Here is a 72089-nt window from a genome sequence, read left to right on the forward strand (position 1 = left end):
ATGATATCGACACCACAATTTCTCCCAAATTATTTAGGCACACGTTTGTGAGTCATCTCACTTATATCTTATTCAATATCTACTATTCCTTTCATTGTAGAACTTTAACTCTTATTTTACACGATAACATATCTCCCTCAAGTGTGACATTATCTGTGTCCGTAATTACGTGACATGGCCAAATAAGGTCAAACCGATGTACAACATGATCAAAAAGGTAGATTAATGGTAATTTACTAAAATTGTGTTTTTGTTCCTTTATTTCATGAGAAGAGATCAAAGAAATTAGAAGATGAAAAATAAATTTGAGATTGAGAGAACTGATACCGGTTAAAAAAAATAAGAAGTTGAAGGAGTTGAAGATTTTTGTGTAATTAATTTACCAAAAAGTTAGATTGCGTTAAAAAAACTAATTTACCAAAAAGTTAGATTCGGGTAAAAAAATGCAACAACATATAAAGAATTTACTAAGCACATATTTTGTTAACTCAGCATAACACTTAAGTGTTTATCTATGGTTAAATTCCACCAAAGATCAAAGGATAAGGAATTTAATATCTTAGAGATTGACTAAAAAATATTGCATGAAAGTGAACAACACCCAAAAACATAAATTTGATATAAAAATTAAATAATTGGCATCCCAAAACTAACGAAACCGTTTATCGTAATGTTGAGAGTTCTAAGGGTGTCTACAGTAGGTTGGACTATCACATTAGGCTAAGTGAAACCACACAATTGTGATTGACATCACTTCATTATACAAAACCTTAAGGCATTAGGTGTATTGGTCATCTTACTTATATGTTTCTCAACGTCTACTTTGACATCCAATAATGTGGAACTTTAAGTCACAATTTACACATGAACATATATCTCTAAAGTGTGAGACTCAATGCGTCTGTAATTTGTTGATAGTCAAATAAGGTTAGACGAAGGCACAACATGGTTAAAAAAAATGGATTAATGGTGTTTTTGCGGAGGGGAGTTTGTGTTCCCATCTTCCATGAATCGAGAGAAATAAATTTAGCAACAATTAAATTAGAATATGAAAAGAAATTTGAACATGAAAGAAATGATAAGGGAAAAAAATAGTGTGTGTTTTGTCCATGGAAGTATCGGAAATATAGCGAGTTACTAACAATTTTATGGGTCAGTTAAAAAGTGTTGGAAATTTAAGAGTAAATATTTCACCAAAAAATAGACTCGGTTAAAAAAACGCCACGTCTTTATAAAATGTTTAATAATCATGTACTTTTTCAATTCAGCATAACACATTTGTATTTTTCCATTCGCATGTTCGTTCACCCAAAGACCAAATATGGAGGTATTTGATATAATATTGATTGGATAAAAAAATTGTATGAAAGCAAATGACATCCAAAAACTTATACTTGATATAAAAAGTTAAACAAATGAAATTCAAAAACTAAAAAAAAAAAAAAAAATTAATGTTTAGAGTTCTGAGGGAGTCTACAATGGGTTGGACCATCACATTTGACTATGAGAAACTCCACAAGTGATATTGACAGCACATCTTCGTGGAAAATCTTAAGACATTAAGTATATTGTTCTTCTCGCTTATACGTTACTCAATGTATATTATTGCACACAAGTTTAACTCACTATAATGTTTAGAGTTCTGAGGGAGTCTACAATGGGTTGGACCATCACATTTGACTATGAGAAACTCCACAAGTGAGATTGACATCACATCTTTGCGTAAAATCTTAAGACATTAGGTATATTGTTCTTCTTGCTTATATGTTACTCAATGTATATTATTGCACACAAGTTTAACTCACATATGAAACATAAACATCTCTCCCTTAAGTGTGAGACTATTATGTATGTGATCTGGTGAGATATCACATAAGGTCAGAGACACGACATGGTAAAAAAAAGCGGGTTGGCGGCAGTTTCATAGAGGGGTGTTTGTTCCTTTCTTTCATGAGAAGAGATAAAGTAAATTATAAAAGAAAAGAAGATTAAAAATGAATTTGAACTTTATAGAAATGAAAAGAGAGAAAAAATAAGGAGTGTGTGTTTTATTCGTGAGAGCATAGGAAACATAATGAATTGCTGGTGATTTTATGGATTTGTTGAAGAAGTTGAATATTACTGGGTAATTATGTTACCAAAATATTAGATTTATTGAAAATATGTACATCTATTTAAAATGTCTAACGAATATGTATTTTGCCAACTCATCATACATATACATTTTTCCATTGCAAGATCCCATGAAATACCATAAGTGAAGGAATTTGAAATGACAAAGGTTATTTATTTATTTTTTTTTGCATGAAAGCTAATCACATTCAAAAACTAAAATTTAAGATGAAAAATTAAACAAATGACACTAAAAAAATAACGAAACAAATCATCACATTAGGCTAGGATCCTACAATGGATTGTATTATCACATTAAGCTAAGATCAATCACAGAAGTGAGATTCACATCCTATCTTCTTTCAAAGTCTTAAGGCATTATGTATATGAGTCATTTCACTTATATGTTTCTCACATCTACTCTTGCATACAATACGGAATTTTAACTCACACTTGAGACATTAACATCTCTCCATTAAGTGTTAGGATCTTTGTGTCTGTAGTCCACCACCAAGAACAACTCTCGATCCCCCACAACGTCGAACTCGGATGTGATACCACCGTTGGGCTTTCTGTGGGAGCCTACGTTGATGTAGATCGACAATTTGGATAAAGAGAAACCACACAAGTGATAATGATACGACCAAAACTCCATCTAAAATTTTAAGTAACACCTGATACATCACAATATTCCCTCCATCAAATATAACGACATTCTAGCTCGTGCTTGGCACGGGTGTCCATGCTAGTATTGATTATGAGAGAATGGTTACATCAAATAATACATTTAAGGTTTTTTATTGCCAATTAAACCAATTAACTTCTAACTAACAAGTAACTGACTTTTATATTTCTAATAGAAGTCACATATACCGTTCCCCAACTAGAAATATGGGTTAACTATGGAAAATAGGTGGACAACTCCTATGGATGATGATGAATGTTAGACAAATTGATGATCTTGATGTTTCTCAATCTGATGTATAATTTGCACTTGTGTGTTTGTGGTGATGATGATGATGATAGGAGAAAAATTGTGTGATAATAAGTAAATATTCTTACTTCTATTTCTCCAAAAAAATATTCTTACTTCTATTTTTAATGAATCTCAATCATTGATTAAATCTGACAATTTATTTTCTTTGCTCCGCTGGTGAGAAATTTAATAGAGCTCCCATCCTAAAATCCGTTTGAAAAATAAGCATGAAAAATGTTTTTTTATCACTACATATATAGTAAGTATCCTTTAAGGCAACGACTTCAATATGAATGTAGCTACTGTTTTAAAATAGAGATATATTTTTATATTTATCTCTCCTTAATAATATATTTTAGTTATTTCAAACAAAAGTTTATTGGTTCAAAGAAATACAACAAAAGTGATTTTAGGGAAGTTGGATGAGCAATCACCGGCAACAAAGGTCAAGATGTGGAGGATTGATTAGGGATAATAATGGTGTTTGGATTTATGGATTTGCTAAAAATGCAGGGTAGACTACGGCTTATATGATAGAAATGTGTGGAGTGTATAAAGGTTTGAGTATGATTGAGAATAAATGTATCCCAAATTTGATTGTACAAGTAAACTCGAAGGTGGTTGTGCATAGTATCAACAATGGCAAAATTGGAAGTTGTATGGGAAGAGAATCATGTTCATAGTATCATTTGCTTTCTCTAAATTAGAATTTTAGATTTATGCAAGTTTATAGGAAAACAAATAATGTGTTGATGTGTAGCCAATATTGATTCTATGAAAGATGTGAACTATGTAGATTTACATAGGACACGAGGTTTCTTATGTTTTAAATTTTCGAATTGTCTCCTTACCTCTCTTAATGGTTTTGTAAGTTTTTTAAGGCTTTTGCCCCTTTGTACCCAAAAAAGAAGAGAGAGAAAAAAAGTTTGTTATTCCATTATGCCTAAACAAGGGATCATAACCTATTATTATATTAAATTAGAAATTAGGGTTAATCAATTAAATGGTTTCTATAAATATTTATAGAATTTTGTTTTTAATCCCTATAAAATAAAATCACATTTAAGGACTAAAAATGTTGATTAGAAAATTTTTACATGGACTAAAAATGATGATGAAATTTTTTTCAAAGACTAAAAATGCTGACGGAATTACAGGTACTAAGAAGTACGATTTTATTTTATAAGGACTAAAAATAAAATTATAAATATTTATATAGATCATTTACTTAATTAATCCTTATTAAAACTATATATAAAAAAATATTTACCTTTTGAAACTGGAAAAGGAATAACACGGCAACAAACACTCCCATCATCAAGTTTTAGCTAGAAACCAACCTCTCAATTCTCATACGCACAACTCAGTGAGTCACAAGTGCAAGCGTACAACCCTCCTCTCACAAGTACTTTTGACTTTGAGATTCCATGACCAAATAACGAAACTTCTACTTTTAAGTACGATTTTAGACCCTTCTTTCCAAACAAATTAGCATGACGTTTTTATTCTCATTAATTCATTGACAGAAAATAAAGTTTTTATGAATTTACGATACGCACTATGTAATATTGATGATATTTGTTGGTTAGCAGAGAGTTTCTATTCTCATGATTCACTAAATTTTGGTTTTTGTTAGACATGCGAGGGGTTTCGTTTTCTCAAACAAAATTTAGGTTAATTGAGTTTATTTATTTATTTTTGCTGAAAAAGGTTAATTGTACCAGGTGCTGTGGTACAGTACACTGCTTGTATTGCCCACTATTGAATATAAATAATGAATAGAGAGCCTCAACTATTTTCCTCCGTTAAATAATGTTTGATTGTTGCATTACAATGATTGCTTTTGGATATTGTTGTTTTTGGATTTCGAAACTCTTAAATTTGAATTTTCAAATTCTATCATCTACCGAAGTTGTTACTAGGTTGAGTCACGACCAGGTCGCTCTCTTTAAGACGTTTCGTGGCACTACCCAAAGTTGTGCAAGGTAGACTATCAACCACGCCGCCTCCAGGATAAAACAAGCTCAGCTACAACTGTTCGATTAACTACTGCACTGTAGAAAAATCGTTCGAGAATTACACCCTCAAAATATGGCTCAATCGTTTGATCGAAGCCACTCGATACGGTACGTAACCGCTCTATTCGAAACCGTTCAAATTAATATGGTATTATTACCATTCTATTATGGTGCTGAGACCACTCAAATATGGTGTTTCCACCATTCTAATTTCTCCAAAACATGGATATGGCACTACGACCACTCAAATATGGTGATACCACCATTTCTCCTTAAAATTATTAAAATAATATATATACTGTTAAGATCATTCTTTAATATGATCTTAATAGTACTCTATATTCCGAAGAATCATATATTATCGAAGGGACTATGAACTTAAGACCAAGGGACTATGATCTTAAGAACACTCTTAATACCGAAGGGACAGAAAGGAGTAGAAGCAGAAGAAACTTGTTAAAAACAAGTCGGAGGGAGGAGAGAGGAAAAAACACAGGAAGCATCGACTGCGAATTTTCGGTGTAAAGAATCAAATGGGGCGAGCTCTCCTTTTATAGGGAGAGTTTGTAACAAAAAACGAGTGACTTGGGGATTAAGTCTGCTTAATCCTTAAGCAAACGCGTTTTGTTTCTTAATTGGATATATCCGGAAGTTTCTGGATATGCTTTTGGATCGGGTCGGATCGTAACAAATTTATTTGTTACGCGTAGCGCTTACGGATAATGATTAAATTAATTAATTAATTAATTTAACATTTTCAAGTGACAAAAAAATATATATCAATTTTTTTTTAAGCGTTCACCCGTTCACAAAATTGGGTACCCCAAGGGCACACCCTTGGAGATCACTTTTCCCATATATAAACACTTACTAGTTGGGGTGACCCTTCAATGTGGGACATTTTTAAGTCACACCCACACACTAGTTTTTTCATAGTGTTTTTCTTTCCAATTTTCTTCACTAGAATTAACTAGTGTTCCAACAATCCCCCACTTGACTTCAAAATGGTTTCGAGAAATAACGTAAAACGTTTCCATAAGATTTGCTAATATACAAAGGTGTCGCCAACAACTTGAACCTTAGCATAGTGGAAGATATTCTGATTTAACAAGAGTTGCTTACAGCATTGAACTCTATCTCAGACATAGAATCCACACACAAACCTTTTCATAGGTGTATTCTAAAAGCCCGTGCGTTTTAAGGCCCTGCACGTGTATCCCGGTTTTAACGAATGCTCTAGGAATTCTGCCTCGAAATTCCATAGGATCGGCCTAAGTTCCACATTCGTATAGGTGAGTCTATCAAGAGTACTCCTGTAGTTGTGTACCCCACTCAACATAGAGTATAGATCTCATTAAGAGTTACTATTACCTCATCCTTCTTTCGCTGCAGGATCATGCTTTCTATATTCTTTATCTCATAGCATGTTCTACCACTTCATGACTTGTTTTTACCCATTGAACCTATTTCTTGGGATCTCCAGTCATTTAGGTCGGGTTACCATCACTTGTGGGCTATAGGCATTAGTCCCATCCTACTGGATGTTTCTTGGACTTTCTCTCTATTAAGTCCTTTCGTCAAAGGATCAGCTAAGTTTTCATTCGTACGTACAAAATCAACTCTAACCGCTCCATTTAGAGATACACTCTCTAATCGTGCTATGTTTTCGCCTTATCTGTCGTCTCTTACCATTGTAATAACGATTCTTAATCTTTGTAATAGCCGCGGTACTATCACAATGAATTAACACAGCCGGTAACGGTTTCTCCCATGAAGGGATTTCAGCTAGCAAGAATCTTAGCCAACTTGCTTCTTCACTAGTTTTCTCTAGTGTTCTCTTCTCAGATTCATTCCATAGTGGACTGAGTCAATATCATTTGTTTTAACAAACAACTCCTCTAGTGATGCTCAATGTGCAAACACTAGTTGCTAAATATTCATCTGAAAGATGTTCTATTTTATATCTTGTACCATTTAAGTACAATATGTTACTCCTAGTGAAGTAATCTTAGAGTCATAGTCTTCTCATGACTCTTTCTATAGCATGGCAATGCTTTCCATCCGTCTACTAGTAAACTTGCACAAGAGTTTCACGACATCGACAATGTCGGATCTAATACATTCAGTGGCATAGCTAAGTGCTGCCAATGATGCTCGTATATTCTTTTTTCTAGCTCCATCTCAAGTGTTCTTACACTTGGATCATAATATGTGATTGCAAGTTTACGGTGAAATAATTACATTTCCTTAAGATCTTCTCAACTTTGTGAGATTTATCAAAAAAGTTATCTTTTCTGATCTAGTAATCTTGAAACCAAGAATTACTTCAATTTTTTTTTTTGTCTAGGTCTTTCTTATCAATGTTGTTGATAAACAATGATTTCACATATTTCATAACATGAATCTTTAAATCCAATATGAGCAAGTTGTCTTCATAGAGACATATGATCGTGCAAATATTATTTGTCACTTCCATTCACTTTATACTCATTCGATAACATAAGAATGTCAAATTTTTCATGCCATTCCTCAGGAGTTTATTTTAGACCATTCAAATAATTATCTAACTTACAGACCTTGTTTTCTTGTCCATGAATTGCAAAAATTTTCAGGTTGTTTCATATAGACTTGTTCTTCTAGTTCACCATAAAAAGACAACTTTCACATCCATTTGAAGTACTATCGAGTTATAAACGGCGGCTAAAGGGACTAGTACTCTTATGGATATGATTTTCGTGACTGGTGAATAAATGTCGAAGAAGTCTATATTTTTCTCTTTGTTTAAAACCTTTGACTACAAGGAAAGCCTTGTATTCATCAACCGTACCATCAGGTTTTAGTTCTTTTTTTTTTTCAAAATCCAAATACAACCGATTGGTTTTGCAACTATGAGACAAGTCAACCAAGTGTCATGTTTTGTTAGACTCTAGAAAATTCATTTCATCGTTTATTGCTTTTGCCATGATTATGCATCCAATGAGGATATAACTTCTTTAAGGCTTAATGAATCTTCTTCCAATGTATAAACCAAGTTCATACTCTTTAGCAATTTTAGCTTTCTTACCTCCTTGAGGTTCTATAACATCTTGTATGATGTTTTCATAACTATTTCTAATTACATGAATGTGATTAGATATAGTGCCCCCACTAGTTCTTAATTTTTAAAGGGAAATTTATTTTGCCCCCACTAATGTCGTGCTCCCATTAGAGCCCCCACTAGTGCCCCCACTATTCTTTAGTTAAAGGGGTAAATATTTACATAGAATTCGGCATCTTTTAAATTCTATGATCACTTTAACATTTAGGTCATAAAACCTATATGTTTCGTTATTTATTGCATACCCGATGAATACATATTCATAGGCTCTACTAGTGAGTTCAACTCTCTTGGGGTCCAGGATCTAAATATAGTCCAGACAATCCCAAGTTCAAAAAATAAGACAAGTTGGATTGTCTTTTCTTCAAAAATTTCTTAATTAGAATTTTTGTTCTTAGACTTGGGTACTCTATAAATTTCAATTTTCGTTATAAAAATTGAACATTCAAGCACATCAATTTTATTTTCCAAAATTCACAGTCATCAATAAATATGATAAAAATATCATTTTATCATTTCTAATTTATGTGTCATCAAATTAACACATATCATAATTTATTATGTTTAGAGATTCAATTCTCTAAATTCTGATTTATATGAACTTTTGGTTCATATATCTTGACTGCAATAAATAAAATTGTTTAATTATATAACTTTGGAATTAAGTCCAAGTTACTCAAGTTTAAAATTAAACACTTGTTCGTGATCAATTTTGATATGTCAAATATTTAAAATCACACAACTAATAACATAGAAGGAGAATTTAATTTTTAACATACCATCAAAGTGCAATCTTTTTCCACAAGAGTGCATGGTACACAAGTCTCTCTTTAAGTCTGAGTCAACTCAGTCTTATTCAATAGAAATCTGAAATTCAGATTCTTTCTTAAACATAAATAGAATTTCACAATTCCATTTATTTTCCTTATTGCATATTTACAAGTTTGGATTATGTAAAACGATCGATGCATATGTTTATCAATTCTTGTTAAAGATTTGAAAACCAGTACGTGATATCAATGTTTAAAAGAAAACAAAACACTTTTAGAATTCACCATAAAAAAATAACAACCTTGCATTATTTTATTTTCCGCTCCAAACAATTTTTTATGTTTTGTAACAAACTAAACTTGTTTGGTTCTGTAACAAATAATTTGTTTTGTAACAAATTATTGTTTTTATCAAACAAATTTTTTTAGTAACTAATAATTTGTTTTGTAACAAATTATTGTTTTCATCGTTTCATTCGAAAGATGTAAATCTATAGCTTGATTTATCATTAATGTATCTAGGGACAACTTAACCTCAATATGTAACTTCTTCGGTAGACATAGCAGATCGAAACGTCTTAAAATTGTTGTTTTTGGATTTCCAAACTGTTAAATTTGAATTTCCAAATTCTATCATCTACCGAAGTTGTTACTAGGTTGAGTCACGACCAGGTCGCTCTCTTTAAGACGTTTCGTGGCACTACCCAAAGTTGTGCAAGGTAGACTATCAACCACGCCGCCTCCAGGATAAAACAAGCCCAGCTACAACTGTTCGATTAACTACTGCACTGTAGAAAAATCGTTCGAGAATTACACCCTCAAAATATGGCTCAATCGTTTGATCGAAGCCACTCGATACGGTACGTAACCGCTCTATTCGAAACCGTTCAAATTAATATGGTATTATTACCATTCTATTATGGTGCTGAGACCACTCAAATATGGTGTTTCCACCATTCTAATTTCTCCAAAACATGGATATGGCACTACGACCACTCAAATATGGTGATACCACCATTTCTCCTTAAAATTATTAAAATAATATATATACTGTTAAGATCATTCTTTAATATGATCTTAATAGTACTCTATATTCCGAAGAATCATATATTATCGAAGGGACTATGAACTTAAGACCAAGGGACTATGATCTTAAGAACACTCTTAATACCGAAGGGACAGAAAGGAGTAGAAGCAGAAGAAACTTGTTAAAAACAAGTCGGAGGGAGAAGAGAGGAAAAAACACAGGAAGCATCGACTGTGAATTTTCGGTGTAAAGAATCAAATGGGGCGAGCTCTCCTTTTATAGGGAGAGTTTGTAACAAAAAACGAGTGACTTGGGGATTAAGTCTGCTTAATCCTTAAGCAAACACGTTTTGTTTCTTAATTGGATATATCCGGAAGTTTCTGGATATGCTTTTGGATCGGGTCGGATCGTAACAAATTTATTTGTTACGCGTAGCGCTTACGGATAATGATTAAATTAATTAATTAATTAATTTAACATTTTCAAGTGACAAAAAAATATATATCAATTTTTTTTTAAGCGTTCACCCGTTCACAAAATTGGGTACCCCAAGGGCACACCCTTGGAGATCACTTTTCCCATATATAAACACTTACTAGTTGGGGTGACCCTTCAATGTGGGACATTTTTAAGTCACACTCACACACTAATTTTTTCATAGTGTTTTTCTTTTCAATTTTCTTCACTAGAATTAACTAGTGTTCCAACAGATATTCCTATGTGGGTGTCAAGAAGAACAAATATTATGCAATGGACACGTTAATAATTTGGATTTAAGACAGTCACGCCAGTAAAGATAAACTAACAAAAGTGTTGCACTGCTTTTTTTAAAGCCTATTTGCTCTGGTCACAAGTTTTGTATAAAATGCCCAAATTAAAAATTCTCCGAGCTTTAACATTGTTTAGAAAAATAAGCTTCATGGTTGATTAAATTAAAGCATAGCATCAAGAATAAGATAATTCAAAGGGAAGAGAGCAATTTAATTCTTGGCAAGTGGGTCTATAATTTTGTACATCTTCACCGAGGCCGGCAGCCAGCAGATGAAGTGACAACAATTACACCAACAACCTCAAATTAAACTTGAACTTTTTTTCTTCATTACTATAAATTACAAATTTTTCATTCAACGTATAAAAATAAATTAAATACATGCTAAAATAATTAATAAAAGAAGGGGACCCAACCCAAAAGTGAATAAAGTAAAATGGTCATTGGTCAGCCCTTAAAGGATATATGTGAATCTTTAAAGAGTTATGTCACGTGGGCAAGAGCAATTCTTCTATGGTCACAACCACATGTATAATTCGTTTAGGTATACATACATATGGAAATACTCCATCAATCCCTAGTTATAAGCATTTATTTGACTTTACTTTTGTTCCTAAATGTAAACTCTTTTCAAATTACTAAATGCATTTATTATTATTTTTTTTTCTAAACATACTCCTAATTAATATTATAACTTGTCTTGAAATATGAAAAGTCAAATTTAGTACACATACAAATAAAGGACAATTTGGTAATATTAACACATAAAACATACCCCTAATTAATATTATAACTTGTCTTGAAATATGAAAAATCAAATTTAGTACACATACAAATAAAGGACAATTTGATAATATTAACACATAAAATAGATAATTACACTAACAACTTTTCTTAAGAAAATGGAAAAAGTAAAGGGAACTTACATACAAGGGCGGAGGGAATAAGTAAAAAGAGAAGGAAAAAAAATCAATCGATTGTTATTATAATTGAAAATATTGGTTAATGTGCATTGTTGTGTGTGCGCCTAAATGATTTGAATTTGTGTTTGTGACTATATAAGAATTTTCCCATGTGGCAAAAGGATAGGTCTTGAACTTGAAGTTGGAGTTTTGTTGGTGTTTTTTTTTAGAAAGATAAATGTAAAAATGTTTTTTAAGTGTTCTTTGAATCTTAAAATCATCTTTGTCTTGAAATGTGCATTATCCCTTCACCTTAAACTTATTATAAAAATGTTAACTTGCGTCTTAAGCTACAAGTTAAAAAGCTTAGATAAAAATTATTTTTTGAAAATTGTAAGTTTTGAAAGTTCGAACATTTATCTTTTCAATACAATTTTTTTTTATTATTTCTTTGGTTCCTTGACATATTTCTTAAGAGCACAAGTTAGTTTTACCCAAAAAAATTTACAGGATTTTACTAACGAAAGCCTTCGGAGTAATTTTTAAATATTCTAACAATCAAGTCATTATTCATTAAATATGTATCTTTTAAGTAAATAACTATTGTTTTTCAATAAAAAAATCAATTTTATTTGTTTTAACATGTTCAATATTGCACATGTTAAACAAACTCTTAGGCTTTGTTTGCGAGTTTGGAAGGGAAGGGAGGAAGAGTTTGGAAAAAAAGAGGAAGGAATAAGTAGAAGAAATAGATGACATTAAGATGAGGGGCTTTGAGGGACTTATTTTTCTTTAAAATATAAAATCATAGTCATTTGAAGACTAAAAAAAATGTTTTGGAGGAAGATTTTAGGCGTTTAGGATGGTTTATATGAATTCTTTAAATTTAATGTATGTGAATATAATTTTTTGTTTGAGGAATATATGTGGATATAATATTCTTGAAATGAAAAATATATTAATTATAAGCATTAATTTATCACCCTTTAAAAAAAACGTAAATGATTTCTCAATTTTTCCATATATTTATGTCTCCCAAACCCCTTCATTCTCTTTTTCTCTGAGCTCTCAAATAAAGCCTTAAAATAATTCATGATTTGATATGTTCACATAAAAACATTTTTTTTTATCAAACGTAAAAACAGGTTGAACACAAATTTTAATGTAATTACGTTTGGAAAAAAAGAAATAAAAAACTTCAAATTTAGACTTTTTCAAGAGGAAAATCCTGACTACCGTTTCCTCATCTTTCTTTGTTGTCTCTCTTTCTCTCTCACACGAGTCAAATCTCAATCTCTTCTTCTAAATTGTCCCTCTTCCCTTTCTTACCTCTCACACACTTCCTTCCAACTAACTTTCCAATTTGAACAAAAGAGTGTCCAAATGAATCTATTTTAATTTTATTTATTTATTTATTTATTTATACGTTCCATTCCTTTGGACACTTCTGTCTTCTCTTTTTTTCTGTTCCCCCCCATGAATTTTACTACCGTACAACGCACCTCTCCGGATCTCGTTTCTCTCTGAACCGTTTCATCTTTTTCTTTCTTCTAGAAACCCGGTCAATATGAGTCAACTCGGTCTCATATTGCAGGAATCTCTGCGTTCTCAGAGAGAATCAAGAACCATTCTCGGTTTATTAACCGAACAAATGGACAGTTTAGATTCAGGAACCACCAGAAGACGTAGTCTCAAAGAACGCTTCAGATTCACCGGTATGGGTTGTTGTGGTGCCACCTGGGTTTTCCGTCCAATTATCCGCAACGAACATCATCATCATCAACAACAACAACAAAACGAAGAAGGTGGAGCCACAGTGGAGCAACAACAACAACAGCTACAAGTTCAAGATCAAGATCCGAACCCAGTTGAACCGGAATGTGAAACTCCGGTGGTGGGTTCGTCTGGTTCTGGAATGAACCTTGCGGCGGCGTTGGCGGCGGAGCGGCAAATGAGGGTAACGGAGGAGGCTAGTGGTGGTGGCGGAGAAGGAGCGACGCCGTGGAGAGTTTCGTTGATGAAACTGTTGGAGGAAACGGAAGTGGAAAATGAGAGTAATGCTGGTGCGGTGGTTGTGGAAGGGAGTGATTCAGTGTGCTGCGTGTGCATGAGAAGAAAGAAAGGTGCAGCGTTCATACCGTGTGGACACACTTTTTGCAGAGTGTGTTCGAGGGAACTGTGGTTGAATCGAGGAAATTGTCCCCTTTGTAATCGTTCTATTCTCGAGATTCTCGACATTTTCTGAATTTCATTACATTACCCACTTTCTTGGATCCTTGAATCCTCTTCCCATTTTCTTCATGTTAGTTAGGTGTAATAGTAGTAACATGAGACTTTTAATTTCTTGAATTTTCTTTAGTTTGAATTTTGTGATCAGTATTAGAATCAATAATTTTGGTAGATTTTTGTCTTTATCTTAGGTTCGGTTTTAGTATTGGGGGCAGTGGTGGGGACCTAAGCAATGCAGAAAAGCTTTTTCTAAATAAAGAATAAGATGAAGGAATACCAAGTCTTGTTACTTTTAATTTTATGTATGTATGTATATATGCTTGAAATTTATAGTTATAAATTTGGCCATTCGAAACTCTGGAAGGGGACCATTTTGACTGTTTTAATTTAGACTAGTGTATTTGATCACATTTTTTTATCAAGTAGGAGTAGTTTAATAACTTAATATTCATCCTTTAGACGAATTCAGAATTCGAATTATTGTATATTGCAATGTCTTTGTTAGCCGAGTTAGACGTTCACCGAGACGTATTTGATCACACTATTAGTTTCAATTGAGTTGGTAGGTTTTCAAATATATGAGGCGCGGTTGCCTTTAATGAGGTCATGTGAGAACTTTTGAAAGAGGGTTGGGTACATGTGTTTGATTTTATGACGATGACAAGTGTGTTTATAAATCTTAAATTCAACTGTGAAAACTCGCTTTGGACTACAATCTACACCGGCTAGAGCAGTGAATAGGAATATGTACGGTACATGATTCCAAACGTGCCCTTATAGAAGAATATGGATAAGGAAAATAACATGAGTACATTTTTTGATTTGATAGAGGAAGTAACATGTTTTTTCTGAAGAAGGTAAAATGGAAGGAAGTAACATGTTACGTGATAATGTGACAAAAAAATAAGATGAAAAAAAAAATAGTGTTGAATAGACGTAAAAAAAATTGATATTCTAAATAACATTATTGAATAAATAGATAAAATTTGGTTTACTAAGAAAAAAGTCCATGTGAAACTCTGGCAACATTTCTTTTATGGTTTTACGAGCTGTGTTAAATGATACAAAAATGAATGAGAGACATCAAATTTGACTCAGTGAAATGAAACTAATCAAGGAAAATGCTAACAAGTGCCTTAAGGGCATTGCTTAAGCATCTAAAAGTAGCAATTTTTGCATTGGAAATTGTACAGTTATGACTTTAAAAAGTGTTTGACTTGTATTTTCAAGACATAGTTTCTTTTTTTGGGTTCCTTAAACAATGCCCTTAAGGCACTTGTTAGCAAGATCCACTAATCAAACATGTTAAATGTTAACTTGTACCATCAATCACACATGTTAAGAATCCATTATAGAAATATAAGCATCAAAAGTCGTGCATTCAACTTCTTAAAAGTTGACATATTATATTTTTCAATGTAAAATTGCTCTTTTTAGGTTACTTAACATGTGCCCTAAGGGCACAAGTTAACATGACTCATCAAACATTGACAAAATGGTAAAGTAGAACTTTGTTGTCGAAGAAGCAACTGTAAAATTATACTCCAACATTTCATTTCTTAGTTGTGTGATATATAAAAAAAGGTGGTGTTTAACATGGGAAATGTTAATCCTTTCCCACCATGGAAAAGTAAGTTTGGATCATTAGATAAAAGAGAAACATTGATCTTATCATAGACTCTCCACACTAGATTTTTTTCACTTCATCTTCAACCTTTCAACAATGAAAACTGGAAAAACTTCTTAAACAAAAATCAAATAAAAAATCTTGTTGTGCATACGTTCTTTTAGTATCTTAAAGAATAACTCATGGCCGAAATTTAATATTTTCGCTTCCTCCATAAATCATGATAAAAATCAAAGGAAAAATCAACATTCAATTCGAGCAACCCATGAAATGGGTTTGAGGTTGAAGATTGAATTAACAATGGGTTTGTAGCTGTAGCTAAAGGTGATGGGGATGCAGCGGCAGTAGATGATGAGAAAAGTTTGGAAAGAGAAGCTGTTAAGATTAGGTGTGGGAGAACATGATAAGGTTTAATAGAACTGCACAATCTAACCATTTATCTTATGTGACCCATGGTGGGAAAGGATTAGCCTTTCCCATGTTAAACTCCACCATAAAAAAATTGTCCAACATTCCTCTCAATCAGTATCATTTCTCTTATTAATCTCTTAATAGTATAAGTAAGTTGTTTGCTAATGTATGTATTTTGGTCTTGACATAAACTACTTAGGGCAAATTATATAGCTTTTCTTAACTCGTGATTACCTCAACTTTTATTTTGAATTCATTGCCACAATATCTAACAAGATATGAAGCTTTTTTCAGATTTTTTTTCTCAACAAAATCAAATTGGTTTACCTTTCAAGATGGTCCCAAAAGTATATATGTTGCGAAAATTGGAGGGTCAAGTATACAAAATTTGGATGATTGCTCAATAGGTACATCAAAATTGCTCATTTGGCTATAAAAAGTTGATCCGATAAAAAAAACTAATCGGAATTTACAACCTAATTGAGCGCGGAATTGAGGTGTCTATTACGTTACTTTCTAACATTTGATAAATATGGAAAAATTGTTTTTCCCACTTCACAAAAAGTTAAGAAACACCATGAAATGACAAGTTTAACCCCAAATTACATTGATAGTTAACTACCGCTGGTTAAAATCCATCGGCAGTTAACTTTCGTTGGGGTTAAACTTGTTATTTCATGGTGTTTCTTAGCTTTTTTGAAGTGTGAAAAGCAATTTTCTAAATGTGGGGTTATATACCAAGAGGTCTAAGTCCAAGAGGTCCATATCTTTTAAAGGAAATTTTACCCTATACCCCAACACATGTAATTTCACCCCGACAAATTTTTGAAAATTCCAATTTTAACCCTTTTATTATTTAACCTTTTAAACATAAATTTTTCACCCTCATTTTCAACATCTCCTAATTCAGTGTGAGTTCACCCCACTTCTAAGTACGTATTTCCGTTTTTCGTTCTTCCCTAAAACGTTTCCGAAAAAAATTCAGAACACTCATATAAACATTTCTGAAAATAATTCGGAATACTAGAATGCTTGGCGTTCCGAATATATATACCGGAGAACACAGAAATACCTTTCCGATTCATGCTAGTTATACAATTCCATCACTTGGTCACAAATTAGCATATAATTTCATCACTTGGCTACTTCCTTGTTATAATTTCCTAATTATGGTCACAAATTACGATTATATCACTTGGTCAAAACTAGCATAATATAATTGTTCATGTGCTGCGAAAAATATGTTGATTTCTAAATGAAGAAAAATCAGCATTTTGTATCCAAGACATTAGCATAATATAATTGAATTCTAAAACAAGTATATTAGTGGTATAAAAACAGATAAGTGAATGCTGCTGACATAAAAGATGCATACGAGTTCAGGAATTATAATGAATATATATAAACAGATAAATGAAAGCTGCAGACATAAGGATGCATGAACCGGAATACTTCCCCAAACTATTCCGGGAAGCATTTATCGGAAGGCTTCTGACGTTTTTTCTGGAAAACAATCGGAAAGCTTTGGTGAACATGATTCCGGTTAACGATTCACGACGCCATTTCATACATCGTCATTTCCAGAATCGTCCTCACATCGTCGTTGTCAATTGACAATTCCGGTAACCACTAACCCAAAAAACCTAGCAAACCTTAATCAAGGATTCCGGTAACAAGGAAAGAAGGCTCATATAGTAAGAACGAACACGGAAACGATTAAGAGAACAAGGAAAGAAGGCTTACTCTTTGTTGAAAGTAGACACAGAACAATGGTTTTTTTTCTTTTTCAGAAAAAGGGTGAACACGCGATTATACAAGAATTAAATCACAACCATTTTCTTCTTCTTCTACTTTCAACAAGTAGAAGAAGAAGAAAATGGTTGTGATTTAATTCTTGTATAATTGGTGGATGTTGAATTCTAACATGGAGGTGAGTTTTCTGAAAAAAAAATCATTTATGGGAAATGGCATTTCATTTTGTTTGTTTTGTTAGAGATGGTGAGATTTGAATTGAAAAGTTGGCAAGTCTCTGTCTAGAATAGTTAATAGGGAGTCAAGATCCTCTCCATTTACAATCTTCTTCATTTCCTTCATTTGGAGAGATAAAAGACACAAAAAATATTGAAAAAAATATAAAGTAATTAATAATGGCGGGACTCATTTAATTCAAATATCCATTATTTTTTTTTTGTGTCTATCTCTCTCCAAATTGTATACTTCATTTATTGACAAATGGAGAGGATCTTAACTCATAGTTCATGCATACCCAAACACAAATTACCAAAACAAAGAAAAACGCTAAAAAAAAAAAACAATGATCCTCCATATTAGCCACGTACATATTCAGATAACTAAAAGAAATTCAAAATAAACTAACAAATTCACAAAAGGACTACACATATGAATACATATCACAACCACTAATATTAAATCCTGCAACATACCAACTATAGTACGTAGTTTCTTCGATCTTTAACAGAAAGAACTTTTGGCTCTTTCATGGCAGATGTATCAGTATTCATCAAGATCAATCACACCTGATTGAAATGAGTACAAACTACAAACTATCATAGTATGTTTCTTCCTCAATGACCTCATTCTTATTGTTTGAACCACCTTATCCTTTAAAAAAAAGATAAAATTGTAAAAACCGTAAAAAAATAAAATTGTAAATAGGGTTTCCCTATGAAAGAAATGTTAAGAACACTCATTTTTCTATTGGTATAAATTTGTTATATATTTGATAATCTTTTTTTTATTGTTTTAAAACATTTATAATATAGACTTACATATCAAGATGACGAGTTTTTATTGGATGGATGATGTGAAGTACGTCATTAAAATTTAAATATACTTTTAAAAATTATTTTACGTATATATTGATTTTTTTATTTTTTAAAGATATGTATAGTGCACGTAATTGGTCTACAAGTTGGTCAATATATACGAGGGTGTTGGGTATTTTTTTTATACATCATGAAAATTTTAGAAAGTAAGATGGTAGAAGGAGAAATCAACAACTTCATAATGGTATGGAGTGTAGCAACAATATTATTTTGCTACAGCTACACAACAGGCAAGTTGATACCCAAAGGTATAGTAAGACTTGTAGCACTTTTTCCACCCACAATCATCCTCCTCCTTCTCCCTTCCAAGCTCACTAACATCTCTTTTGTTGGCACTTCTGCATTTTTACTTTCTTGGCTTTCCACCTTCAAACTCTTCCTCTTTGCATTCTCCAAAGGCCCCCTCTCATCCAACCTTTCACTCTCTCTACCTCACTTTATCCTAATTGCCTTCTTTCCCATCAAATTAACAAACCAAATACATCATAATAAAATAAAAGTTGCAACTCTAAAGTGGCCTACTAAGTTAGTAGTCATGTCCATTATCTCTTCTTTTTTTATTCTTCTACATGATCAAAAAGGAAGTTTTCATCCAATAATTTTGATGACCTTATATACTTTCCACGTGTACAACATAATAGAGATCTTATTTGCATTGACTACTACAATAGCTCGAAAATTTGTTCAAATAGAGTTGGAGCAACCTTTCAACAAACCATATCTAAGCACATCTTGCAAGACTTTTGGGGAAGAAGATGGAACTTGATGGTCACACGTATCCTACATCCCACTGTATACGAACCAATGGTGAAGGTCTCTAGCTACGTCATAGGTAGAAAATGGGCACCACTTCCTGCTGTGATGGTAACTTTCGGGGTGTCGGCGTTGATGCTGTTTTATCACATAAAGCGGGAGAAGGTCGACACATGGGAGGCTTGGGAACCATATTGGGATTCAATGTGCTTTTTCTTCATCCATGGGGTGTGTTTGGCTATAAGGTGTAGAGCCATGAACAATAATGGGGTAGCTTTTGCTACTCCAAAAATATCATTTTGTTTGAATAAATTAGTATATTTAATATTTAGCTTGCTATTCCAAATAATATATGTTTAACTACTCAAAAACTACTACAAAGAGAGTTTTGTTAACAATGAAAATGTCAAGACATGATTCAAAATTTAGAAAGAACATTTTAGCAATATACACCTCTTGTAGTTGGACTCGATAATCTAAGGAAAATGATGAATGGTAGCATTGAAGTCTCTATGAAATTTTACAAACTAACAAATTCTAAAAAATTTCATTCCTTAAACAACTTTATACAAACAAATTCAATCATGATTTGATTTATGAGCACCTCTATAGCAATATTGTCGGCTTCTTCCAAGCTAGCACATGTTTTTAATTGATATGCGTAATCAATGATGAAAAGAAAGACATAGTATCCTTTTAAATTATTTTCAAACAAAAACTGTGGGTACTTTAATTTATTCCAACTACTACATTAGCATCTAGATTTTCAAGTGCTGTATATAGATTTCCTCGTATATAAGTAGAAGTAGTTAGTCTAAGGTACAACAAAATTTAAATGAATTTTTACCTTGAAAGAGAGTTAGTTAATTTCAATGAATTTGTACCTTGAAAGATAAGTTAAGTAGCTGGCTTCTTATTAGCAGGACCGTGTCATGGGTAAGAGTAAGACTAGTAGCACGCCGAAGTTTACTGTCCTTATCTCAAAGTTCCTTAATTCTCGGTGGTAATTTACAGTTACGCATATCATCATTTCCTAAATCATGGTTTTCACCTTAATTTGTTACCGCATATCCCTATCGTGATGGGAAAATTGTTATTGACCCATTAGCTTTGGCTAAGAAACACATGTAAAAGACGTTTTTGTCCCTTTCGGCAATAAACTACCGAGGAAAACTGAAAACTTCGGCAGTTAACTGCCGAGGAAACCTCAAACCTATTTTTTTTTTTTTTGATAAACACTATTAATTCTTTAAACCTAAATTTTTCTTAATTAAATTTAATTCTTTTATTATTTTAAGGAATTAAACATAATTCTTTTTATGATTTCATTCATATGATTTTGTTGCCATAATGAAGAAATATGGATTTTGTTGTCATTAAATACACTATTTTTTTATAAAGTTGTTGATTTCATTCATATAATTTTGTTGCCATAAATAAAAAAATATGAGATCCTATAATTACTACATATTCAATCACGTTTCTTAATTAAAAAGAGGAGTTTTTTTTAAGAATAGAAAAGTGGTTTTATTTGTACAAAAAAAAAGAGGTATTATTGATAGAATAATTACAAATATAATTATTTGAAAGAGAGATGAATAATATTTGAAATATTATAATTTGTCAACAACAAAAAAAATATCTGAAATATTATAATTAATTACTAATAATTACAAATATAATTATTCTATCATTTGTAACGTTTTTGTTGTTGCATTTTTTTTATTGAATCATCATTTTAGGTCCATTAACTACTGATTGCAGATATTATTCATCTCTCATATTTCTTCATTTATGGCAACAAAATCACATGAATGAAATCATAAAAATTCCTTGAAAGGATTAAAGAATTAAATTTAATTAAGGAAAATTTAGGTTTAAAGAATAAAAAGAATTAATGGTTTTTGTCAAAAAAAAAAAAAAAAACAGGTTTGAGGTTTCCTCGGCAGTTAACTGTCGAAGTTTTCAGTTTTTCTCGGTAGTTTACTGCCGAAGTTTTCCTCGGTAGTTAACTGCAGCCGTTTCATAATTCGGCAGTTAACGGCAAAAACGTCTTTTACATGTGTTTCTTAGCCGAAGCTAATGTGTCAACAACAATTTTCTCGTGTGATGGCCTTTAACCTCAACAGTCTCTTCATTCTTCCTTCATTGTCGACAAAAAGACAAAAAAGGTAACCATCGATCACCATCACTTTAGGTATAGAGAGCTTCCTGCAATAGTTGCTATGGTCTGGTCGGATGATAACAGCCAACAGTTGGAAACAACTACCCACTTTCGGAAGCTTATCTCCACTCGTAATTATTGATTTTCTTTCATGTTTTTAATTTAATGCATTACTTACTATGTATGTTGATTTCATTCTAACTGGTGTTTCTTTTGTTCTGTAGCACATAACCCTCCGATTGATCATGTTATTCAATCTGGAGTTGTTCCACGTTTTGTTGAATTTCTATTTAGGGACGATTTTCCTGAACTTCAGGTTTGTTTCTAACTAGTCTATCTTTTGTATATTTATGTAGTTAAAATTTTCTTGTTTTGATTGGATGTTTTTGCAACTTCGTTTGTTTAGTATGAAGCTGCTTGGACACTCACGAACGTAGCAGCTGGAACTTCTGAGAACACTAAGGTGGTCATTGATCACGGGGCTGTACCAATACTTGTCAAGCTACTTAGTTCACCTAGTGATGATGTTCGGGAGCAGGTATATTTTTTATACTAAAATGCAATACCAGTAGAACTAGGATTGTCCCTGTTTGTTTTTTTTGCTGAACAATAATACTCTGAAATTGTAGGCTGCGTGGACATTGGGAAATGTTGCCGGTGATTCCCCTAGTTGTCGTGATCTTGTTCTCAGTCACGGTGCGTTGATCCCGCTGTTATCCCAGTTGAATGAGCAAGCAAAGCCTTCTATGCTGAGAGTTGCAACGTGGGCCCTGTCAAACTTTTGCAGAGGAAAACCACCACCCCCATTTGAGCTGGTAGTTGTTGTTTTTGTTAAATTAAAACTGAATATGTAAGAAGAATTGATTTGGTTTATTAGTACTTGAGTTTTGATGGATAGGTGAGGCAAGCACTTCCTATTCTCAGGCGTTTGATTTTTTCCAATGATGAAGAAGTCGTGACAGAAGCATGCTGGGCACTCTCATATCTTTCTAAATATGGTTCAAATGACGAAATCCAAGCGGTAATCGAGGCAGGCGTATGTGATAGACTAGTAGAGCTCCTTCTGTAAGTACCAAATCTTATATCCCTGGTCAACCAATTTTTTGTTGCAATTGTTGATTATTTTGGCTCTAAATCTACGTGCATGTTTTGAAGGCGCCCATCTCCTTCAGTGCTGACTCCTGCACTTCAAACAGTGGGAAATTTTATAAAAGTGGATGATATGCAGACTCAGGTAATGTCATAATGGATTATCAATTGTTAGAATTAGTTACTACCTAACTATTTCTAATTAAATTTAACTTTTATTGAGTAAAGTACTGAATTAGTGTTGTGTTAGTTATTTTGGAAATCAAATTAAATTTAACTTTTATTGAGTCGAGTGGGAAGTGGAATCTCAACTGTTGTTTGAGCAGAAGACGCTAGCTGTTTTTTTCTTGTCAGTTGTTTTTTGTTTTCCGTATAGCAGAGGTGCTGCGGGGTTCTGATGGGCCTTCTTAGTGTTGACTGCGGCCGTCTGTGGTGCTGTTCTGGATCCCTGTAGGTGTTGCGGCAGTTTTGGCAGTGTTGCTTCCTGAGGTGGTGCTGTCTGCAGCCCGTGTTTGTGTTGGCTGGTTGGCTTGTTGTTTTTCGGCAGCAGGAGCAGTTTCTGTATGGGTCTGGAAGTTTACTTCAGGTGTGCCGGTCTTGTGGCTGTGTAATGGTGCTAGTTATGTTCCTCTGCTGCTCTTGTAGTAGGAACCTAGGGGGTTTTTTATTGAGTTTGCATTGTTGGTGCTGGCCGTTTTCTCTTATTGGCCTTGTTGTACTCTTTTTCCTCCTATTGCGGGTTTTGTGCATCTTGTGCGAGCCTAGCTTAATAATATTTGCTGATTCAAAAAAAAAAAAAAAATTAAAATTTGAAATATTATAACCTGAACTTATTGATAGGTAAGTTTTGCAAGTCTGGTTTGATTAGGAGGAAACACCTAAAGGGTATAATATGTGATTGTTGAAGCTTAATTGACAATTTTAGAAATATTAACCTAGGACTCAATTTGGTTTTTTGTGGGGGTAGGGGGATTTTTATCTTGGGCAGAACGAATAGTTATACTTGCCAGTCACTGCAGGTGATTCACCACAATTTATTATTATGAATGTAGTCTCTTCTCACCCCTTGTCTTTTTGTTTTCTCATGTGTCGCCTGTGAGAATTACCTGATTTGGTAGGACTCTTTTTATCAGGCTATTATCAATCATGGTTTCCTCCCATTCCTTTTGAGCCTGTTGATCCAAAACCACAAGGAAAGTATTAAGAAGGACGCTTGCTGGATTATATCAAACATTGTAGTTGGAAACAGGGAGCGGATACAAGTAAGCTAATAAATCCCATCTTTTTGATACTCAAATAATGTTACATATCATGTATAATAAAGTGCAATGTTAGTTTCTGTATTGCTTATGCTTTTCTTCAAGTTCGATGCATATAAGTTGAAGCTACATGTTCTTTAACATGGAGACGTGGTGCAATATTAACTTATAGTCTTGTTGATGATATATTTAGTTCTCAGGTTACACCAATCAGAGTAATAGTTGGATGGTGATGTATACCTTTATTTTCTGGTAAATACATCATTGAAGGGGATGTATTGTGGTGCTTGACTATTGATATTATATTTTCTGTTTTAGGTTGGGTGTTAGTTTTGCTTGCATTTTACTGGCAAGTGCTAAGGATGTGATTTTTAGTTGCCTTATTTACCGAAAAAGCGTTGTGAACTTAACCTTTTATGTATAATGCAGGCTGTTATCGAAGCTGGTCTGATTGCTCCCCTAGTCAATCTTCTTCAAAATGCCGAGCTTGCGATTAAAAAAGAAGTTGCATGGGCACTCCGCAATGCTACATATGACGGTACTCATGAGCAAATCAAGTATGTGAAGTTATTTTTAACGGTTATTTTTTGGCTCTGCTTTATACTATTGTTGAGAGTTTACGTATTAATTTTCCCAATATTGCTGTTATTGCAAGGTACTTGGTGAGCCATGGTTGCATTAAGCCTCTGTGTGATTTGCTTGTTTGCCCTGATCCAGAAATTGTTTCCGTCTGTTTAGATGGTCTTGAGAATTTTCTAAAGGTTGGAGAAGCGGAGAAAAGCTTTTGTAACACGGGAGATGTCAACTTGTATGCTCAGATGATAGATGATGCTGAGGGATTGGAAAAGATCGAAAACTTGCAGAGTCATGACAACAATGAAATTTATGAGAAGGCTGTTAAAATTCTCGAGACATATTGGTTGGAAGATGTAGATGAGACACTACCTCTAGGTCATGGTAGACTAGATCCCAATTTGAAACGTAAGATCGTACGCTACTACAGTCTTGCCACCCCTTGGCATGCTCGTGTACGACTGGAATCAGAATTTGGTGGGAGTGGCCTAGATCGCCTTGAAAAATCGTGGGAGTGGTGGAATCATGTGTATCTTCCGATTCCGATCTTGGGTTTCTCATATATGTTTTATCCAATTGGGTGCGCGTCCCGGTTCACTAAACGCGCCTTTTTGGTTTAAAACCCTAAAATATCATCATCTTATCTTATATATAAAAGTTGTTAAATTTTTTGAGCAACTTTTTGAAGCCAAAAAAATAGTTACAGATTTTCTTATTTTGTGTATTTTTAAGGGTTTTATCATGCATAATGTTGCAAATTATTATTCTTTAAAAGGATGATAGTATCTTATTTTACATATAAAAGATGCTAAGTCTCTTGAGCAGCTTTTGCAAAAACATTGCAGACATTTACAAAAAATCATTTATTATTTGATTGTATAAAAAAAGGAGATATCCTATTCAAAATAAAGTTCAATATATCTTTATTTACTTAGCCTAACTTATTGTTAATTTATGATAGATAAACACAAGAAATAGATCAGTGATTTAGTGGATCTCATTGAGCTATCGCATGTCAATCTCTCACATGAATGGACAATTATATATTTTTTTGATAAAAACAAAACGATATTCATTCATTCAAATTGATAGAATACATTAGATGCAATAACATGATCAACATAGCTAAAAACGTAAACGGTGGATCGGCGAACAAACTTATGACACCTAAGTTAATAAGAATTGTTTTTAATATCAAACAATAACTCAAATAATATTCTTTAAAGCACACAATGAAAACCAATAAAAATGTACATAAATGTAGATCACGTACGTCACCATATTAAAGATGTATATAAATGTAGATCACGTCACCAATAAAAATGTATATAAATGTAGATCAATAAAAGTTTTGAGGGAAAAAAAACTTAAAATATTGCAGTTTAACGATGAAAGAGTAAGCAACAACTAATATTTGCCATTAATAACTTAAAACCATTATTTCATTTTTGTTTCAAGCAAGCAAAAGAACCATATTAAAAACTTAGATCACGTCACCAATATGATGATGGTAGAGTTGACAACATCACTTTATTCAGAAAAATAGTCTAGGTTCAATTCATGGAGTCGCACATTTGGAAGATATAGTCGAGCGATCAATTACAAAAATCAAATTTTCAATTGTTAACTCAAAAGTTAATGAGATTCAAATTGGTCTATAAGTTGGTCAAATACGAGAGTGTGTTTGATATTTTTCACACATCATAAAATTTTTAAGATGATAGAAGGAGAAATCAACAACTTCATAATGGTATGGAGTGTAGCAACGATATTATTTTGCTACAGCTACACAATAGGGAAGTTGATTCCCAAAGGCAAGGTAAGACTTGTAACCCTAATTCCACCCATAATCATCCTCCTCCTTCTCCCTATGAGACTCACCATCGTCCATCTTGTAGGCCCTTCTTCATTCCTCCTTTCTTGGCTTTCCACCTTCAAACTCTTCCTCTTTGCATTCTCCAAAGGCCCCCTCTCATCCAATCCTCCACTCTCTCTCCCTCACTTTCTCCTAATTGCCTCATTTCCCATCAAGTTAGCAAACCATGCAAACCAAACTAAAATAAAAGTTGCACCTATAAATTGTCCTAGTAAGTTGGTAATCATTTTCCTTTTCTCTTATTTCTTTATTCATCTATATGATAAGAAAGAAAAATTTCATCCAATAAATTTGATGATCTTATACACTCTCCATCTCTACGCGGGATTAGAAATCTTTCTTGCCTTGATTAACACAATATCTAGCAAACTTCTTCGAGTAGAGTTGGAACAACCTTTCAATAAACCATACTTAAGCACATCAGTGCAAGACTTTTGGGGAAGAAGGTGGAACATCATGGTCACGCGTATCCTACACCCTACCGTATACGAACCAATGGTGAATGCTTCTAGCCATTTCATTGGAAGAAAATGGGCCCCACTCCCTGCTGTGGTGGCAACTTTTACAGTGTCAGGGTTGATGCATGAGCTAATATTTTATTACATAAAACGTGGAAAGAAGGATACATGGGAAGCTTGGGAACCATGTTGGGATTCAATGTGCTTTTTCTTCATCCATGGGGTGTGTTTGACTCTTCAAATTGCATATAAGAAAGTATTTGAACCAAAACGTGAATTATTGCCAAGGGTTGTGTCTTGTATACTTACAATGGCTTTTGTGGTGTCTACTGGAATTTGCCTCTTTGTGCCGGCTCTTGTTAGGTGTGGTGTGTTTGAGAAGGCAAGAACAGAATCTATTGTCTTTGTTCACTTCATAAAAAACATGTATGTTCAACTCTCTACATGAAGGATGATCCCTCTTGTTACATGTAGTTTGTTTTTGTTTAGGGCATTAAATGCTAAATTACATGCTTACAATTTTCTATCCTTCATTTAATGCTTCTCTTCAAATTGCATATAAGAAGCATTAAATGAAGGATAGAAAAGTTTTTTAAGCAATAAGTACACCTTAAAAGTTGTGATATTTTCTTATAAATAGACCAAATTATTTTGCTTACATCCTTGCCATTATATGTCTATTCTTATAAATAGGACCAAAGACATTATAAATTGTCATTATAAATAGGATCAAATAGGACCATTAATTGATGTACTCTATTAATTTGAATGAATGAATACCGTTTTGTTTTTATCAAAAATATAATGGCAAGGATTTTGAAAATTAAAATATAATCAATTCATCATCTCATTTTATTGCTTTTTTAAAATCAAATATTTGTTTGGATACATAAATGTTTTAGTTAGGCTAGAACATTCGATATATATTTTCAAACCACAAATTACAAAAAATATAGCATCAAACCACAGGTCTAAAACTCGTTTGAATATAAATTGTGGTTCGTGGATATCATGTATATTTGAGCACATGAAAATTGAAATTCAACATCCATCCTTATGTATACAAGACAATTTTATGATCAGTTTGAAACTTTGGAAGAGACAAAGACATAAGGAAGAATATCCACTGCGAGTCTCAAACTAGGTTCCTCTGTGGTTTCAAATGAATAGAGTGAAGAAAACGAGTGATCTTCACTATTAATATTATAATAACCCTTCAATGACGCTTCTTCTTCATCTTCATCGTCGTCTTCTTGTTCTTCTTCGCAATAAGTCTCTTCTGGTTTGTAAAATATAACAGTGTGAGGAAGTTTAAAGTTAACTCTCTTCTTCTGTGATTTAACACATAAGTTATTTGTAATTAACGAACAGTTTGATGTTAATCGTTCATCAACAAGTTCTTCTTTTTCACGACCGTTCTTGGTTTTTTCCAATAAGCATAAACTATCTTGAGCTAATTCACTTATTAAAGATCCACCACCTCGGAAACGTGTTGAACAAGGATGCACTCTTTTCCTCGACTGTTTCAATTCTGGAAAAGCTAATATCCATTCTTCTTCTAGAGCCAAATTCTTATCAATGGTAGTTTTCTTCTCTGTCTTCCTTTTGAAAGTTTTTGTCAACCTTGTTAAGTTCTGTTTGGGTTTGATGCAGTCCTTGACGGATGACCCTGCCAGAGTACATAGCTTTGCACCCATAATTATAACTATGATAATTATAATTATGATAAATATATTTAAGAAATTATTAGAAGAATTAATCATGAAATTACGTAAGGGCTAGCATAATGAGTTTAATGAACTCATGATTTAGTATATAGCTTTTGGGTTTGTATATATAATGGCATTATTGTTATGAGACGGAGAAGTCTAAAGAAAGAAATGGATCTTCACGACCATAATAGAAGCATGGTTAATATCATCACAAGTGTTTGTATTTTTCTAAGTACTGCACAGTTGGGGTATGGTTATTGGCAAAATACTTGCATCTTGGAAATTTTTATTTTGTTTTCTAATGGTTTTAAAATTATATTTTTGGATATGTGGCGCTTGGAATTTCAATATGAGGACAACAGAAACGTTATTTCCGATTTTTAATCACACTAAGATAACAAGGAGGCATAGTTTCTAGTTAGGTTCATCATCCCATATCCTAAGTTTGACGGAATCTGATTTTGACAAAAATTTGGTGGTAATAATGATGGTGGCAAATCACAAAAGAACACAATTACTAACAAGAAAAAGAAAAAAAAGGTTTATTCAAGTCTGTTCCATTGTGTCTTTTGTTTGTAAAATTGATCCTAAGGTAGTTTGGTAATAAAATGCCCGTAAAAGCAACAGCAACCTGTGCATGAGGATGACATTTCAAAGCTCTCCTAAAGCTAGTTAGTAATAATAATATAGGTTAAATTAATATTTTCCTATAGTTAAGTCAAATTTTCAATTTCAGTTCCTATTTTTTAAAATCTTTTAAAAAAAGTCTTTATAGTATATATTCTTGTCAATAACAACCTTGCATATTAACCTTTTAAGAGTAGTAATAGCAACTTTAACCGTCTTCCAAACACTTTTTATTGGTTTAAATCAAGATGAGTCTCACACTTTGAAAATGGGTCTCACTAAAGTGGTGGAACATACATTAATTTTATCCAATAAGATAGTTAGTGTTAGAGAGCGTGTACCTAACATTTCTCCCCGTTTAATACCCCAATATCTTTTTCTTTAGTGTATTTTTTGTTCCATTTTAAAGGAGGTAAACTTAATTTCATAAATTAATAATTGATTTTGTGTTTTAAATTCGATATCTGGCTTAATGACTGACTAATCCAAGTGATTAAATCTCATTGTCCACTTATGAGAGTCATATTTTAAACCAGATCAAAGTTCTTAATGAACTAGCCTCATTTAATCTCAAATATTATTGATAGTCTCATAATTGATTTGAACTAGAAGTTGATATTATGTTTAGTCCTATAACAATAATGGCAACGAAAACCATAATGAAAAACTACTACTTTAATTTAGTTGCTATTTGTTGATATTTGTTGCTTCAGAAAATTCACGATAACATAGAAACCCAATTTTTTGTTCTATTCATGTTTACATTAATGTATTCAATCATAACTCACTTTACATTCGACTCACTTTTAGTCATAATCAATTCATTCAAAATCAAATTTTGGTCACCGCAAACACACTTGGTGCTAATGAAATTTTTGGAGTGAACACCAGTTCCCATCTAGAGCAGCACCACAATACCTGACATGCTTTTCTGGCCCTGGTCCTATGAGTGTGGACGATTGTGTATAGGGGATTACACCAAACATTACAGCTAAGAGTACGAGGCTTAATTCATTCAGGAGCCTAACAAAAACCAGTAAGCAAAATTTTGTTCATGCTTGCAATTTTGAGATAAGGTCCAGGTTCGAGAGGTGCCAATGGGATAAATATGGTACATGTCCTACTTCTACAACAAAATATGCAAATATTCATTTCTAAGCCAAACAAAACCATAAAGTGATAAAGAAGGAAAGACACCTATTAAATAATTTTGTCAACATCTTGTCTATAGCTATAATAATGTATCATGACAAAGAAGCTTCCTTCTTTTACCAAATTTGTTACTGGCTTTTTGGTTTCTCAATCTTCACATAAGGTAGAACACCCATTAAATAAACAACTTTTGGAGACCACCCACGCTGCTGAGCACGGCAAAACATCAAGAATGTGTTTGCAAAGTAGGAATTGAAACCCATGAAGACATGCCACAAAGCATGACCCTGAGGGTTAATAGGCGAATGTGATATCTCCTTGCAGAAAACACGATCACAAAACCCAAACAAACTGCCTAATATAAGAGTGCCTAAAAATAGCTTAGCTAGCCGCTTGGCTAAAACATCTTGGGTGTGAATGTAATACTTGTACATTCTTGGAGTACAGAGCAGACACAGAATGACATAATGCACTTTGAAGCCAAGTTCAAAACGGAACGCTGAATGGGCAATTGCAAAACCAGCACCATACAAAAATAGGAAGATGGGCATTGTACTGCGATAATGCCAATCTGGAGAGTAGAGGATGTACATGTACAGCAGCACCTCCCATACCATAGGAGTTTCGTCCCCTTGCTGTTGCCTACAAATTAAAAGCAACATCTAAACAATGAAAAGTCATCCAAAACAAAAAGATGTTAAATAATTAATGAACAAACTAAGTAATTCAAACTACCCAATTTTATTAGGGACATAAACCTAGCAATTTAGTAGTACTTATTCAACATAAGACAAATGTAGCCGAACATTAATTTTTAAGGAACACTCTCGTGCACTTAAAAGCAACGGTATAATTCTTCTTGGTGAATATATAGGCAAATCAGTGTGTCTCGTTTTCTGTTCAAAAAGTGTAGCCTCGAACCACCAAGAAAAACTAGTCTTTTAAAGCTTTTGCCCAAACTATGGTTTGCGGATTTCAAACACACTGGTAGTCCCTGTAATTATTATCCATCTAGTTACATAAATTATTCAAGTGTATAAGTTAGCACCTATTTATAAATTTGTATCATGTTAATCCTTCTTGCTTGTTTCACACTTTAGTCCCAAATAATGGCTTAATGATGCGGGTTTTGTAAATTTAAGAACCAACTTCAATACATAAATAAATTCTAAGACTAAGCTGCGCGTGAAGAATAACTTCGGGACTCCTGAATATAGACTTAAAAATACTATTGGTACTTATCACACCATGAAATAATTTGCTATACTACTTGAATACTCCACCTAGCATCCCATACTATACTACTTGATGTGGGACTTGGACACACCATAACACCCAAGTCGTTATCATAGCACCATCAATTATAACTGACATCTCGGCGGCTGCAGTTTCTGACACAATACTAGACCTTTACTGTCAATCTATCGGTAGATATCCCTTTTCGATCTGAGCCACCGATAACCAACTCCGGTACCAATTGATAAGTATCCAAGCAATTCAAGAAGACGCGAACCCTCCCTTGAGAGCTAGATATCAAGGGGGAAGAACCAAGCCGCTTAAATACACCACCAAGCATCCTATACTACTCATGTGGACCTTGGACACCCCATAATACCTAGTCACTATCATATAAACCTCAAACTCTTTGTATCTAAAATAAATTAATAAAATAATACCACACTTCCTCTTTTATCTCTCTACATGTTAAAATGGATGCCCACAAACAAGCAGCCATAGACACTTCAAAACAATAACTGTACATTAGTCAGACACTTCACAAACACTTGGAAACTATGAACTTCATTTTACATTTGTTTTATTCTTTACATTTTATAACGTCAAAAATGACTCATGCTAACCTTTCTTTCTTTCTTTTGATTTAAGATGGGGTTTATGTTTAATCATATACAATGTAATTTAGTTTGTGTTGTGCCCTGTAAAATTTAGAAATTGACCACATTCTTGTGTCTGTCTATATTGAATCATACCTATATCATGTGCCAGATTTGTGCTTTCTGGGTATGCTAACAGCCTACTATGTTGTATCATTTTTGTATCAATCGTTGAAAGGTGTGATTGGTATTCTAACAGTATTTATACATCTTGGTACATTTCTTCAAAATAAATAAACAAAAAGGAGAGACAGAGCGGTGTTAGGTGCTCCAGTGCCACAAAAATATTGGTGTCACGGTAGTCCATGGCTGATATAGCAATTTGTGGTTGTTTATTTGGAAAAATATAAATTGTTATATTCTCAAAGGGATATATGAACTCCCTAGAGTTTGCACCCACTATTACACTTGAACAATCTTCGCAAATTGAATGAACCCCATATCCACCATCTCCGGCGGTTGGGTGATATTTCCTATCCATCATCTCTAGACCTGAACTTCTAAACCAGAACAGACACCAACCTGCATCGGCATACCCTCTCCTCCCTACCTTCTAAGCCTGAACTTTGGTTCTCTTAAGTAACCTCTCTGGCCAATTGTCCCTTCTCTATCACTGTTGTCTGTTCAGTATAATTATTTGTTTTTGCTATATATCCCAATTTTTCATCTCCTTTATCACTCCTATTGTTTTTTGTTCCTCTCTTTTTTTATTGATGGGTTAGAATTAAAGTTTCTCCCCAAGTCTCTACCTGTGTTATTTCACTAACTTGTTCTTCTCTTTCCTGTATTGCTTCTATTATTGTAAGAGGTAAAACTTCAAGCCGTGGAATCAACCTCCTACAAGTGCGGAGGCGATGCTCCCTCCCTAGTCCTAACATCAAAACCACGACAGGTCGAACCATTTCGTGGACTCTGCCATGACAATATTATGACAATATCTCTTGGGTTTGTGATGCTTTTGATGAATGTTATACACTACAATATGTTTCTAATATCTTTTTCTTGATTCATATGCTTTTTTCTTTGATATTTACTATATTCAGAAGTGTTTTAGTATACATTAATGCTATTTATCACAATTGAAAACAACGTGAATGTCTCACGAGTCACGAGTACACGTGGCATTTTGTGATCGTATAAATTACTTAGACACTTCCTTGTATTCCATCCACCACCCATGTATTCCGCTAAACATTTAATTTTGATTGGCCAGTTTTCGATCGTGATCCTTTCGCGAAGACATTGTTCGTTCTAAATAGCATAGCTGTTTTTTTAGTTAGGTAAAATATTATGTCAACCTCATTCCGTATCATGCAAACTAACTATAAATAAATAAACTAGAGTCAATCAGAAAAGCAATTATAAATTTCCAAAAACAAATTCCACAAAAAAAGACGCAGACGAATACTTACACACGTTGCAGTGTAGCATGATACAACATACTCCCAATAGCAAGTGCCATGTTCGATAGATGAAGGACACTGAACCTTTTCTCAAATCGCTGTCTTAAAGCATTTATAAGACCGATGAGAGCCAAAACAATTGCGGGAATGTTGGAAATAGTGTTGTAAAGTTCTGCAATGTAAGTTGAATGTGCATAATTTTGTTCACAGCACTCTTTGGTAGATGTTACTGGACCCCAGAAGCTAGACATGGTTTCAACCATTCTCCTCAGAGCTGCTGCAGAATTCAAATCAACGACACTTAGGCCCTGTTTGGATAATCAACTTAATTTGCAACTTATAGAACAATAGATAAAATAAAGTAAAATTGGTTTGAATAAACAAAAGCAGGATCACAAGATAAGATCGTAGAGAATCGAATCAAATAATTAGGAGTAGGGTTAGGAAAATTGGGGGAGAAATAGAAAAGTAGTAGCCACTAACTAACTTATGGTGATGGTGATAATTAGGTTAAACTTTGGGGAGAAGAAAAAGAAGAAGTAAATCGTACGAACCTTAACGAGACGAAGCAACCAGCACAGCGGTGCAGAGGCAATGGCCGTGCCCTTGAGTGAGTGAACCACAATTTTCTTTTCTTTTCTTTTCTTTATTCTGTTTAATTTAATTTAACTGGCGGAACATGTATGTGTGATTTACCCTAAAATCAATCAAATCTTTATCTTTATCTTTATCTATATAAATGTTAGACAGTCTGCAAGTAGCCCTGATTAACCATAATCCCGCCTTTTTTTATTAGCTTAAAAAATCTTTATGAAAAAAACCTCTTCTGAGAATTGAACCCAAGACCAATTGCTTCTCCTCAACATTTTGACCACTAAGCCACTAACAATTTTTTTGATTTAATTTTGTTTCCATTAATTGATATCCAATATCCCACTATCACATTATCCGTAACTCACTAACCACTTATTAATATCTACCCACACGGTTATTATTATCAACATCATAACTTACCACTAAACCCCGTCCACTAACCTTAATGCATGACTGAACTTTTTGACAAATTGTCTACGTTATTAATCATTATTTTAATATAGCCACTTATAACATTTCTATAAGCAATATATATGTCTCATTTCAAATTAGGGAATATATATATATGTCTGATTTCATTTTTTTTTTTGAAGGAATGTTTGATTTCATTTTTATTCTTTATTTTTTTTATGGAGTATATACATCATACAGTCAATTAATGAATCGCTTTAGTTTTTTTAAAACACTATTGTATTCCATTAAATGTTTCTAATAATATAGTCAATTTGATAACTATACATGAAACTCTAAAAAACCATTCAAAAAAAATATATACCCGTGCATCGCACGGGTTATAGTCTAGTTTTATCCAATGAGTAATCACTTTTTGATTTTATCTTTTATACTAAAACTAGCGCCAGGATAAACACTAATGTATCAAATATTTTTTGTTAGAGAGTTTTAGCATTTAACTCGGTTTCAAGTCAAAACCATCTTCGGATTAGGGCATGGTAAAAGAGTTTACCGATAATAGGCGGATTTAGTGGTATATGTACTTAAAATAGATGACTCTTACACAATGCGCCAGGATAAACACTAATGTATCAAATATTTTTTGTTAGAGAGTTTTAGCATTTAACTCGGTTTCAAGTCAAAACCATCTTCGGATTAGGGCATGGTAAAAGAGTTTACCGATAATAGGCGGATTTAGTGGTATATGTACTTAAAATAGATGACTCTTACACAATGATATCATCAATGTCGGTATTGGTAAAAATACTTTCCATCTCCATTTTAACATCTTGAAGAAGAGGAGATCAAAATTTCATACCCCGTTATGACAGACATCATTAATGCAAAGATTAAAATCATTTTGTTCAGCATGAACTCTGTCACAAAAACGACCATGGGAATGACATTTATCATACCAAATGGAAATGTTACCTTTACCCACACGCGTAATGAATCCCGGAATTAGAATATTAGCTACTTCAACTCTCACACGCGTAATTTAACCATACTTTATTTAATTAACAAATAAAAAAATCAATATATTTGTGTGTGTATATATATGGGTCTTCTAGCAAACACATACACTTTAATATAATTTTTACTAAGTTTTGGTGTACTATTTTTTGACCAATCAAATAAGTTAATTTCTAAAATTATTAAATACACTTTTATAGCTTATGTTATACTCTCTCTGATCCACTTTATATGTCATTTTAGCAAAATTTGTTTGTTCCAAATTTGTTTGTTCCAAATTATATGTCATTCTATAATATCAAAGAGCCATTGATGCTTATTTTCCTATTATGTCCCTTATCATAATGAGGAATGATATTTTGCCAACCAATTTTAAACAATTTTTAATGACAACCTTTTTCCTCTCTTCTTATCGGACAATAAGAATAGAGAGAGAAAAAGGAAGAGAGAAAATATAAATACAATGAGAGTATGAGAGAGAAAGTTGTCACAAAAGTTATTTAAAAATTGTTGTTCAAATATCATTTCTCTATTATAATATCAAGGAATCATTGATGCTTATTTTCCTATTATGCCCTTATTATTTATTACTCTATCCTTTTTTTCAATTTTTTTAATTTATGTTTTACATTCTATTAATGAAGGATATTTTTGTAAAACAACCTACAATTACTATTTTCTATACAACATTAACTACATTTCTTAATCCACGTGTATTTGCTAGAATGAATAATAAAGTGGAACGAAGAGAGTATTTATTAATAAAAATAGACAGACGTGCGTGTTAGTGTCTATTTTTATTCTAATTATATATAAAGAGAATACACTTTATGGTGTGGTTTATTTTTGGACAAAAATACCCTAAACAAACTTATCCTTAATTTCTGGAAAATAAAATTATTTGATACTTGTATCGTTAAAATAAATGTTCATTAAAAAAAATATTACATTTACATAAAGGAAAATGTTAACTTGTGCCCTTAAGGCACAAGTTTAGAAGCCAATTGTAGAAACTAATTCTTGAAAATTGTGCATTCAATGCTTTGAAAATTTAAAAATTTATTTTTTCAATACAAAACTTATGTTTTATTTCTTTTTTTAGATCCTTAACTTGTGCCCTTAGGGCACAAGTTAACATGACCCTTACATAAAATATAACCCTTATAATCCACACACATTAACGCAATAAAAAATTGCCCTTGTAATATTTAATCTAGTAAAAAGATAATACGATACATTATAAAAGAAAATATAATATGTCTAATGTGCAAAAATTTACACTATGCACAATTTTTTTTTTACAGAAGTTAATTACATCTTATCTTATTCACTTTTTTTTTCCTAAAAAAAATCTTATTCACATTTTTTAGGAGACCTGACCTAGAAAATATATGTTGATTAATTTATTTGAAATAATTTTTTTCCAGCAATTAGTTATGGAATAATACTTTCATATATCTTTAAAAAAAAAGGGCTTCTAAATAAGGCACAAGAAGAAAAGGGCTTTCATGGAATTCAAATTGCTAGAGGAGCTCCAAAAATTAATCATTTATTTTTTGCTGTTAATAGTCTCATATTTTGCAAGGATTCTTTTCAAGATTCTCAGCCTATCCAAGGAGTTCTTAAGACTTACCAATCTGCTTCTGGTCAACTTATCAATTTGGATAAATCCGAAATCTCTTTTAGCCGAAATGTGCCTGATGATCGTAAAATCTTGTTCCAAGGTTGGATGCAAATTAAGGCTGTTGAGTGTCATTCAAAGTATCTGGGGCTACCTGCTTTTATTGGTAGGTCTAAGCAACAAGTTTTCAATTTTGTCCAAGATAGAGTGTGGAAGAAGCTGAAAGGTTGGAAAAAAAAAACTCCTATCAAATGCTGGGAGAGAAGTTTTGATCAAATCAGTGGTACAAGCAATTCCTACGTATGTGATGAGTTGTTTTCTACTTCCGATGGGTTTATGTGAGCATATTGAAGGTATGATTAGTAAGTTCTGGTGAGGTAGCAAACAAGGTAAGCCTAGAATTCATTGGATTAAATGGGATACATTATGTAAACGAAAAAAGAAAGGAAGAATGGGTTTTAGAACATTTCATGAGTTTAATCTCGCAATGTTGTCTAAACAAGGCTGGCGTATTATGCACAACGATGACTTGTTGATCTCAAAATGTTTGAAAGCACGGTATTTTCCTAGAAGCAATTTCTTGAAAGCTCAAATTGGCCATTGCCCAAGTTATACTTGGAGAAGTATTTTGAAAGCTCGTGCGGATGTTATTGAGAAAGCTGGTATTTGGAGAGTAAGGGATGGCCGTCTAATTAACATATGGGAGGATAGCTGGCTTCCTTATCAAAATGGGCATAAGAGTTGGTCTCCTAAACCTCCTGATTGTGATATTATGTTTGTGTCAGATCTCATTCATCATGATATTCGATGTTGGAATGCCCCTTTAATTAATAAAAAATTTCTCCCTTTTGAGGCTCAACAAATTCTTCAATTGCCAATTTCTTTCTCTCAATTACAAGATGAGTTTGTGTCGGCTGCTTCACAGTTAGCTATTTTTTCTGTGAAGAGTTCTTACCATTTTTTAAAGGCAAGGCGTGAAGTGGATGTTTCCCATAGCTCAATGCAGGATATTGAACACTAATTGTGGAAAATAAAAAGTATTCCAAGACACGTCCATTTTTCTTGGAGGATTCTACATGCAAAACTACCGGTAAAAAATGATCTCTTTAAAAAAGGAATAAGTAGTGATCCATTGTGTGTTTTTTGTGGGCAACATAATGAGACAATTTCACACCTCTTTATGGAGTGTCATTGGTCAAAGCAGATATGGTTTGCTTCCTCTTTAGATGTGGTATTTAATCCGCATGATTCCAGTTATGTACCATTTTCGGAGTGGTTGGAGATAAATATTATTAATGCTACTGAGGATGTTATAGTCCATGTTTTGGCTCTGTCTTATGAAATATGGTGTGCTAGAAATAAGAAATGTTTTGAGGGGACTGATGTTAATGTGGCTGCCATTGTTCAAAAGGCACAAAGATCTATTGTGAATTTTAAGAGTGCTAGTACGGTGTTGTTGGAGACATTAAGTGGAGGTCCAACTTTGCCAATATCTGATGTTCATTGGACACCTCCTTTTTATGGTTTCTACAAACTTTATGTTGATGCAGCAGGTCCGATAGAGGGGAGTAAGTGGGGCATTGGTGTTGTGGTGAGAGATAATGAAGGTGTTGTAGTTGGTGCTAGTTGCTGGCAAGTCTTTTCATTATCAGATTCAGAGGTTGCAGAGGCTTTAGCTATGCGGAAATGTTTGAAATTTGCGAAAGACATGTCTTTTCTCAATCTTATAGTAGAATCAAACGCGTCTAAGGCGGTCTCGGCGTTCAATGCTCATCAACAATCTCCCACTTATGTCGGCTCTATTATTAGAGATTGCATTAGTTTCAAAGATTGTTTTCGTAGATTAAATTTTTTGCATGTTAGGCGTGAAGCCAACCAGGCTGCCCATTATTTAGCTAAACATGCTCTTCATAATTTAGATTAAATATAGATCGAATATACTCCACCTTGTATTTCTGCAGTCTTAGCTTTTGATTTTTTGCCAGACTTTCATTAATGAATTTTCTTTACGTCAAAAAAAATGATAAACTTAGTCATGTTTTTGTCAAAAGAAAAGAAGAAGAAAAACATATGGTTCAACGTTCAAGATGGGTGTCTTAAAATGATCACATGAATTTATTTATTTTATCAGAAAATGATCACACGATGGATCATTCCCTCTTCGTGCCTTTGTTTTTGGGGTATATTCTTAATTTGTGCTTTTAATATAGGTTTGTGCCTTTTTTTGGGGGGTATATTCTCAATTTGTGCTTTTAATATAAGAGTACTTTTACTAATAATAGATAGACTAATAGTTACACGTGTATATTTACTGTATTTTTAATTAAGAAAATCCACCATTTATGAAGGTAGATTAGGATAAGGATGACGGTAATGTTACGTTGGACAGTTTAACCGCGCGTGCTTTTCGTAGCAACCACTACCAGATACGTATTCAATATGTGGAAAATGAACCTAGACATTTTTGGCAGATATGGTCATCAAAAAGTGTCGTAATATTGACCACATTCATGCTACATGACAAACGTACGTGTAAGTGAGATTTTATGTACTATAAATATGAAAAACTGTTTCCCTCGAATCATTCTAACTTCTTCTTCTTCTTCTTCTTCTCATTTTCTTTCCTTCATATAAATAAACATCATTTCACCATTTCAACGACATATATATATATATATATATATATAGAGAGAGAGAAGGGAATTGAAAAAGGAACAATGTTTGAAATTATAGGAAGTGTTATTCCGGTGAGGATTGAGAAGGTAAAGGCGGCGTTTGAGAGTAACGAGGCGGCGGCGCGTGGGAGGCTATGTGAAAGCAGTGGAAGCGAGCACTGGCCTGAAAGTTTAACTGATGATTTATCAGATCTTGTGAAATCGTTCATGGAGATGAATTCTGTGAGAGCAGTATTAGGAAATGAAGATGCGGTTGATTTTGATAATAATGATGATCGTGATTTTGAGTGGTATGATTATGAGGAGAAGAAGGATATACTGAAAGAGATTTTCGGTGATGATGATGATGATGATCTTGTGAAAGAGAAGATTAGAAGAGAGGTTGAACTTGCCATTCAAGTTGTTGGTGGTGATAAGTCTTCGTCTGGATTCAAACGCATAATCATGTCACGCTTGCGGGAGAGAGGTTTTGATGCTGGTAAGAATTTTTATTACTATTTACTTTTACTTAATTCATTCAAATGTGAGGTTTTGCTTAATGGTTGTTTGCTCAAATTTGAATTAGTATTAATTTAGTTTTGGTTTGGTTTGGTAAGATTGATTTAATGTGCATATATATTTGATCTAATTTAAAACATAAATCAAGATTAGTTTAAATTTTATTTAATGTGTATATAAGAAGAAAAAAAACTATACTAAAATTGCTTATGCTAGTTATTGAATTTCTTTCAATTCAAGTCATTGAACTTGTTTTAATGTTTTTTTGCTGTACTTTTTGTGTCCAGGGCTTTGCAAATCTAAGTGGGAAAGAAATAGAAAATTCCCATCGGGTGACTATGAGTACATTGATGTGAATTATGGTGGAAATCGTTACATTGTTGAAACATCCCTTATGGCTGAATTCGAAATAGCTCGTCCTACAAATCAATACACTTCTTTGCTTGATGTTTTCCCTTTAGTATTTGTTGGTAAAGTTGAAGAGCTGAAAAGGGTTGTGAGGATAATGTGCAGTGCTATTAAGGACTCTATGAAAACAATGGATATGCATGTACCTCCATGGAGAAGAAATAGCTACATGCAAGCTAAGTGGTTCAACCAGTATAAGAGAACAACTAATGAGGTTGCAACAAGAAAGTCCATTGGATTTGAAGGAAGACCCTTGAAAGCATACAATCTCAGGGATAATTTTGGGAGTAAAATTGATGTTAGAGTTGGCCAGTTGACTGCTGCATTTAACGCTGAATAACCATACATGTACATACACAGTTTTTCTTTTCTTTAGGTGACTGTGTAGAACCCCTTAGCACAGGGCACAGAGGTGCTTTAGCACAGTTTTCCTATTGCTGTGTTATGGGGTAATTTTTGCCTTTTGATTTTGGATTATTGGAAGCATTTTTTTATTTATCTATTTATTCAAGATAATTATTTGTGAAAATTACTGCTCCGTAGATATTTGGTTGTTCCTCTACCTAATGTTATTCTCTACGAATTCTAGCGATAAGTCTCATTCCACTTTAATGAACGAATTGTTCGTAAGAACATGAATTCAAATCTTGGCTGAAACAATCCTATGACAAACTTTACTCGCCTCCGAGCCAAATTTCAAAATATGAAAACAGGAGTGTTAAGACCAAAAAGAATTATTTTGTTCGAACTAGTATAAATCAGATTGTAGAATGTAACAGACCAAAATTGCTCATTCAGACAACACTAATTGGGCAATAAAACAGCAGCTGTGCTTCTTTGCATCTCATTCAATCTTTCAATTCTTCTTTCTCTCTTCATCAACTCTATTTCAACTCAATCTTTTCTATCCTCCCACCCTTATTTTTCTGCAGCAGAGGATCCAAACATCTAATAATCAATGATAGGTTTTCAGAAAACAACAGTTAAAAAGAAAGCAGCAAGAAGCTGTCCTCCAGCGTAAGAAGCTCAACAAGAGCAATACCAAAACCGTAAGTGTCACCCTTTAAAGTTGCTTAATTAACTATATGAAGGTTACAACCTAATTTGGTATATATTCCTCTAGTCTAAAATGCCACACCCTTCTACTGATATTGTTGATAAGCATCTTGGTTATTATTCAATTATGAAGGTGAATTAAATAATTCTATCTTTCAAACTTTCTCATTTAATACCTTTTTAACAAATATAATAGTAAGAGTGTTATGAGGATATAGCCTTACTGACACAAATGATCATGTTGAACATTCATAGAAAGAGCAGCTGATAACTAAGCACAGTACATACCAATTAAGATCAACTTCACAGAAAATAGTGTCAGCGCAGTCTCAGGATCACTTAACAGGAAAATGCAGATACAAACATAAAACAGTAACAATGCAGGCAAAATTGTTTTCTCTTTTTCTTTCTGCCTCTCTACCTAGTGTTTATCTTCAATCACATGTTACCTTGTGAAAGTGCAGTCTAGTGACAATCTCAACATTCCATTATCCATATATTTTGTGCAAATATCTATTAATTTATGGGAAATGTTAACGAGTGCCCCAGGGGCACTCTTTAAGACCTTTAAAAGGTAACTTTTTTTGAAATTTTTTGTAATCAATGCATTGGAAATTGAAACATTTGACTTTTTGTATGGAATAAATTCTCCTTTTTAGAATACTTAAAGAGTGCAAGACCCTTAATTTATTTCTGATCTGACCTCATCTACTTCACATAGACTGTTGCGAATTCGATGAAAAACTCACACCAATAACAAACTTGATGTGTGGAGCAAGGGATAATTAAGCAACCAAAATCAAAGTGTATGGAACAATTAACACAAGCCAAAAGTAGAAAACAACAGCGAGAAAAAAAGGAAGAGAGAACACAAAGAATTTGTTGACCCAGTTCGGTCCAAATTGACCTAGTCTGGGGGAGAGAGCAGCCCTCCGTTCCACTATATGATGAGTAACGTTACAAAGAGATATCAATGGGTTACAAGAATAAGTCTCCCGCCTAATTCTACCCAAATCCCAGCCTCTTCCCGTAACCAAGAGACTCAATCCTAATAGTGTTTCCCAAGGTGAATCAACCTTCAAACCCTAGTTTGTTGCCAAGAGACAAACTCTATACAAACCCTAGTTTGATTTCTAAACCCTTGTTTCAGCCCCCTCTATCTCTCTCAATAGTCTGATACAAGGCCTATATTTATAGTAAAAGAAACTCCCATAAAATTGTAACAAATCTGGCCCAAAAATACGTTTCTGAAAAATAACAGCACGCGAAATCGGCCACCGATTTTTTCCGAACAGAAAGCCTCCCAAAAGGCAGCCAAAATCGGCCACCGATTTTCCAAATCGGCCACCGATTTGTACTTTCAGCACACATCAATTTTGGCCTCCAAATTCCAATTTTGAGTCACTTTCACAACAATCTCCACCTTGACTCCAAATTAGTGATGATGCCCATTTAACATCAACACCTTGCTGCTCTTTCCCTTGCTTCCCACTACACCAAGTAGCTCCACAAGTTTACACCTTAATCTCTTCAATCATCGGAATGCCTTCCGCCCCTTTGAAGATCCTTGTGTCCAAACTACTCAAGGAATTTTAGGTAGTTCCACAAGTACACACATTAACCTCTTCAGCCATCGGAATGTCTTCCGCCTTCTCGAAGATCCTTGTATCCAAACTACACTAGGAATTTCAGGTAGTTCTACAAGACTACACCATACCTCTTCAATACGAGACATCTCCCGCTTCCTTGAAGATCACCTTGCATCCAATCACCCTTGGACTTTTAGGGTAATTCCACAAGCCGTGCTATACATTCTTCAACCTCCGGAATGCCTTCCGTCTTCATGAAGAAAACCCTTGCTCACCACTAGAGCATAGCACCCAAGGTCCTCCATAGTCGTACCACTCCCGGTGTGTTCAACTCCACCTAAAGCTGAGCTTCCAACCTCTCAACTAGCAAATGAGTACATCCCACTATGTCTTCCTTGAACCTCCACCTCAACCGGTAGATCATGAGTATTCTTACCACCGCCTCTCCAGGCTGATGTTGAGTGTTTAACGTCTCTCCAGACGACCACCGCTCCACTAAGCATCAATACCAAGGTGACCAACATCACCTTCATCCTCCAAACAACACCACACCATCAGAGCACCCGCATCCTCAAGACGCACCTTAATGTTCTCCAAATCACCAATGATTTTGTTGAACTCCACAAGTAGCTCCATGACGGCCTTTAACTTTACCATCCTGAATAAGTAAAGTTGTTGCTTTAGGAATTGCCGACGAGCCAAAGACTTTGTCATATACAAAGATTCCAACTTTGCCCACATCGATGCCGCGGTTGCTTCCTTTGCTACTTCTCTCAAAACTTTATCCCCGAGGCACAAGACAATGGCACTCCTGGCCTTGTCCACCATCTCGGTCTTCTCCGCTCGTGTCATGGTGACCGGTAACGAACCTTCACCCTTCAAAGCTTTCTCAGACTTTTGATGTATCAACACCGCTTCCATCTTTACCTTCCATAACCCAAAATCGTTATCGCCGGTAAACTTCTCAATATCCCACTTTGAACCCATGATACTTGATTATCCTTTGACCTTTGCCCCACGGTGGGCGCCAATTGTTGCGAATTCGATGAAAAACTCACACCAATAACAAACTTGATGTGTGGAGCAAGGGATAATTAAGCAACCAAAATCAAAGTGTATGGAACAATTAACACAAGCCAAAAGTAGAAAACAACAGCGAGAAAAAAAGGAAGAGAGAACACAAAGAATTTGTTGACCCAGTTCGGTCCAAATTGACCTAGTCTGGGGGAGAGAGCAGCCCTCTGTTCCACTATATGATGAGTAACGTTACAAAGAGATATCAATGGGTTACAAGAATAAGTCTCCCGCCTAATTCTACCCAAATCCCAGCCTCTTCCCGTAACCAAGAGACTCAATCCTAATAGTGTTTCCCAAGGTGAATCAACCTTCAAACCCTAGTTTGTTGCCAAGAGACAAACTCTATACAAACCCTAGTTTGATTTCTAAACCCTTGTTTCAGCCCCCTCTATCTCTCTCAATAGTCTGATACAAGGCCTATATTTATAGTAAAAGAAACTCCCATAAAATTGTAACAAATCTGGCCCAAAAATACGTTTCTGAAAAATAACAGCACGCGAAATCGGCCACCGATTTTTTCCGAACAGAAAGCCTCCCAAAAGGCAGCCAAAATCGGCCACCGATTTTCCAAATCGGCCACCGATTTGTACTTTCAGCAAACATCAATTTTGGCCTCCAAACTCCAATTTTGAGTCACTTTCACAACATAGACCATATTATATTGCAGCTCAGCTGTTATGGAAGTTCCATTAGACAAATTCTCAACTAAGAGATATTGAAATCCAATGCCTGAATCAATGGACTATATGCAAGCAAGACTAGTAGTTGATAACAACATTGTCAATATGTTATGTAACATGGTGGACATAAGCAGGTAATCGATAATCATCAAGCACAACAGCTACTGTTCTAATCCTCACCAAATCTTGTTTTGATATTTACCTAAGATTCTACAAAATTTACCTACTACATTTTGTTAAAAACCATTGAGAATTCCAAAATGATTGGAGTCAGTATATTATAAATTAAGGTTTTAACTTCAAAACTGCCAGCAGAAACCAAAATAAACAGTTACAAATGTAAAATACAATGAACCATAGACAATGATATATTTTATATGCAAAGCCATCATGAAACTTTTCCATTACTTGACACAATTTGTGTTAAATTACAATTCTACAAACTTTAAGTTCAGAAGCTTGAAGACCGAGAGAGAAAGGTTACAGAGGAATATCGGACCAACAAAATGCATATCCAGCTTTCCTGTTTCTCATCGTAGTTTCTACCACAAATGATAAGGAGTCAAATTTTTTATTTCTGCAACTAAATATGCCACACATTCCAATCTATCAACATAAACAGATTTGAGAGTTTCCCGATTAATTAACTGCATAAGAAGAAGAGAGCCTCTCAGCTAGATGATACCTCAACAGCATCAAAAGCAGGATGGAGAAAACCAAGTCCATCTTTGACCTCAAGAGAATTGCCAGTCCCACTCCGTACTTGTCTACTAACCAATGACTATTGAGTGAATCCATAAAGCTGATATATGATTATCACCAAAATTGAAAACTCTATCCATCTGCTTCAAACATCTCTCAACAGGATAATCCCCTCACTTTCCACAAGGTTTACAACCCACAAAATGAGTCACTGAGGAACCAGGATGATAATGGTGATGTATATATGCATTGGTTTGATATATGATCTTTGCAGGATATTTGTTTTTGGCGGAACTTTGCTGAATTACACCATTTGATATATAGCTCTCAAAGCTATTTATATCATTTAGGGTCTTGCTAATGAGTTTCCCTAAAGAAGCCTATCTATCACATTTCACATGTCCAATACCACTAAATTAAAAAGAACTGTGTTTGAAAGTCAACCTCTCAGCTCAAGTCTCTATACTGATATCTGTATCAACCTCAGCTAATGATGCTAAAGAAGTTAAGTGATATTCAAAAAGACAAAAACTTGTGATACTTGATTTAAAAACAGGAAAAAAGAAATTGTAAATAGTTGCTTGACAATGTTGGTTATATTCAAGTTATTCTTCTTGCAACATTAAAAAATTTAAAAATCAGAAGACTAAAAAAGGATGATAAATCTTGGATGGGTGTACTGTTGACAATAGTATCGTAAAATTAAATAGTAATGGATTATCTAGTTGCTATTTGGTCTCTAATATCATCGCATTAGACTGCCACACCGCACATGAAACTGATAATCTGTTAGGATATAAGATAATGAAGAGTTAATTGTTCATTATTTTCAATTCCTGGGTTCCTAAAATGATCAAACTTAAAAATGCATCCAGTTAATTCATTTGCAAACTCCCAAGTCCCAACTGACCATCCATTTCTTAGCAAAAGAGCACGAGAAATGCAAACCAAATAGATTGCAATGCTACATACATTTTCTAATGGAAAAAGTATGTATAATATTGTAACTTGCAATTGAATTTATAAGAAAGTTGTCTTAATATGTGTACAATGCTTGCTACATATTCCTATAATATCCTTAGGTACATTAGTTTAGAATAATGACAAATTTTGAGAAACTTGAAGGTAACCATGGTGCACCAGTAACTAACTGGCCGAAATCCTTTAGAACTTCCAAGCTTTCCACATGATAATAGTCTCCCACTCAATCCTTCTTTTAGAAAAGGAGACTACGTAGGATAAGAAGTCAAAGCATCAAGCGACTGAACCACTTCTTTGTTTTCAAGAAACGAAAAGCCAATGAGACGCCTTTGCCTATCCTAGAGTTCTCGTGTAAGAATTTTCAAAATTCATTCAAAAATTTGTGTCAGCCATCAATAAGGTAGTTTGGTAAATATTAGTAATTAGTAGTACTCCCTAGGCATAGGGCTGAAACGCAGTTGGTTCTTGACCACACAGCTGGTTCTCTAGGCATAGGGCTGTTTTCTTCTGTCCTTTTTCCTAAGAAGCATTCTCTTATCTCACAGCAGCCAGCCTCTTATTGACATTGTCCTTGTAGTATTGGCTAAGCTCATGATTTATTGAAAAATGGTGATGTAAGTATGGTTTGATATATAAACTTCGCAGAAATTACACTGTTTTGGTGATGCAGTTCTGTAAAAGCTGCTATAAAAGGTATCATCAGATACTGCTCATTTTTAACTAAATAATTCGTGGACAGATGAAAGACCTTTCAACACAGAATATCTATACGAACATAGGAATATACCAGGGAAAATGATTTCCAGATAACCTTTGATTGAATATAGAGCTCTCATGGATATCTATATCATTCAATCACAATTTACATATCATATATTTCGAAAATATCCAATACTTTTAAATTAAAAAGAACGGTGCTTGAAAGTCAACCTCAACTAAGTTTCTTAAACTGGTAAGTGATAACTGTATCGCCAATTTGCCTAAAATGCCATGCTAATGATGCTAAAGAAGTCAAGTGATATTCAAAAAGACAATAGCTTGTGATACTTAAGTTAAAAACAGGTAATAGAAAATTGTCAAAAGTAGCTTTACAATGTTGGTTATATCCAACTAAACAGACATTGCTTAACAAAAGATGAAGGTAAATGCAGACAAAATAGATTGCTACACGCATCTTCGAAGGTAACCATGGTCGGCTACTAACTACGGGGAAGAAATCCTTTAGAACTTCCAAGGTTTCCACATGATAATAGCATACTCAACCCCTCTTGTAGAGAAGGAAACAATGCAGGACAAGAAGTCAAAACATCAAGCGACTGAATCACACCTTTGCTTTCAAGAAATCGAAAAACCTTGTGTTCAATATCATAGTTCTCCACAAGAAGTAACAAAAACTCAAGAAGAGTGTTGGTCATGTCTACATACTAGGGAATAGAATGCACCATCAACAAAATAGCAGGCTTTATGTTCATGATATTGTCCAGATTTTCATAAAAAAAGAGCCAATCATAAAACAACGTCAACATAATTCTTCCTCTTAAAAGTTGTCAAGAGCCAACCAATAACAGCCCATCTAGGAACCACATCAGACAGAATAATCTCATCTGGAGGATGGTGTGCGCAACACTCTTCTTGAGTTTTTGTTACTTCTTGTGTACAACTATGATATATCGTTAAAGGCATCTCATTGGCTTTTCGATTTCTTGAAAGCCATCTACCGGATGATGATATTTTAGTAATTTCTCCTGTAAAACAAATTAAATTATATGGTGGGGTGGGGTGGTGGGTTGTGGCACACTCGATCCCTAGCGTGGCTCCGCCACCGATTCTTTGCACGCACTACAAGGACTAATATCTTGAATCAAGTAAGAAAATGGTAAACCTCCCTCATCAAGAAATTTAAAATTGATACATTTTTAGGACGAATTGATATATATTTTTTCTTATGTTATATAAACTTGTTACTTCAACTTAATTTTTTACTGAGTTTTTTTTACTACTTTGTACTATGTGTCAAAATTATAACTCTAATTCTGCCTAGAAAACAATAATCTAAAATGGTCCCATGATTATCTATTTTTCTTGAAAAATGATCACATTCACATGATGGATCGTTATCATTTTGTAAGTTTTTTTTTGGTCAAAAGCCTCATTTTGTACTCCTCCAATCTTAATTACTATTAAAAATTTATTATTCTCTCCGTTCTAAAATATAAATAAAAATTGGTGAACAAAAGTTAATGTATTAAGTTTCAAATTTGTACCAAATACATCAATTTACATAGACATGTTTTTGCTTATATTTTAAAACAGAAAGAGTATATTTTAGATTCATTTAACATTTAATGTATTTGATATGTAATACATACCAAATACATCAGTCATGTACCTAAAAAATGAATTTTTAATTATAATCGAGATCAAATGGAGTAACTTATTTTTTGGTATATCTCATTTTGTGCTTTTAATATACTGGTAATTACTAATAATAGAGTAATTGTTACACGTGTATATTCTCATTTTATGCAAGATAATAATAAATTTCACATTCAATATTGTAAAAATGAATCAAGACGCTTTTGGGAAATATATTCGGCCAAAAATGTGGCAATAGTGACCACATTCATGCTGCTACAAGACAAATGTGTAAGTGAGATTTTATGTATAAATAAGACGCCGTTTCCGTCGTACCATCATTCTTACTCCATCTCCTTGTCATCTTCTTTCTTTCTTTCTTTCTTTCTAATTCGTCTTTAGTAATATTAATTTATGTTAACACCATTTCAACATTTCAACAACATATGCTTATATAATCCTGTATTTACTATCACTTAATACATTCATTTGCATGCCATTGAGAGATATATATAACTTTATTCATTCAGGCACCGTGTTAGAAATGGGAAGGATTACTCCGGTGAGGTTTGAGAGGGTAGCGGCAGCGTTTGAGTGTGATGAGGTGGCGCGTGTGAGGATATGTGAAAGCAGTGGAAGCGAACACTCACCTGAAAGTTCAACTGATTTATCAGATCTTGTGAAATCGTTCTTGGAGAAGAATTCTGTGAGAGCAGAAGAAGATGCGGTTGCTTTTGATAAGGAGGATCGTGATTTTGAGTGGTATGATTATGAGGAGAAAAAGGATATACTGAAAGAGATTTTTGATGATGGTGATGATGCTGTGAAAGAGAAGATTAGAAGAGAGGCTGAACTTGCAATTGAAGTTGTTGGTGGTGACAAGTCTTCGCCTGGATTCAAACGCATGGTGATGTCACGCTTGCGGGAAAGAGGATTTGATGCTGGTAATTATTTACTTACTATTTACCGTTGCTTAACTCATTCATTTGTTAACGTGGTCATATATATGTTAGTTTCTCTTGAATTACAATTTATTAGTTTAAATTTGATTTGTTAAGATTAATTTAATTAGAAGATTAAATTTGATTTAAATTTAAATTTAGATTGAGTCAAATTTAAAACAGTTTTAAATTCAAAAATTTGATTAAGATTTACTACACATTGTTAAGATTATATATGAACCCTTATACCTACCTAGCCAAAGAATGGCATTCTTATGTGTTACTGATTGAATTTCTTTCAAGTCATGGAATTTGTTTTAATGTTTTTTTGTTGTACTTTTTGTGTACAGGGCTTTGCAAATCTAAGTGGGAAAGAAACAAAAGATTTCCATCAGGTGATTATGAGTACATTGATGTGAATTATGGTGGAAATCGTTACATTGTTGAAGCATCCCTTATGGCTGAATTTGAAATAGCTCGTCCAACAAATCAGTATACTTCTTTACTTGATGTTTTCCCTTTAGTATTCGTTGGTAAAGTGGAGGAGCTCAAAAGGGTTGTGAGGATAATGTGCAGTGCTATCAAGGACTCTATGAAAACCATGGAAATGCATGTACCTCCATGGAGAAGAAATAGCTACATGCAAGCTAAGTGGTTCAATACTTACAAGAGAACAACTAATGAGATTGCAACTAGCACGTCCATTACATTTGAACCAAGGCCCTTGAGAGCAAGACCTTTGAAAGCATACAATTGCAAGGATGACTATTATGGGAGTAAAATTGCCTTCAAAGTTGGCCATTTGACTACTGCATTTAATGCAGAATAAACATGTATACATTATTGTTCTTTTTTTTGTTATTGAGTCGAACCCCTTAGCACAGGGCACAGAGGTGCTTCTGCACAGTTTTCCTAGTGATGTGTTATGGGGGGCAATTTTGCCTTTTGAGTTGGGATTATTGGAATCATTTTTATTTGTTTATACAAAATAATAATTGCTGAAAATGCTTGTTCGTCTACCTAATGTTATTCTCTGTGAAAGCAAATGATAAGCGGTGATGAATACATTGGGCCTTCATTATTTAGAGCAGTAGTGTATGTATGCAGGGGCGGATCCAGCCATAGATGAGGGTGTGCAGCTGCACACCCTGAACTTTGAAAAGTTGCACCTACCATCTCATATTTGTTGCATTTTGCATACCCTGAAAAATTAATTTTGCACCTCTAATCGACTTTCTCTCACACACTCACGGGAAAAGGGGAACAATTAAGAGAAAACACTTTGAAGAATTATTCATTAGCAGTATGAGAAGTGCAGACACGGAACCGTGGAAGAAGAAGAAGAATAGGGAACCAAACTGATAAAACATACGGCAGCTTTACTATTCCTTATATCATGGACCTTGATTTAGGGTTATCTGTTTGTATTTTTACAATGGGCTTTGATTGGGCCATAACTCATATTTGTGCTGTTTATGGCCACCGGAGCCAAGGGGATTTAAAGCAAAGAAGGGTGTGTATTCATTTATTCTATATTATTACAAATTTTATTTAATTTATATATTTTTTTTTATCATTTCTTCAATAGATGCATGTATCAATATAATTTTTTTTATTATTCTCTAAAAAAATATATAAAATATCTATTCATACCATCACACCAATTTATTATTATTATTATTATTATTATTATTATTATTATTATTATTATTATTATTATTATTATTATTATTATTGTTATACCACCCCATATAAATTAGTCCGTGTAGTTAGTTTGCTAATTTTTTATCTGGAACACCCGATATCCGACCATAAGACTGATTAATCAGGAGGATCAATTCCACGTTCATTAACAAAAGGATATATTTAAAGTTAGAGCTAGCTTTGCTTGTGTTATTCCACTATAATTGACACTGAGAGGATTCAAATCCGAGACATTGAGAGAAACACAATTCAAGGTCGCAAGACTACTACACTAAGTCAAACCATGTTAGTTTTTCAATTTCTTATTGATTTGATTAGTGACCCGATGCTTTAGTATCTAATAGAGTTAACTTTTATATAATAATATTTATTTATACAATTTTGTAAATAAAAAATATATTTATTTATACAATTATAATCGAAGTAAAATTTTTGCACCCCCTGACTCAGGGTCCTGGATACGCCATTGTATGTATGTAGCACAGTCATCTGGTTGGCAGAGTGGCTGAAATGTTGTCTGAATCCAACATGCCAATGCAATTCATCCATTAAGCATGCTTGGAAATCTGTTGGAGAGATCCTCAAACGTACCTTTCAGTTCATACATTTCGCAGCAGCTCAAGTATCAACTAAAAATGTACCTTTCAATTCTGATTTATTTCATCATGGCTGGATAAATGGGTAGAAGAAGTAAGGCCGTTCAAAACAATTAAGTAAATCAGATTGTAGAATATGACCAATAAAAATTGCACATTGAGATAGCATCAAGTGGAGTAACTTGTTAATGAATTTGACCAATTGAATGAAATTCGGTACTTTCTGGCTGAAGTCAATGTTGCTGAATGGGTCCAATTGCAAATGTAGACGTAAACGACAACCATACAAAGAAAATAAAATACTATCTCCCGTCCTTTTTATATTATACTCCTGATTAAACTAAATACATCATCCGGTCACTATTATAAGCAAAAATTTATATTTTAGATTCATTCATTTAATGATGTACATAGTCTTTATTATAGACCACATACATCATTAAATGAATGAACCTAAAATGTAGATTTTTGCTTATATTAGTGACCGGAGGGTGTACATAGTTGAACTTCCTGTTTGAACTTTCCACCAGAATATACTTTTTAGTTTTAATTATATAATTTATAGCAACTAAAAAACTCAAAATAGGACTCTCCAACCATACTCGCGAATGGATCTTGAATTATAAACACTGGTCCAAAGGGGTGGCTGGTCCAATTTAGCATAGCACCATAGTTTATCATAGAAAACGGCGGCTACCTTAGACAAGAACTGAAGAAAGTTATCATAGAAAACGGCGGCGTGATGAGTTTGACATGCCAAATTTTCATTCTCTTAATTTCCAGCTTCCAATTTGTGCAGTATCCAAATTGATCACATTTGGTACTACCAGTCAAGTATGAGGACCAAAATTATGCATAATGAATGTGGTCTATGAGGTTTACAACATCAACACTGGACACAAGTGAGTGTGAGCAATGGCACCGACGAAAGTCAGTCGCAGAGAATTGTGAAATTCTCTCATTTGAGGTGAATTTGTAACCTCCCTCAAATTGGTCAGGAAGGAAAAACCCACTAAAATCATGTACTTTTCAAAAGTTTTTTTTTTTTTTGTCTAAAAAGATATTTGAAGGCAAATCATTTTGATTCCTCTAAAAAATTACATTTTTTAACACATTTTGTTAACCAACACTCCACAAAATTTGGCTACCAAATTTTGTTAAAAACCATAAAATTAAGATTTTAACTTCATAACTGCAATTAGAAACCAATATAAACAGCTACAAACTTAAAATACAATGAACCATAGACAATAATAAATTTTATTTGCTCGGCCACTGTGAAACTTTTCCATTACATTATATGAATTTATGTTAAAGTACGATTCTAAAAACTTTAAGTTCAGAAGCTTTAAGACAGAGAGAGAGAGAGGTTACAAATGAATATCAAACCAACAAAATGCATATCTTGCTTTCCTATTTCTCCATAAATATAATGATAAGGAGTCAAAAATTCTATTTTTTCTGCAACTAATGCAACACATTCAAATCCATCAATGTACACAGATGTGACGAGTTTTCCAACTAGTTAACTGCATAAGAAAAGAGCATCTCAGCTAGAAGATGATACATCAACAGCTTTGAATGCTCAATCCATCTGCTTCAAGCATCTCTCAACAGGGTAATCCCCAAATTTCCCAGAAGGTTTACAACTCTCAAAATGAGTCACTAACAGCCACCGATGATCACCAAAACCAGGAGGATGTTTCAACCAAAACACCTCACTTTTCCCTCTCTTTAGCCAACAAATAAACTGTGACAGACTGCACATCCGCTTCAAAAACTGGCCTATCCTTGAGTTCACATGCAAGTATTTTCCCAGTTCTGTCCTTAACTTTCCCTTTTGGCCCCATTGGTGCCCAAGCATCAAGAATATCCAATGACCATTGACAATTCCTCAACAAAAAACTCCAGTATTCAACCCACAGTTACAATCTATACAAATAATAAAATTATAAGTTTTTTCAAAATTCATTTAAAAAATTGTGTCTGACGTCAATAAGGTAGTTCAGCTTAGCTATTAGTAGTAACCTTTAGGCATGGAGCACTTCATCTACATAAACGCAGTTGGTTCTTGAACACACTTACAGCTGGTTCTATCACAATACTCCCAAGGCAAGAGCAATTCTGTACTTTCTCCAAAGTAGCATTTTCTTATCTTATAGCAGCCAGCTTCTTTTTCACGCTGTCCTTAAGCTCATTATTTATTGAAAAATGGTGATGTAAGTATGGTTTGATATATAAACTTTGCAGATACTATACAGTTTGTTGCCCTGGCTGACTCAGTACTGAAAACAGCATAAAGAATAATCCAATCAAATAAAGAACAAAATGTAACATCTCATCAAAATACAAAAAAGAAATGGTGATGCAGTTCTGTAAAAGCTTTAAAAGGCATTGTCAGATCTATTATTGCTCATTTTTAACTAAATTATTCATGTACAAGTAAAAGATCTTTCAACACAGAATATCTTTACGAACATGGGAATATACCAGGCAAAATTATTTCTAGATAGCCTTTGATTGAATATAGAGCTCGCATGGTCATCTATATTCTATATCATTCATCACATTTGACATATCATCATAACCTATATTTCAAAAATATCCATCAATTCTAAATTAAAAATAATGGTCTTTAAAAGTCAACCTCAACTAGGTCTTATGCTGATAACTTTATCAACCAAGTTGCCTAAACTTCATGCTAATGATGCTAAAGAAGTTAAGTGGTATTCAAAAAGACAAACTTGTGATACTTGACTTAAAAGCAGGTAAAAGAAAATTGTAAAAAGTAGCTTTATAATGTTGGGTTATATCCAGGTTACTCGTCTTACAACATTATAAACTTTAAAATCCGAAGAGTGAGACTACAAAGAAGTTGGAGAACATTCAAACCAGTAAATGTGTCACAGCAAGAGAAGAAGGAGGAGGGTGATGTGGCAGCGTTTCTAGATTCAAACCAGTAGAATATGAAATAAAACTGAAATCTATTTTCAGGGATTATGATGCAGAACAATAATCTGGATAAAAGGTCAAAGACAAATCTTGCACGGAACATTGTTGATTATAGTATCGTAAAATTGTATAGTAATGAATTATGTAGCTGCTGTTTGGTTTCTAATATCATTACACTAGACTGCCATACCACACATGAAACTGATTACCACACTTAAAAATGCATTTGGTTATTTCATTTGCAAATGCAAACTCCTAAGTCCCAACTAAACAGCCATTTCTTAACAAAAGACCAAAGGAAATGCAAACAAAACAGATTGCTATATATACATGTGCTAATGGAAAAAATGTCTATTATATCATAATTTGCACTTGAATCTATATAAGAAAGGGGGCTTAATATTTGTGCACCACTTCCTACATACTCCTATAACATTCTTAGCTACCTTAATTTAGGTTAAAGACAAATTTAAGAAACTTGAAGGTAACCATGATAGACTAGAACATACCTGGAAGAAATTCTTTAGAGCTTTCAGGCTTTCCAGATGATAATAGCCTACTCAATCCCTCTTTTAGTGAAGGGGACAATGTAGGACAAGAAGTCAAAATATCAAGCGACTGAATCACACCTTTGCTTTCAAGAAATCGAAAAGCCAATGAGACACCTTTAACAATGATATCCTTATGTTCCATATCATAGTTGTCCACAAGAAGTAACAAAAACTCAAGAAGAGTGTTGGTCATCTCCACATATTGGGTGATAGAATGCACCATCAACAAAATAGCAGGTTCTATGTTCATAATATTAACAACCTTTTCATCAAAAAAGAGCCAATCATAAAACAAAGCCAGTTTGGCATTGGCCTCAACGTAACTCTTCTTCCTAAAAGTTGTCAAAAGCCAACCAATAACAGCCCATCTAGGAACTATATCAGACTGAATAATCTCGTTCGGTGGATGGTGTGCACAGCATATAAACCTAACTATATCAACTACAACAGTCTCTTTATCAGGCTCGTTCAAAAATTTCCTAGCAAACCACATCAAATGCCTCTTTTGATGCCCCAATTTCACATGAGTAAGCAAAAACCGCAACTGTGTCTCCATTTCTGGAGTGATCCTAAGCAAAGCATACCTACTCGAAGTCCTAGTTAAATAAATCTGAGAAACACCACTAAATCCTAAAGTATTAAAACTAGATGGGTTCAGCTTTAAATCCTTCCATATAGACTTAAATTCAGGAACATGAACCAAATCCTGCAACAACCGAATAAAATCCCTCCCAATTTTCAAACATAAATGAAACTCTTCCCTCACTATCTTCACACAGAAATGAACCTCCAAACGCTTCAAAGACTCAAACTTATCACCATTCACCCTACAATGATCAGCCAAAACTCGAAGAAACACATACAAACCACTACACAAAACATGTGGTGCTTCTTCTAATAAACAATCCCATTTATCCAATAAAAGTGTCACCAATTTCTCACAAAGCCATAAATTATCATCACTGAAATCACCACCAACAATTTGCCTCAAAAGGGAAATCAATAAAGCATCATAGCCAATCCCCGAGACGCGAATCATTTCATCGGTGACCCAAATAAGTTGATGTTTCACCGAACCAAGGAGCTTAGGGTAGAGGTGGTGGACGATATTGAGGAGGAGGTTGAGGAAGGTGGCGTAACCGTCGGTGATTATGGCGTGTAAGTGTTTGATATGGGTTTTGGAGAAATGGGGTTGGGTGAGAATGGCGTGAAGGATAGCGTGGTTGAGTTGAATGTATTCATCGGGATTTGGAATGGTTAAGGAGAATGGTGGTTTAAGGGAAGGTTGAAGAGATTGGAGGGATTGTTTGAGAGAGATTTCGATTTGGTTTTCAGCTTCATGAGGTGCTGTCAGGGTCAGGTTCGGAACCATGATGATGGAAATAAGTGAAATGGTGAACTAATCTTCACCTTCCCAAATGGAAATCGCAAACAAATAGAGTGATAGGGTTTAGGGTTCTTCAATTTTGAGCGCAGGTAGGAAAAACCAAGTTTTAATTACCTTTCTTTATGGTTTAAATATTTTTTTATTTAAATAAACAAAGTGATAAATAATCATTGAATTTGAAACTCGTACACACAAGAGGTAGGGATTTGAAAACCGATCACGACGTCCGATCTAATTTGTGATTTATTCCTCTACTAGTTTAGAGACCCGGCGTTGCCCGGGTTAGATATTAAATAGTAAGTTTTATAAGTTTGTGTGCACGAATACACATGTAAGTATATTAGATTGAAATTATTTAAATTTACAATTATAATAATATCTTAAAAATATATATAAATGATGAGATGAATGTCCAATGCAAGAATAAAAAGTGTAACAAAATTAATAATGAATTAGTCCAAGTGGTAAGAGTTTTGGGTCCCTTTAAACATGTGGTCATGGGTTTGTTTCGTGGCCCATGCGTATGAGAGAAAAAAATCGATTGAAAGGGAATAAAATTGGTGTTCGGCAAACCTAAAAAAGGAAAAATGTTAGATGAAAAGAAGGTTTGGGGTTTCTGCTTGTGCTCAAAATATGTAAATATGTGATTAACAAAAATTTATTTATTTATAATTAACATTTGCATTAGAATATGCTGCTAAAAGATAACATAATAACTAATCGAACCTTTTTTTTATCAAAAATAAAAACTAATCGAACCATTTTTTTCCTCAAACATAAAAACTAATTGAATGATACAATGCTAAAAGATTAGTAATAACTAATTGAAGTTTCTTTTCATAAAAACAAATAAACAAATTGAAGTCTTTTAATCATAAAATAAGATCATACATGTAAACTTTGTTGAAAGTATTATGTGTAGTTTGTTGAGATATTTTTGCTACATAAAATATTTGAAATTCAAAAAAAAAATTAAAGAAAATATTGAGTGGATAAGATCAAAATGTTGTTGAGATATTTATGTTAAATAATATATTTGTTTTTTAAAAATAGAAAAAATAATAGAAATATTGAGAATGAATATGGAAGTGACACATGGCATAAAAAAACCTTACTTTATATATATACTATTGATTGATTGATTGATTATTGATTGATTGATGTGTAATTTGTTGAGATATTTCTGCTACATAAAATATTTTTTTTGAGGGACTGCTACATAAAATATTAGAAATTCAATACAAATTAAAAAAAAATATTGAGTGCATAAGATCAAAAGTTTGTTGAGATATTTATGTTAAATAATATATTGGTTTTTAAAAATAGAAAAAATAATAAAAATATTGAGAATGAATGTGGAAGTGACACGTGGCATAAAAAACTTTACTTTATATATATACTATTGATACTATTGATTGATTGATGTGTAGTTTGTTGAGATATTTATGTTAAATAAAATAGAAAAAATAATAAAAATATTGAGAATGAATGTGGAAGTGACATGTGGCATAAAAAACCTTACTTTATATATATACTATTGATTGATTGATGTGTAGTTTGTTGAGATATTTATGTTAAATAAAATAGAAAAAATAATAAAAATATTGAGAATGAATGTGGAAGTGACATGTGGCAAAAAAAACCTTACTTTATATATATACTATTGATTGATTGATTGACTGATGTGTAGTTTGTTGAGATAAAAAATACTGAGTGCATAAGATCAAAAGTTTGTTGAGATATTTATGTTAAATAAAATAGAAAAAATAATAAAAATATTGAGAATGAATGTGGAAGTGACATGTGGCATAAAAAACCTTACTTTATATATATACTATTGATTGATTGATGTGTAGTTTGTTGAGATAAAAAATACTGAGTGCATAAGATCCAAAGTTTGTTGAGATATTTATGTTAAATAAAATAGAAAAAATAATAAAAATATTGAGAATGAATGTGGAAGTGACATGTGGCATAAAAAACCTTACTTTATATATATACTATTGATTGATTGATTGATGTGTAGTTTGTTGAGATAAAAAATACTGAGTGCATAAGATCAAAAGTTTGTTGAGATATTTATGTTAAATAAAATAGAAAAAATAATAAAAATATTGAGAATGAATGTGGAAGTGACATGTGGCATAAAAAACCTTACTTTATATATATACTATTGATTGATTGATGTGTAGTTTGTTGAGATAAAAAATACTGAGTGCATAAGATCAAAAGTTTGTTGAGATATTTATGTTAAATAAAATAGAAAAAATAATAAAAATATTGAGAATGAATGTGGAAGTGACATGTGGCATAAAAAACCTTACTTTATATATATACTATTGATTGATTGATTGACTGATGTGTAGTTTGTTGAGATAAAAAATACTGAGTGCATAAGATCAAAAGTTTGTTGAGATATTTATGTTAAATAAAATAGAAAAAATAATAAAAATATTGAGAATGAATGTGGAAGTGACACGTGGCATAAAAAACCTTACTTTATATATATACTATTGATTGATTGATTGACTGATGTGTAGTTTGTTGAGATAAAAAATACTGAGTGCATAAGATCAAAAGTTTGTTGAGATATTTATGTTAAATAAAATAGAAAAAATAATAAAAATATTGAGAATGAATGTGGAAGTGACATGTGGCATAAAAAACCTTACTTTATATATATACTATTGATTGATTGATGTGTAGTTTGTTGAGATAAAAAATACTGAGTGCATAAGATCCAAAGTTTGTTGAGATATTTATGTTAAATAAAATAGAAAAAATAATAAAAATATTGAGAATGAATGTGGAAGTGACATGTGGCATAAAAAACCTTACTTTATATATATACTATTGATTGATTGATTGATGTGTAGTTTGTTGAGATAAAAAATACTGAGTGCATAAGATCAAAAGTTTGTTGAGATATTTATGTTAAATAAAATAGAAAAAATAATAAAAATATTGAGAATGAATGTGGAAGTGACATGTTGCAAAAAAAACCTTACTTTATATATATACTATTGATTGATTGATTGACTGATGTGTAGTTTGTTGAGATAAAAAATACTGAGTGCATAAGATCAAAAGTTTGTTGAGATATTTATGTTAAATAAAATAGAAAAAATAATAAAAATATTGAGAATGAATGTGGAAGTGACATGTTGCAAAAAAAACCTTACTTTATATATATACTATTGATTGATTGATTGACTGATGTGTAGTTTGTTGAGATAAAAAATACTGAGTGCATAAGATCAAAAGTTTGTTGAGATATTTATGTTAAATAAAATAGAAAAAATAATAAAAATATTGAGAATGAATGTGGAAGTGACATGTGGCATAAAAAACCTTACTTTATATATATACTATTGATTGATTGATGTGTAGTTTGTTGAGATAAAAAATACTGAGTGCATAAGATCCAAAGTTTGTTGAGATATTTATGTTAAATAAAATAGAAAAAATAATAAAAATATTGAGAATGAATGTGGAAGTGACATGTGGCATAAAAAACCTTACTTTATATATACTATTGATTGATGTGTAGTTTGTTGAGATATTTATGTTAAATAAAATAGAAAAAATAATAAAAATATTGAGAATGAATGTGGAAGTGACATGTGGCATAAAAAACCTTACTTTATATATACTATTGATTGATTGATGTGTAGTTTGTTGAGATATTTATGTTAAATAAAATAGAAAAAATAATAAAAATATTGAGAATGAATGTGGAAGTGACATGTGGCATAAAAAACCTTACTTTATATATATACTATTGATTGATTGATGTGTAGTTTGTTGAGATAAAAAATACTGAGTGCATAAGATCAAAAGTTTGTTGAGATATTTATGTTAAATAAAATAGAAAAAATAATAAAAATATTGAGAATGAATGTGGAAGTGACATGTGGCATAAAAAACCTTACTTTATATATATACTATTGATTGATTGATTGACTGATGTGTAGTTTGTTGAGATAAAAAATATTGAGTGCATAAGATCAAAAGTTTGTTGAGATATTTATGTTAAATAAAATAGAAAAAATAATAAAAATATTGAGAATGAATGTGGAAGTGACACGTGGCATAAAAAACCTTACTTTATATATATACTATTGATTGATTGATTGACTGATGTGTAGTTTGTTGAGATAAAAAATACTGAGTGCATAAGATCAAAAGTTTGTTGAGATATTTATGTTAAATAAAATAGAAAAAATAATAAAAATATTGAGAATGAATGTGGAAGTGACATGTGGCATAAAAAACCTTACTTTATATATATACTATTGATTGATTGATGTGTAGTTTGTTGAGATAAAAAATACTGAGTGCATAAGATCCAAAGTTTGTTGAGATATTTATGTTAAATAAAATAGAAAAAATAATAAAAATATTGAGAATGAATGTGGAAGTGACATGTGGCATAAAAAACCTTACTTTATATATATACTATTGATTGATTGATTGATGTGTAGTTTGTTGAGATAAAAAATACTGAGTGCATAAGATCAAAAGTTTGTTGAGATATTTATGTTAAATAAAATAGAAAAAATAATAAAAATATTGAGAATGAATGTGGAAGTGACATGTTGCAAAAAAAACCTTACTTTATATATATACTGTTGATTGATTGATTGACTGATGTGTAGTTTGTTGAGATAAAAAATACTGAGTGCATAAGATCAAAAGTTTGTTGAGATATTTATGTTAAATAAAATAGAAAAAATAATAAAAATATTGAGAATGAATGTGGAAGTGACATGTGGCATAAAAAACCTTACTTTATATATATACTATTGATTGATTGATGTGTAGTTTGTTGAGATAAAAAATACTGAGTGCATAAGATCCAAAGTTTGTTGAGATATTTATGTTAAATAAAATAGAAAAAATAATAAAAATATTGAGAATGAATGTGGAAGTGACATGTGGCATAAAAAACCTTACTTTATATATACTATTGATTGATGTGTAGTTTGTTGAGATATTTATGTTAAATAAAATAGAAAAAATAATAAAAATATTGAGAATGAATGTGGAAGTGACATGTGGCATAAAAAACCTTACTTTATATATACTATTGATTGATTGATGTGTAGTTTGTTGAGATATTTATGTTAAATAAAATAGAAAAAATAATAAAAATATTGAGAATGAATGTGGAAGTGACATGTGGCATAAAAAACCTTACTTTATATATATACTATTGATTCATTCCTAAAACAAAGCACTTTGATGAGAATAGCATGAAGGATTTGCTCTCTTGTGGTTGAACAATTGAACCAATTTTAACGACACTATCTCTTTTAGTCACATGTGACACTTGAAAACTAATATACTGGGTAGCGAAGACAAACATATTAGATGTCTAAATTTAAACTCATTATATGGTCTTGTAAACTTAATTTGTGATTCCATTCCAACGATAATTGCAACATAACTTAGAATCCATGATTGAGTTTATAACAATCTTTAAAAACTGACATGTAAGGCGATGATTGCATTTACTTATAAACTAGGTATATAACCCGTGCGTTGCACGGGTTGGATTATAACTTGTATATGAAAAAATAAAAATTATGATAAGTATAATCACAATTATTTTATTGGATTTTTTTTTAATGTAGTGATATGATTATTTTAATACTAATTTATACTAAAATAGAAGTACTTTTTAAAACATATTAGAATTTATATTGATTTATATCGTAGATTTGTGTAAATATTTAATAAGTTGAAAGACATATATCATAGTTTTCTTAATAAATTCTTTTCTATTAGAGTTGGAGTCATTTATGCTTGATGTTAATGTTACTCATAAGAAAGGATGCAATAAGTTCAAGTTAAGATATGATAAATTTTTGGTGGTTTTGTCTTTTTCATATTTAACCATGTTTTTCTAAATTAAGCAATGTGACCTAACTACTAACTTTTACGTTCCTATTTTTTATTTAAGGTCTCCTAATTTATTAAAAAGATAATCCTTATGGTGTTAAATAAGCTTATTTTAAACTTTCCTATCAGACCTCCATTTATGAAATTTTATTTTGACTTTTTTTGGTCAAAATTATTTTAGCCAACGGTTTGATTCACCTTTTTGTCACTTTGCTTAATTTATATTTTTGTTTGTCTATTTTTTTTCCAATTGATGTTTATGTTACCATGTTTATTTAATCATATATTGAAATTATGTAGTAATAAAGGGTCCTATTTTTTGTAACTTATGCTTAATTACATTAATATTAGTGATTATTAGATAGAATAAGAATGAGAATTTTTTCTATGAGTTGGTCAATCACAATTCTAACCTAAAATTAGATAGCATATTAAAGAGAGTGAGACTTTTTTTTTGTGTCTATCAACACGGTTCTAGCTTAAAAAAACATCTAAGCTTTCAAAATTTCAAAGGTACGTTTCAATATTAATATGCTTTAAAGATCATAGATACATGTTCATCCTAAGACACTAACTTAAATGAATACTTTTTAGTAACATTTAGAGGTAACACATCATCAATATTCTAGCTTAAGATAACTCAAATTACAAACACAAATAATTGCTCAAAATTCCACCACTCTCATAGAATATAATACATGTATATGGCTTAGCGAGACATATGATTGCCTTAAAAAAATGGTTTTATCTAGTTTTGAGATGAAATTCCATGCAATATACAACCTTCTCCAATATCACGTAGTCAAACAAAAAATATTTGTCTTTATAAATATTGATCATAATTCCTAAAAAATGTCATCATGAGCTAGATAACAAACAAACCGAACTAAAATACGCTCTATGAAAATGTGACATGACCAAATATCCAAATCAATGTATAAAAGTATTTCAAAAGAAACTAAATACAAAAGTAAATTTGAGAGAACAACTTTCATGTAAAGACCATGAACAAACTAATTTAAAAAATATATCACACTTCCAAAAAAAATCAACTATTTTTAAAAGGATTTACAATAATAAATCATGTGGGAAAAAAAACTTTGATTCAACTATCAAAAAGGCCATCAACAAATAGTTTTGAAAAGGAAGAAAACTATTAAAATAAACTAATAGATATAAAAAGTACATCTTAAAAATTCATAAGACATATAAGCAAGAGAAACCTCACTAACATAAAAAAATTGACACCATTAGCAATCACACCTCTCTATTATTATGGATAAAACATGAAAATAAAACTGCATTAGTCTAAAAAAATAACATGTTGTTTATATATAACTTTCTATGCTATATATGTGGCATATATGAACTTCTTTTTGAGAAAACATATCATCCAATTTATGGACCAAAAATGTAAATCCAAACACAAAATAAAGGAAAGGAAAGTAAAAGGAGAATCACATCACCTTAACAAAGCAGAAAAGCATAAATGATCATGGTAGTAGAGCTGGGCAATCATGCATATATATAAGATAAGATGGGGAAAGATTTTATTGGAAAAATTAAAACGTTTATTTTTAGAGTTTCCAATCTAATCAATAGAATTTATTTGGATAGCATAATCATTTTAATGTTCATATAATGTTAGGAATGACTTTTCATTATTTTGGATTTCATGAACCAAAATAAAATGGCTCTAACGTTCATTTTAGAAGCCTAGAAGTTTAAGCATTTTGTTTAGAAGTTTTGGAATAGACATTAAATGGAATTTTTAATTAGGGAAACTCATGAGTTTGTGATTTATTTAATTTAATTCTTTAAAGATATATAATAAGCTAGAAAGCCAAATTGTTAAAAGAGTGAGAAGCTTTTTTAGATGTGCCACATAGACATAATTCTAGCTCTAGAATTAGTCAAGTTTCCTTTACAAAGATATATAGATAGATAGATAGATATAGATAGATTCATGTTGAAACTTTACGTCATTAAATATGAGACTATTAAACAATAGATGTTATGATGTTCAATCTAATTATAACTTTTATCTCAAATATAACTAAATATAACTTACTTTCACTCTATTGAATTATGTTCATCCTAAAATATCATTCAATTAAGATCAATTTAATTTATATGAGATCGTTTTATTTTCATACAACAATTTTTAAAAAATGGAACCTCCCGTGCTTTTATTATTCGGCCATCCCTCATGTACTTCATCCAATAGTTGAGAATTCATAAAAATAAATAAATAAATAACATCGGTTTTGAAAAAAGGGAAAAACATGGATGAGTGGATCAGATGATGGCGGTAGAGAAAACACAACAGAGAGGATATGTGTCCCAATTTTTCATAAAGACACTTTTAAGTCCCTTAAAAAAAGACACTTTGTCTCATAAGTCCTATCTCAACCGGCAAAAATGTCAAAATTGTTAGGCCGGACGTCATGACCGAGGGTTTGAACTTCGGTACCTCCATTTTGAGTGTTTGAGTTTATGATGGTTTTGTCATCTCGTCTATCAACCAAAAAAATAAGACACTTTTAAAAATGCATTTAAATATTTTTTTATGAGAAAAAAAAAGTTACATTTAAGTAAATTTTTTCAAATTATCAAAAAAAATGTAAATTTTTTATTGAACGTGAAAAATATATTTTTATTTTAGTTATCTTATTAAAATATATTTTTATTTTAGTTATCTTATTAATAAAAGTTCTTAAGTTGTCTTAAACTACTTTTTGGAGACAAAATTTGAGATTAATTTTGTCGTTTTAATATTGACATCTCATTATTATTATTAGTTAATATATATTTAAGTATTTAAACAAACTTTTGTTAAATTTGTGCCATAAACTACTAAATACGTTTTTTTTCTTCCATAATCTTAGTTTGTTTGTTTTTTCGTTTTTTTTTATTTCATAATCTTATTTTGTTTTTCTTTCATATTATTATTTAATATATGTTTAAGCAATTGAACAAACTTTTGTTAAATTTGTGCCATAAACTACTCAATATGATTACAGTGGAGGAAGATGATGATGACCCATTGAGTGTCATGTTGCTCCTCATAATTGTGAAGAAGATGATGATGTTGACTTCATGGGTCTTATTACACCCCAAAATGGTGATCATATGAAGGTAGTTAAATATTCTTTATATCTACTTTAGGTATTCATAAAACTTATTAAATTAACCATTGCTATGAATGTTTATTCGTGTAGCTTCTTGGTGATGAAGCTAATTCTATTCCTAAGGATACTCATCCATCTAAGTCTTTGAGAAAAGAAATGTCGACATGCCGACTCAGATGCAACACATATTGACGTTGATTGTCTAACTCAGTCGTCAACCACTAAATTGCAGAAAGTTGTCAAAATTAAGCAAGAACATAAAGATTGATATTTTAGCTCTTCTCAATCTAGACTACTTAGATTTATTTTGTTTCGATTTTTTTTTACTCATTAAGTACTTTCTTAATTGTTTTGGAAATTTATTTGCTTGACACTTGCTAATTTGGTACTTTGGTACATGTGTCATACATCCAAAAATAACATGTTTACGTTTTTTTTTGCGTACATTAGTATCACTCTATCTATAAAAAAAATAAAAAAATTATTTGTCTGTTGAAAGATGTGACGGTAACCAAAATCACTTGCGTTGGTGACCAAGATAACTCACCATACTTTTTTTATTGTTTTCGTAACATGATCAATATTCCCTCTTCATATAGTGGCAAAAACTATATGCATGCCTAATCTTAAATAATATTTTGATCTTTGCCTTAAAGATGGATGTCAAATTTAGATAACTAACACTCGATGTCTACCTTACTCTTCACTAATTAAGCAAGTGAAGACCACATCAAATAAAATTACCCTATGGTCGGCACATTACTTGCAGGAATCTTATTCGCTAATTTTGAAATATCAATGAAATTATTTATACAATTTCAAGGTTGCTTATAACACTCCAAAGTCCTGATAGAAGCACTTTAAAAGTCCTAAAACAGTGACCACAAAGAAGGGGTTCAAGGTGTTGGTAGATCGTTGGTCTACAAACGGATCAAACAAAGCATGAATTGTTGGATGGTAAAAGCCAAAGAGAGGAATTGTGTTAAGATTATAGTAGTCTTAACTTTCATATGGGTGCATCAATCTTGCGTGATTGGTATCATTTTTTTTACTAAGTGTGATTGGTATCAGCTTGATCAACTTCTTAATCCATGTTCATGTATTAATACATGAGAGAAGCACATCATCCTCATGGCTTTCATCGCTGTGAACGTTGTTTATAGGGTCGGCCCTAAGATTTTTGGTGCCCTGGGCAAAACAATAAATTGTGCCATTTTAATTATTCAAACATTTTTCTTCTTGCTTTTTTGTAGCAAAATATTTATTTATAATCAAAGTCATCTAAAAATATATTTTCAATAGAATTAATCAAAGCGAATTAAAAAGAAACATATCTATATAGTACTAACTACTAAGTAAAAATAATAATTTTGGTGCCCCTAAACCAACGGTGCCCTGGGCTGCCGCCCCCCGCGCCCGCCCTCCGGGCCACCCCTGGTTGTGTAGAAACCAACAATATGTCACCTAAAATACTCATAATTCTACAAATAATCTCAAATCCACAAATTACTCATAGTTTGTTATAAGCACAAAGTAATTTTAATGTGAAAAACCAACTTTAGAAAGATGTTAATTCTAGGAAGTGGGTGTTTGAATAATCATACCACTCGCAAGAGTTCTTCTTTTTTAACTTTTTTCTTTTTGAGGGAATTTCTTCATTTTTAACTTGAAATTTATACTTATCTAAATTTTCTTTTTTTACCTTAACAAAAATCACCTTAAAAAAAATTTGTTTGTTTGGATACAACTATATAAAAGGGATTATTTGTTATAAAATTGATTCAATATTTTGATTCTTATTTTAGGATTTTTTTTTTTTTTTAGATTCTAATTTTTGTTAGGAGTTGTAACAATAGGATGCACACTCTTAAACTTGATTCTAATTTTTCTTCAAACTGGATCTTCCTTATTACTCCCTCCGTTTCAAAATGAGTGTCGTTTTAGGTGTTTACACACATATTAAGAAATGCAATGATTAAGAGAAAAAGAATGGTTATTTTACCAAATTATCTTTATTAACTATTGGTTAGTTTTAAAAGTAATACTTTGGAAGTCGTGTGCAGAGTATTAATTGGAGGGTACAATTGAAAAGAAAAAGTTATTATTGCATTGGAAACTGAAAGCGACACTCATTTTGAAACAAATTTTTTTGGCTAAAGCGACACTCATTTTGAAACGGAGGGAGTATTAGTTAATGAGATAATCAACTTCCCGTGCATCGCACGGGTCCAAATACTACTAGTAATTCCTTCAAAAAAAAAATATTCGTAGTTATAATCACTAGCATAATTTCAACCACCTTAGACCCTGCCGGAGAAAACAAGATTCGTTATACGCTCCGTCAGGCCCCCCGCCGTAAGTTTATCTAACCATTCTTTTATATCTTTTCAATTTGCTTCAGATCTATCTATCTAATCTAATTTAGAACTAATTCATAAGCACTTTCCTTTTCCTTTATTGTTTCAGTGACGTGTTTGGAATTCCGCCACGGCTTGGAACGTTATAAACGTCATTAAGCCAATTCTACTGTTAACAATCACATTAAGCAGTGCATTTGCGTTTTTAATTGTGTTCCCCAAAACCACGTTTCATAATAATTCTTCTTCTTCTTCTGTAGTAACGGAAAAACCAATGGCGGCTCGAAGTTTTGTTCTGTGGTTACACGGTCTTGGTGACTCTGGTCCTGCCAATGAACCCATCAAGACATTATTCACTTCTCCTCAATTCAGAAGTACCAAATGGTCTTTTCCTTCTGCTCCTCACGCTCCGGTCACCTGCAACTGTATGCATATTATTCTATTCTATTCTATCGCCTCTTTTCTTAATTATTATCGATGCTGAGCTTCTCGTGTCCGGTGTCTGTGCCATTTTTACATAGGTTTAGTTTCATTTAGCTTATTGTTCTTAGATCAGCCACAAAATTGAAGCTGCTCTGTTATGGCTCCCCTTCTGGGAATATTATCCAGGGTCATTTTGAATTGACTTAATCAAACTTATCTACTGCCAAAAGCACATTTGAGACTGTTTGTTAGAGCTTTAAGGAAAAAGGTTATACCATGTCTTTAAATTGTTTTCGGCTTATTTCCATAAGCTCTACATGATAGTTTATGAAAACATATTAGTATAGCTTATATGGAAATGGTTTGACTTTATTTCGTCTTTTGTTACAGAAGTAACTTATATATAAACACTTATGTGATACGCGCTTATGCTATATGCACTTAATTAAGTTGTTTATTAAAATATGACCATGCGGCTTTCATATCGTATGAATAGAGATTATATGACATGATTACAAGTCAAGTCTCTAGTTATCAACCACAATAGATGTCCAAATATTTACCTAATTTTACAAAATTATGTTGCAACTTTTCGCTCTTTACTCACACAACCAGTTCCACCAGACCCGTCCTTAGCGCATTACACACATGCTCATGGAATTAATTAGGCATCTTTAAAACAATTTCTGATTCTGAGTGAGGTCCTTGGTAGTTGGTTTTATTTATGCTAAAAATGCTTCCTATTAATATATGATCTGTCCTCCTATTCCACCTATGTCTAGACTTGAGTTTTCTGCTTGGTAACCAAATTACAAATGAGATATTAACATCACTTGAGATGCCATTTATGGGCAACCTATTAGCTTGCAATCAGCTTCCCGACTTTAGAAAATGATATTATTTTGATTTTGTTTATTCTTTGTAGATGGTTCTGTAATGCCTTCATGGTTTGACATTCATGAGATTCCTGTGACTGCTGTAAGTCTAGCTTTCTTTTCTCTCATTGATTGTTGATTATTATTGGGTTAATATGTGTTTACCCCCCTGTAATTTGGGCGAGTTCCGGTTTTTCCCCCTGTAATAAATTTTGTTAAAATTCAGCCCCTGTAATTTGAAGATTCCGTCGAAAACCCCCCTGGTCAAACCTGGCACACGCCAGGTGCTGATGTGGCGTGCCACGTCACCTTTTTCTGATGACGTGGCACTCTGACTGTATAATTATTTTATTTTTTATTTTTTTATATTGTACACGTGGCATTTTCTATTTTTTTATTAAAAAATAATTTTTTTAATTAAAAAAATATTATTTTTTAAAAAAAATTTTAAATTTTTTTTTTAAAAAACGAAAAAAATTCTTAAAAAATAAAAAAATACCGAAAAAATTAATAAAAATGAATACAAAAATCTGGTAAATTTTAAAAATAAAAAATAAAATCTGGAAAAATTAAAAAAAATGAAAACATTAGGGAAAAAATTAATAAATTTCGAAAAATTCATATTTCCATATTTTTTTCAATACCGGAAAAATGAAAAAAATTCTTTTTTTTTAGAAAGTACTTTTCAAAAATGTCCTCAATTTTCAATACAAATAATTTCCAGATTGTTTTTATCCTCAATTTTTAAATATTAGAAAATATTCTCAAATTTGTAACACATCGTAAAAAAAAATTGAAAAAAAAATCTGAATTTTCCTAAATTTTTAAATAAATTTGTACACAGATTTTTAAAAATAAAAATATTTTCAAGATTTTTTTTTGTTGAGAAAATTTGAAAAACTTCTTTTTCGAAAAATAAAAACAATCTGGAATTTTTTTTAATATTTACGATGTGTTACATGTTTTATTTGTATTGAAAATTGAGGACATTTTTGAATAGAAGCAACCAGTCCCAAAGAGCTAATTAATCTTTTTTCAAAAATTTCAAGATTGATCATTTTCAAAATTTTCAAGATTAATCATATTTATAAAAATCATGTCCTAATAACAGGATACAATGTATATTGATTGACTCCGGTATATAAATCATGTTATACGGTTGAAAGACAAGTACTTTCCGTAAAAAAAAAGAATTTTTTTCATTTTTCCGGTATTGAAAAAAATCTGGAAATATGAATTTTTCGAAATTTATTATTTTTTTCCCGAATGTTTTCATTTTTTTTTAATTTTTCCAGATTTTATTTTTTATTTTTAAAATTTACCAGATTTTTGTATTCATTTTTATTAATTTTTTCGGTATTTTTTTTATTTTTTTCAGAATTTTTTTTCATTTTTTTATTTTTTAAAAAAATTTTTCGTTTTATTAAAAAAAAAATTTAAAATTTTTTTAAAAAATAATATTTTTTAAATTAAAAATTATATTTTTTTAATTAAAAAAATTATTTTTTAATAAAAAAATAAAAAATGCCACGTGTACAATATAAAAAAATAAAAAATAAAATAATTATACAGTCAGCGTGCCACGTCATCAGAAAAAGGTGAAGTGGCACGCCACATCAGCACCTGGCGTGTGCCAGGTTTGACCAGGGGGGTTTTCGACGGAATCTTCAAATTACAGGGGCTGAATTTTAACAAAATTTATTACAGGGGGGAAAACCGGAACTCGCCCAAATTACAGGGGGGTAAACACATATTAACCCATTATTATTTCATGTAAAAGTGTTCTCTCCCTGTATATTAATTCTGTACAATTAATCATGAAGGGAATATAATAAACTAAATAGCAAACTATAGCGATCCTTATT

At 32.4% G+C, this 72089-nt stretch overlaps 8 protein-coding genes and 2 pseudogenes across 14 annotated transcripts in view; 8 read left to right on the forward strand and 2 right to left on the reverse strand.

Annotated features, from left to right (window-relative positions):
• The first annotated feature begins 12897 nt into the window (after positions 1-12897).
• Positions 12898-14196, forward strand: LOC146903470 (uncharacterized). Its single transcript, XM_085735120.1, has one exon. The coding sequence runs from the start codon at positions 13239-13241 to the stop codon at positions 13914-13916; it is 678 nt and encodes a 225-aa protein (XP_085591246.1). The 5' UTR covers positions 12898-13238; the 3' UTR covers positions 13917-14196.
• A 4733-nt stretch (positions 14197-18929) lies between these two features.
• Positions 18930-19941, forward strand: LOC146903471 (acyl-CoA--sterol O-acyltransferase 1-like; annotated as a pseudogene).
• A 1743-nt stretch (positions 19942-21684) lies between these two features.
• LOC146903472 (importin subunit alpha-2-like) lies at positions 21685-25532 on the forward strand. 2 transcript variants are annotated; one of them, XM_085733397.1, is made up of 10 exons: positions 21685-21832; positions 21926-22017; positions 22108-22239; positions 22331-22516; positions 22600-22766; positions 22857-22935; positions 23245-23376; positions 23924-24052; positions 24479-24606; positions 24705-25532. In XM_085733397.1, exons 1-10 carry the CDS (start codon positions 21763-21765, stop codon positions 25240-25242), a joined length of 1653 nt encoding a protein of 550 aa, XP_085589523.1. In that variant the 5' UTR covers positions 21685-21762; the 3' UTR covers positions 25243-25532. The 2 variants fall into 2 exon arrangements, with proteins under 2 accessions (XP_085589523.1, XP_085589524.1); XM_085733398.1 differs by lacking the exon at positions 23245-23376.
• An 807-nt stretch (positions 25533-26339) lies between these two features.
• LOC146903473 (acyl-CoA--sterol O-acyltransferase 1 pseudogene) lies at positions 26340-27404 on the forward strand (annotated as a pseudogene).
• A 2928-nt stretch (positions 27405-30332) lies between these two features.
• Positions 30333-34365, reverse strand: LOC146903474 (alkaline ceramidase-like). 3 transcript variants are annotated; one of them, XM_085733256.1, is made up of 3 exons: positions 34297-34365; positions 33752-34016; positions 30333-31089 (listed from the first exon to the last, which is right to left on the reverse strand). In XM_085733256.1, exons 2-3 carry the CDS (start codon positions 34003-34005, stop codon positions 30576-30578), a joined length of 768 nt encoding a protein of 255 aa, XP_085589382.1. In that variant the 5' UTR covers positions 34006-34016; positions 34297-34365; the 3' UTR covers positions 30333-30575. The 3 variants fall into 3 exon arrangements, with proteins under 3 accessions (XP_085589382.1, XP_085589380.1, XP_085589381.1); XM_085733254.1 differs by having other exon boundaries at positions 33752-34019; XM_085733255.1 differs by having other exon boundaries at positions 33752-34050.
• A 4197-nt stretch (positions 34366-38562) lies between these two features.
• LOC146903475 (uncharacterized) lies at positions 38563-39306 on the forward strand. The gene has a single exon (XM_085737246.1). The coding sequence runs from the start codon at positions 38563-38565 to the stop codon at positions 39304-39306; it is 744 nt and encodes a 247-aa protein (XP_085593372.1).
• Positions 39307-39970: 664 nt separating this feature from the next.
• Positions 39971-41492, forward strand: LOC146903476 (uncharacterized). The gene is made up of 2 exons (XM_085733257.1): positions 39971-40535; positions 40843-41492. The coding sequence occupies exons 1-2, from the start codon at positions 40100-40102 to the stop codon at positions 41301-41303; spliced, it is 897 nt and encodes a 298-aa protein (XP_085589383.1). The 5' UTR covers positions 39971-40099; the 3' UTR covers positions 41304-41492.
• An 8251-nt stretch (positions 41493-49743) lies between these two features.
• LOC146903477 (uncharacterized) lies at positions 49744-51422 on the forward strand. Its single transcript, XM_085733258.1, has 2 exons — positions 49744-50347; positions 50695-51422. Exons 1-2 carry the CDS (start codon positions 49897-49899, stop codon positions 51171-51173), a joined length of 930 nt encoding a protein of 309 aa, XP_085589384.1. The 5' UTR covers positions 49744-49896; the 3' UTR covers positions 51174-51422.
• A 2642-nt stretch (positions 51423-54064) lies between these two features.
• EMB2739 (embryo defective 2739) lies at positions 54065-57642 on the reverse strand. Its single transcript, XM_085733260.1, is given in 4 exon segments — positions 54065-54361; positions 54402-54490; positions 54493-54537; positions 56106-57642. Coding segments are annotated over 4 exon segments (1680 nt in total). The 5' UTR covers positions 57520-57642; the 3' UTR covers positions 54065-54229.
• Positions 57643-68846: 11204 nt separating this feature from the next.
• Positions 68847-72089, forward strand: part of LOC146903479 (putative carboxylesterase SOBER1-like) — a 5489-nt gene continuing 2246 nt past the window's right edge. The window contains exons 1-4 of one of the 4 annotated variants that reach the window (XM_085733262.1): positions 68847-68924; positions 69036-69097; positions 69187-69351; positions 70275-70327. In XM_085733262.1, the coding sequence (XP_085589388.1) occupies positions 69201-69351; positions 70275-70327 (204 nt within the window). In that variant the 5' untranslated portion in view covers positions 68847-68924; positions 69036-69097; positions 69187-69200. Of the gene's footprint in view, positions 68925-69035; positions 69352-70274; positions 70328-72089 lie in introns of all 4 variants that reach the window. The other 3 variants (XM_085733263.1, XM_085733261.1, XM_085733264.1) reach the window with 3 other exon arrangements.

The sequence above is a fragment of the Medicago sativa genome, chromosome 8 (assembly GCF_051527215.1).
Source record: "Medicago sativa cultivar Bolivia chromosome 8, Bolivia_mono, whole genome shotgun sequence".
NCBI classification, from domain to species: domain Eukaryota; kingdom Viridiplantae; phylum Streptophyta; class Magnoliopsida; order Fabales; family Fabaceae; genus Medicago; species Medicago sativa.

What these genes read in the sequence shown, in the direction of transcription:
- LOC146903476 (XM_085733257.1), top strand. Translation starts at nt 40,100, where the DNA reads ATGTTTGAAATTATAGGAAGTGTTATTCCGGTGAGGATTGAGAAGGTA. An exon ending in GGAGAGAGGTTTTGATGCTG is followed by an intron (nt 40,536 to 40,842) that starts GTAAGAATTTTT and finishes TTTTGTGTCCAG; the next exon opens with GGCTTTGCAAATCTAAGTGG.
- LOC146903470 (XM_085735120.1), top strand. Translation starts at nt 13,239, where the DNA reads ATGAGTCAACTCGGTCTCATATTGCAGGAATCTCTGCGTTCTCAGAGA.
- LOC146903477 (XM_085733258.1), top strand. Translation starts at nt 49,897, where the DNA reads ATGCCATTGAGAGATATATATAACTTTATTCATTCAGGCACCGTGTTA. An exon ending in GGAAAGAGGATTTGATGCTG is followed by an intron (nt 50,348 to 50,694) that starts GTAATTATTTAC and finishes TTTTGTGTACAG; the next exon opens with GGCTTTGCAAATCTAAGTGG.
- LOC146903472 (XM_085733397.1), top strand. Translation starts at nt 21,763, where the DNA reads ATGGTCTGGTCGGATGATAACAGCCAACAGTTGGAAACAACTACCCAC. An exon ending in CACCACCCCCATTTGAGCTG is followed by an intron (nt 22,517 to 22,599) that starts GTAGTTGTTGTT and finishes TTTGATGGATAG; the next exon opens with GTGAGGCAAGCACTTCCTAT. An exon ending in GAAACAGGGAGCGGATACAA is followed by an intron (nt 24,053 to 24,478) that starts GTAAGCTAATAA and finishes TGTATAATGCAG; the next exon opens with GCTGTTATCGAAGCTGGTCT.
- LOC146903474 (XM_085733256.1), bottom strand. Translation starts at nt 34,005, where the DNA reads ATGGTTGAAACCATGTCTAGCTTCTGGGGTCCAGTAACATCTACCAAA. An exon ending in CATGCTACACTGCAACGTGT is followed by an intron (nt 31,090 to 33,751) that starts GTAAGTATTCGT and finishes TTTAATTTGTAG; the next exon opens with GCAACAGCAAGGGGACGAAA.
- LOC146903475 (XM_085737246.1), top strand. Translation starts at nt 38,563, where the DNA reads ATGGAGTGTCATTGGTCAAAGCAGATATGGTTTGCTTCCTCTTTAGAT.